Raw genomic sequence first — 72,089 nt, forward strand, 5'->3', positions numbered from 1 at the left:
TGTCACCAGAGGGGCTCTGTAAGAGGGGCTCCGTAGCAGCTGAATTTTTGCAGGTGAATTTTTTGCTGGCGTTTTTAACCTTTTAAGACCTAAGAAGTTTGGTCCAATCATAGGCTTTTAGACACCTCAAAAGAGGCTGAAAAATAGCTCCTATTTTCAAACAAATATTTTTTCTTTCTCCTGACAGATCTGTCAGGAGAAGGAAAAAATATTTGTTTGAAGAGAAACCGATCAAAAAACTTGTGTTTAAACTATAATTCTCGAGTTAAAAAGAAAAAAAGAATCACATAGATAGGATAAAAAAATGTGTTACAAATTTAATGTCTAAAAAAAGTCCACTCTGATCAGGAATGAAGTGGAAGAAGTGTTCGGTTTCCGAGGTGACGCATTTGACACTTCCTGTTTCTTCCAGTACGGCACAGTGAGGGGTGCGCGTTGCATTGTGGGGTAAAAAATACAGCACAGAGAGGACAACGGGGACCACAAAGGACTGAGAACAGCACCTCGGGAACTTGTAGCACCTGTTTGTTGTGATGCGAATCTGTCTGAGCGGTAATTTAACTGTGAGCTGAGGCGGTTGGCAGGCGAACAACTGCCTCGGAGCAGCGGGGAATGTGAGCAGGCGAAGCGGCGCAGCAGCAGGGCGCACCGCTGTCTTCGACAGTTTTTTGTCAGCTGAGCCATCAGCATCCAGAGGCCCCGGCTGTTGACTCCGGCCTCCTCCCGAAGGTAAATTCACTTTTTCAGAGTCATTTTCCAACAGGGAGACCTCCTGCGCGTGTGTGTGAGAGAAAAACGCTCTCTGGCTCCTCAGCTGCGTCTGCTTTGTGAAGACGACCTGAGCTAACTGACCGCGATATTTGGTCAGCTAGCGTTAGCATAGTGGCTGACGCTTGCTAGCTGTAGCATCAAAACAAACGGTTGGGCACGGTCATAACTGAAAACGCTGGCTTCGAAATAAGGTGAATGACATCTAGTGTTTGTAACTAAGAACGAAATAGCGTATTTTATGCAACTATTTGTGGCAGCTTATCTCACGTTAGGACTTAAGAAAACAAAAAAATAGATTGAGTGGCACTAAGCGCTGAAGCTAGCTGTCTTATTTTGGCAGGTGGATTCAGAAAAGCTCTTGAGCTTCCGTCTGACCTGACACTTGGGTTTCAGTCCGTTAGCCTGTGGTTGCTACCCTGTATTACCAGAGCAAGTATTTGCTGAGCATCTTTTCCCCTTCCCTGCCCTGCACACCTAGAGCTGCTGCCAGCTTTCCCCACATGCTCTTGACGATCCTGAAGACAGTAGAAGGTCCGAACTGAGGGCCCGCCCACCTGATTTTTGCTAAATCCCTTTTGAAGATTAAATTTAAACAATTTATGGAGACGTCAAGGCGATTCATGTTTGAAGTAAGGCATCAGAAAAGTCCAAGGGCTGAAATGGTCAAGAATATTCACCTTTAATCCAAGGTCTAGGGTTAAGAGGCCTAAGAGAATACAACCTATCAAATAGAAGGGAAGAAATATGTTGAACATTGGTAGTTTGAGCCCATAAAAGGGAATCGCTTTACAAAAACCTAAAAGACTATAAACTGGCCACAGGTCACTGCTAATGAAAACAGCTAACCTCTTGTTTCTTCTCTCTAAAGTAACAACTTCCACCTGGAAGGCTGTATACGGTGCATTGACTTATGGAAAAAGATTGGGTTACTGACTTTCAGAGGCCAGCTGGTCACCTGTCATGGCTGATCAAGGTAAAAAGAATCTGATTTAGACAATTTCTAGTTGTGCATCTCTAATTTCAGGTTCTCACTGAGGTAGATTGCCGTAGGTGAACCTGCGGAAGGATCATTATTTAATTTTTTTTTTTTATAAACCATTACGCTCATTTTTGATTAGCGGATTGGTCTGTATGACGTGGAACAGTTACCACATGGATGTTGGAGAGCAACACAGAAAGGTCAGTGACGCTCTTGAACGTACCTAAGCGTTATAAGTTATAAACCTCCCGGACAACGTAAGCTAACGCTAGCTGTTATTAGCTGACCTACGCAACGCTCCTCTGTGTAAATGCATCCAGAGAAGAAGCAAATAAATGCAATGCTCGGTGTCTAATGCGGCATATTGCCCAGGCATCATCATTGGCCAGGAAATCTGTATTCCCTAAAACTGTCTTGCCTTTGCAGTCTCCTCCCGCAGTGTCAGTGCCCCGTACCGCACAGCATTACGCATGGGTGTGTTAGACTGTTTACAGCAACTGAAGTCATCGCCTCACACCTTGATGCAATTTATCTGTCAATCTGTGGTACACGTCACCCTGGTGATCATCGGGGAGAGGAATGTGATGGTAGAAAACCCTCGATAACCCGCAGACTGTTATTTAGGATTTAAGTTGGCTTATGGGAATTTTTTAATTTATTTAAAAAGGTCCTTCTGTTTCATTATGTTTCACCAGCGAGGGCATGACTAACACTGGGGTTTTGAATGCTTACGATGAAGTTGATCTATGATTAAAGTCATCGGTCGGAGTTGCCGTGAGGACCGCACGTTTCCCCGTCAAGTTTAATAAATATATAAAAAAAAAAGATTCCAATCTTTGGGTGGGAAAGTGCCGTACGCACGTTTCAGGCCAACTTTTGTGCGCACGCAACTTTATAGATGAGGCCCCTGGCTCAGTGAACGGGATGAAGGAAAGCTCAGCAGGGTTCTTACTCTATGAAGCTGCATTTCCTCACCTCTGGTCTTCAGAGATATTTCAGGCTACTCATGTATGTTGTGTACAGATCTGCTCTGCTAGTCTCAGCTGATTCTTTTTCATGTTCATTGCACGTAACACAGAAACTGGCGCCACACTGACCGTCTTCTGGGGCCGGCCGGTTTTTCTTTGATTTGTCGCTTTTGTGTCCGTGAAATTCAATTTGATTTATTTTTTAATTTGTTCGACAAAGAAATCCAACATAATGCATCCAGTTGTTTGTGAAGCACGACCAGGGCCACAGGGGACAGTAGAGAGGAGCGCTTTCTTTGGACAGAACCCGGCTTGCTCGGGCTGCCTCTGCTGGTTTGGTTTGAGCAGGAAAGACGTCAACATAAAAAAAAACATAGAAGAACATGGCTAGCAATACCTTGCTGAGAAAGAAAAGGCAGATAAAACACAAATAATGAAAAGTAAACGTTTGCCTGGCAGAGTTTAGATACTGCCTGGTTTTCAGATCTAAATCATCCCGAACTGTGAAAGAGCCTATTCTTGACAAAAGCTGTTTTCTGTTAGTTCAGTCCGCTGATTTAGACGAGACTCTCTCTTGCCGTACTCCTGCAGCCCTGTTCTATAATTTATTTAGCCTCTGCCGGACCAACCCAGAGTATTTTCCTCTGCTCCGTGTGTGTGGTGGCTAGCGCTCTCTCCCTGCGAGAGCCCCTTCACTTGAGCTTTTGCCTGATGGAAAATCTCATGCTTCAGAGAGTCCACATGTCTCACAGACAGCTGCTGAGCGTCCTGTAGCACACTGGCCTCCACATGGGTCTGGCTTGCATCGCTGCGCATCTGCTTTGATTGTTCTTACATAACTTGGCATTTTGTTCTCCAAGCTCCCCATTCTTTTTTCAAGCCTTCCTCTCAGAGAACACCTTTGTGTTTCCTTTTGTGCACCCCTATTGCCTTCCATGGTGCACTTTCTCAAAAGTTTAGCTTGTTCTTCTTTTTAGAATTGTAAAAGTTTTTTTTAAAAACGTTTTTGTTTTACACCCAGTTCTCAGTATTTGTCTGTATTTTAGACATGGGGGAAAATGACCCTTGTCTAAAAATAATAATAGAACATTATCTATGCCAGTGTTTCCCCTAAAAGTTTTGTCTGGGGGTGGTGGGGGCACTTTCTCACAGAATACATCTTTATATGAGCAGCCATCTTCTGTCTCTCTTTCTATGTTTCTCTCTGTCGTGGGAATTTATACATGGTTTTATTTTGAAGGCCACCTGCCTTTCCTCCTTCCTACTTCTTGATTGAATGAAAATCTCTTTATAATCTAGATCTGCCAGAGTTTATAATATTTTTGAGCATAACTTTATTCCGTTTTAATTTTATTACATTTGGGATCTGTTTGTCATCCATTCATGAGGTCTATCTAGCAACAAAAATGCGTGTTCCAAGAACAATGCAGCCATCTTATTTCATAGGTGGACTCAGGAAGGTTCATTTGGTGATGTGCGACAATCAAAGCAAATGGTATTTTTGTAGGACATCTGAAAATGACCATAGGGCTGTTTACTTGTTTAGAACGTGCGGCATTGAGCATTAATGTTTAGAATAATCGAGCTTAAACAGACGTGATCATCCTCATATCTGTATCAGGAAAACGTTCTCGGTATATTGGTAATCGCACTACGTTAAATAAACAAATCTGTCCTTTTTCAGCTGTAACACAACAGAAAAAGGACGCATTTATCCTGTTGGATCCCGCGATCCCGACACAAGCGATACAAATTCTGCCGGGGACAATTACTTGGTAATTTAAGCATTTCTCTTTAATGAACACCCCGTGTTCCCCAATCAGAACAGCCTCTGCCGACGTCTTCACGGCCAGGAGACGCTCAGTGCTCCCGACTCCATGGGAGTTTTTAATGTAGCCATCCTAGCAGAAATATTTACCACGGCAGGTACAAATTAGTCGTGACTCTGAGCGCTCTCTCACCTGGCAGGAGTGAGTTTACCTGTGTGTGAACCCAGGTGACTCTGAGCTGAAAGTAAAGGAGTGACGACTAGCTTAGAAAAAACTTTGAAGGCGGCGGCACACCTGCTTGAACTGGGCAACCCGCAGACTCTCTGCGGATATTTTAAACTTCTTAGTCCAGCGCACTTATTGTTTTTTTCTTGTGACAAATTCCTACATTTCCCACAGCAGACATCCACCTGCCAGTCTGTGGTGCAGAGAGGCTGCAGGAGTTTGTGAGTCTCAGCTGCCATGGAGACGTCTTTTCACCGAGCAGTTTATGGTGACATGGCGTAAACGCTCATAAAATTTAGCTCTGCACGTACCTGTCCACAAACTCATGTCCGCCTTATTCTGTGGGACTCATTTCTAAAACATTGTGTAAGATCTTTGCTAACAGCTTGCGTAGGCCCAAAAGCTGGAAATTGAGAACAATTTCTAAAACACGCCAGCGGGTAATTTCCTTTTATAGATCACAGCTGCACCTGAACGTTCCACCTCATGTTCTGCTCTCTGTACGCCCAGATTCAAGTATAAATTGGCAATGCAAAGCACCTCATAACATAATAGATGATTTCTATTCAAATGAGTCAGCTGATCAATGTTATTTCATGTTTTTCTATGGCAAACACAGAGAAAAGGGCAAAAAAAGTGGTGAAGAAATGTCCCAGAAAGGTCGTTATTAAATGTGTAAATCACAGGTAGAAGCACATTCAAATAACCTGTTAAAAGGTGAATCTTAAGCGTTAAACACGCCGCGGTACGTGTTGAAATTCTTCTTGGGTTGGATGAGGCTATGCGTCCGTTCCAGGAGAGATGAAGTTAGTGATGGTGGAAAACTCTGAAAAAATGTTGGATGGGCTTTGATTTAAAATTTAATTTGGCTCTGGGCCTTTTTTAATAATTAGAAAGGTATAGTTATGGCTCACTAGTGCTAGGGATGGGTATCGTTAAGGATTTATCGATAGTAGTACTCTTAATGAAACTCCTTATCGGTCTGGTATTTTATCGGTATCATTGTCGATGCTTATTTTTTAATTAAACAAAAGGGTAGAAAAAAAACTAATCAGGATCACTGACTGGTTCAATTTCTATAAACATTTCGAACAAAAGCAAACAAAATAAAAGTACAAAATAAATATTTGTTATAGAAATAGAGCCATAAAACATTATATAAATAACTTTAGGTATAAACAAAAGATTAAAACACCAGATCTTGAATAAAAAGTATGTTATAAGAGAGAGAAATATCTACATATACGAGACAAAAAATTATTAAAAACGCTCTAAATATGCTCAAAACAACAAAAAAGAACATATAAAATTATTTAAAGTGTTAAATAATATTTTTACCTGAATCCAAACTACATTTATATATTTTTTATATTATCAGTTTTACCAAAAGATAGCAGAGGCACCCATAGTGGATGAGCTGAATAATGACAGAGACTGTGTGAATCAGTTCCAGGGAGGGATCTATTTAGGTGTAGCAGTCTCATTAGAAAAAAAAATCATTACCCCACTGAAGATTGTTTATAATATATTTACATCCCGCTTTATAATAAAGTGGATGCTTTGCTCATGTGTGACTCATTTTCAATGGAAAACAGATGAATCTGTGACTCGGCCACGCTGACGGACTGACCGCCTCAGGGCGTTTGATGTGGGAGGGGCTCACAGCTGCACTCGCAGTTTGCTGAAGAGACGTAAACTTAGAACGATCGGTGCTTTCACTAGTTGGTAAAGTCTGAAACAAGACAGAAACAAATTGCTAGATCTATTGTCGCTCTTGAATAAATTAGCTACGGCGATCTGAAAAGTAATTAGTTGACAGCAGTGTTGATGAACGTAAGCGAGGCGAACATGTGAGTGTTTCTAAGGTGGAGAAGATTGGCAAAACAATGTTGTTTTGGTTGGAGTCTTCCAGGAAAAAAATGAATGCAACCTTAAAAATACGTTAGGAGGACCATGAAGGCTGAAGCTTGTCCGACATGACCCCAGGGCCGTTATGCTACCGGGTTTCAGTACTGTCCCTAACTGGGGCTAGCATGGATAACATAGTGGTTTAAATGCTTATGATAAAGTTGATCTATGAATAAAGTCTGATATGAAGGGGGATTGAATGTCTGAAAGCAACACTGATGCAGTCTGGCTGCCATTCACCACTTCACCCCCTGCGCCGCCAGCTTCCCCTGTCCCCAAAACCAGTGTGGGTGTTTGCACCTTCTCCTCTTCAGTTTTTCTTTATAGATCACAACCTTTGCTTGGAAAGAGACGTACGGCACCTTTTATAAATGAGTCTCCGGTGTTTTTATGGTGCATCTAAGGGATTTCTGCATGTCTGAGCCATTTAGCAGACAAATGGTAATTTGCCTGATTTTGGTTAACAGCAGAGAAGTTTAAACATCCCCAATAATAAAGATTCAGTTCATTTAATTTTAGCACAGACGCTGCAAAAGAAAATCCTGATTAAAATGCTAAATCCTCAAGAAAATGTACTCAAAACATGTGAATTATCTCTCCATGCAGAGAGATAATTTCATTTGACACATAATATAAACAAGATTCACTATCTAACGCTTGTAAAACGAAGTTGTTTTGAAACCTTGGTAAGAACTAAATCATTTGCAGTGCATTATTGATGGATGTCAGATTCTTCGGACCCAAGCCCGGCATTTTTAGCAATCTAAAGTGATCTGTTTTCGCCATTTCGTTTCAGGACAGCTTTTCTGTGCGAAGTAAGGTGGAGTCCAGGATGGGGGTGAAAACCTTCACCCACAGCTCGACCTCCCACAGCCAGGAGATGCTGGACAAGCTAAACGCCCTGCGCAACGAGGGTCACCTATGTGACGTGACCATCCGGGTCCAGGACAAGCTCTTCCTAGCACACAAAGTGGTCTTGGCCTGCTGCAGCGAATTCTTCCGCTCCAAGCTCGTGGGCCGGCCAGAAGAGGAGGAAAAGTTCGTGTTGGACCTCCACCACGTGACCGTCAGTGGCTTCGCTCCTCTTCTGGAGTACGCCTACACCTCTACCCTTTCTATCAGCACAGAGAACATCATCGACGTGCTGGCCGCTGCCAGTTACATGCAGATGTTTGCCGTGGCCAGCACATGTTCAGAGTTCATGAAGTCTAGTATTCTGTGGAGCCCAACCAACAACAGCAGCAGCAACATAGCAGCAGATAAAGCGCACGAAGCAGCCCCCGAGGGCGCCTCATCACACTGCGCTCTGACGCCGCTGGACGGCAGCGTCTCCCCCGTGTCCTCCGACTGCAGCGTGATGGAGAGAAACGTCCCCATCTGCCGGGAATCGCGGCGGAAACGCAAAAGCTTCGTGACAATGGCGTCGCCAGAGAGTCCGCTCAAATGCACTACACAGATGGTCACCACCTCGCCTCAGATCCCCAACCCGTCCCCTTCGTTCTCAGACGGCCCCGCCCAACCCGTGGAGTCTTCCCTGGCCTTTCCCTGGACTTTCCCGTTCGGCATCGACCGCAGGTTTCACTCGGACAAGTCCAAGCTGCCCGAGAGCCCGCGCTGTTTGGAGCAGGGCGCCCCGGGGACCTCGGAAGGTGTGGTCGCGCGGCGGCTCAGCGACTTCCTGACATGCGAGAGCTCCAAGGTGGTGTCTTCACCGGTGGCAACGGAGGAGGAAGATGTGCGGGTGAAGGTGGAGCGTCTCAGCGACGAAGAGGTTCAGGAGGCGTCGTCGCAGCCAGTCAGTGCCTCTCAGAGCTCAATGAGCGACCAGCAGACGGTGCCAGGGAGCGACCCGGTCCAGGAAGAGCTGCTTATCAGTCCACAGTCGTCCTCTATAGGTGGGTTATAGTATGTAGAAAGTATTATAAATGTAGAATATTGTGTCAACGTTCCTCTAATCTGTCTCCAATGCCTTCTGGAAGTTTAGATATAGTCACCATCTGCGTGACTCACTGTTGGCTTTTAAAGATGCATTTTTGGTCTATTCATTTAATAAACGGCTTTATTAAATGTCAAAATAAGAACTGGGTTCAGACGTTCAACTTTATTTTAGACATTGTAGACGAGGGCTGCAGCATATAGAACAAAAAGCACATCGGTAAAATAGAAATCATGATCGATATCAATAAACACTCTGAAACTTTGGTTTAAAACTAACCAGACATGTGTTGACAGGTAGATTTACAATAATCTGAGTTTATTGTAAATTCTTGGTATGTTTTTTATTTCTCATCTGTCTTCTCTTCTGCATATTGTCTTGTTTTATGTTTATTGCCCTGCCTGCCTTAGGACAGTGGATGAAAACTAGCTCTTGTGCTTATTCCAGTATATTTACATTGATGCTTAAAGCTGGCATGTTAATTAATGTGTATTGTCCTAATTTAAAGAAATAATATCCTACATACAGATGCAAATGTATGCACACACCTCCACTAATATTTAGATAAATGCCCCATGGCAAGTTGCAGGCAAATCAGCACATTTTGGGTCATCAACAAGCTTCTGACAATTCTGTCTGGATGTTTTTCCTGTCAGAAAAGTTCCTTTAAATTGGTCGGCTTCCTTCGACAAACCCGACTTTTTAGTATAGTCCAGACTTTCAATTGGGTTCGAGGTCTGGTCCATTCCAGTGTCATGATTTTTCTTTGGATGAACCCGGACATAGCACGCACACACAGAGCTGGTCTTAAGAGAGTTTATTGTAAAAGTGAATGATGATGAACCAGAGTCTGTAACCAGGCAAAGATGAAGGATGCAGGAGCTGACTGGCAGGTACAGAGTGGAGTAATAGTCCATGAACGAGTTAGGCAACAGAGTCCGCAGCTCGGCAAAGAGCTAACCAGAGCTCAGTAGCAGGCCCCTTAACACGGCAGGGAATGAGTTCTTGAAAGCCAGAGTAACAGTGGGATTAACAGCAGGACAGGGTGGATACTTGAAGACTAGAACCATAGCAGGATAACAGCTAATCCAGGTGAATACTTGCAGACTGAGTCAACACGGTCCAGAAACTCAGCCTGAGATGCAGAGGGGAGACAGGTGGATCCAGAAACCAGCAGAGATACAAAGCAAAGCACTAAGGCAGAAAACAAATGGTCAGAAGGTGCAAACCAGGCAGACAGGCGAGGAGTAGGTGTTGAATGATGATGGACCAGCAAAGAAGTGAAGGCAGAGTGAGGCTTAAGTAGGGAGGCTGGCAGGTGAAGTGAGTCTGGCTAATTAGTGACTGACAGGTGTGATTAACTGCAGTGGGAGTGACGGGAAGACTGAGTGGGAGCGGTAGGAGGAGACTGAAAACTAACCATAAATAAAACTAGATCCTAACTAAACCCAGACAACGAGGAAGAACTGAAAAATAGTTAACAAAAGCCAGATCAAAACTAAACCCTGACATCCACAAGCTTAATGTTGAAATAAAGCAGGCAAGAGTGCGTTTGGGATCTAGTTTGTTCTGGAAAGCCCAAATGTGTTAAAGTTTCCTTCATCTGACCTGAAGTGTCAACCTCAGAAAAAAGTAGATTGCTCAAAATGTACAAGAACAGCCCATGAAGCTGAAAGCTGTCATTAACTGGAAGGTGCTGGAACACCAGTGTCTCTGTCCACCTCAACATGGACTGAGAGCGTGGCTACTCAGAGAGAAGTGTAAGCTCCATATTGGTGTTAAGATGGCTGTTTGGAGGAGTCAAGGTGAGTCTTTGAAGCCTACGAAAAAACAACTAGATGGGCAAGACTTGGAAACGGACAAGGTTCCAACACGACCAAGATCAGGATTGGTTTTGGAATGGGTTAAGCAGGCCAAGAATAGTTCTGACCCCAACCTCATTGAAAAAGTATGGGCCATATTTAAAACTGGCTCTGCCATTTAAAACAATTATTCAAAAAAGAGCTCAATACGTTCTGCTAAGTGTTGCTATGCAAAGTTGTGTTAATGGCTACAAAACGTTTCTCTTAGAGTTGGAATGAAATGTTAGAAGAAATCTGTCCCTATTATAATAGATGCTGCATCCGGAGCCAGTTTAACACAAAGTAACTTTTTAAAACGCGTAATCAGACCTGCCTCAGCCTGCTGCCAGAGCGGCCTACCCACCCACAGTTTTATTTGTACTGGTCTCAATTCAAACTTAGATTGTTAAATGGTCTCAGCAGTATTTGAAAGGATTATCTGTCTTGTCATGAATAATGAAAGACGCTGGAAACTATTCATTTGTCCCTAAATGTTTAAGCAGCTAAGTGCATTGTTGATAAGCAGGTTCAGTTCTTAAAAAGGGATTTACCTTGGAAGGGAAAGATCAATCTAACCTAATCCCATCTGAGATCACATGCTGCAAGATTTATTCATCCGATTTAGCCTCCTTGATTCACCTTTCTCCCTTTCTCCTCTCAGGGTCAATGGATGAAGGTGTGTCAGAAAGCTTGCCTTCAATGCAGAGCACCTCTAACGCTGGAGGACACGCAGAGGATGATGAGAGGTATCATAACTTGTTGGAAACCTTTTGTCAGAACTTGCAGTGAACGCGTCACGAGTCATAAAGAGCGTAGACATGATCCTCATTACAGCATGTCTGGACCACACCTGTTTAGGTAGGAAACGCAGACCTATTGAGGCAATGCACTGTAATCTAAATATTGGTGATTTATTTATTTTTTTTCCCCCTTCTTGTCGACGCCTAGCAATGTGAGATTTATTTTATGAGGACTGACTTCTAGTCAAAAGGGTCATCTGCGAACGTCAGACATAAAACAAGTGACGCACGTTTACAGCATCACCTACCACTTAGAGTCAAGTGGGGTTTTTAAACAGTGTAAGACTTGACGTCATTTGGGAAGAATCAGGAGAAAAAACGTGTTACTGTGTGGAATCATCTTAAACTAACGGGGTTAAAAGTTTCCATACAGGCTCACGTATACGCAGAAGTCCAGCTGAAGCTTTTCACTGGTGGTGAAGGTTGTCCAATGTCTTAACTTCATATGGCCAAAGCTTATTCACTTTTGGTTACTGATCGTTTTTGGCTGTAGCTGCTAGTTACTTTTTTACTGCATAAAAGGATATATTACTATATTTTAGTAATTGAGTAACAGGTTTGTCACAAAATTAAAGTTTCAAACTACATGAGTTTCAGTTCTGCAGCAATATACTTTGAAGGTACTTGTTGATACAAATACATGTTACTGCTACGGGACAAATAAAGAATCATTCTATACCTGCTTTTATTTTAGGCACTAGTTGCTTTTATTTGATCTTAAATTAACAGTAACCTGTCAGGAAATAGTATAGAGAGAGGGGGAGACATGCAGCAAAGGTCCATGGGTCAGGACAGCCTGGTGGGAACTGAGGACTCTGAACGGTTGGTGTGCTCTGACTTTTTTAGGTTCCTCTCAAGCATCAGTGTTGTAGCGTTTAGCAGGAAACACACCAGGCAGGTAACGTAAGCGGCGCGGTTTACGGCGTGTTTTTAAAAGCTTAAATTTACACCAGACACTGCAAAGTACGCTCCACAGCTGCATGAAAAGAACTATTGCCACATGGGAAGAGCGTCGAATTGAAGGCGTGCCGTGGCCTTCCTGCCGCTAGTTGACTAAGTGTTGCCAGAGGAAAGGCAGAGAGCTCAGCAAAAATGAGTGCATCCCATCAATCAGCAGCGTCAACAAGGTGACTTCTGCCACCTCGTGGCTGAATCGAGACTCGACTTTTGGGATACTTTCGGAAGTGAACTTTGACACAGGATGTTGTTTTCCCCTTTATTCCCTGTCAAACATGAGCTTATACGTGTCTGAAATTAAAACTTCAATCTAATTTAGGCATTGCGTAGCGTAAGAATGCGCGTTGTAGGCTTGTGTTATGCTTCTAGTGTACATTTATTGGCTGATTAAAATGAAAAACTAAGTGTAGGACGCTACAAAGGTGGTAACAGAAGGAGCTTGTTGAGTGTCTATATTTAATCAGCATAAAGAGCATTTTGCAGCCTTGGCATTAAACAGTGCAAAAAAATCTCACACTGGACTCCGCTTCAAGTTGCCTCGATGATTTTTTTTCTCATTTAACCATTGAGGCTTCACTTTAGAATTAGCGGCAGCGCCCTCTTCTGGATGGCGGCCATACTACAACACTGAAGGAAGGTCCGTAATGGGACGTTATCAGTTAACTGGATGAAATCTAATAGAGCACTAGCCTAATGGACAATTCATTTTAAGTTAGTTATCTGTTAGCATCCCTACTAACAAGGCTTCTGTGGTTGCCTTGTTGGCTAAAGAGGGTTGCAGTTTTTTTCTTTCTTTCTTCTGGCTGTGCTCGTCATGTTAGCAGAGTTTAAAACCCCCAACAGCAGATTACTGTTTTGGCCAGATGAGTTTCTGCAGGGAGGACGAAGAGTGGCTCTCTTCTTGCAATGCTGCCGCCACAAGAAGTGCGGCAATTGGTCCAAATGTCAACAGGTCCCTTTGCATTGATTTTGATGCAAAGGAGTATTTTTTTTTTTTTATAATTAATTTTCTAGTATTAATTATATCAAATGATCAATTATTTTGGCTACCCTTTGCGTAAACTATCGAGTAATTCCTCATTTCATCGAGTTACATAAAGGCATGTTCTGTAGAGATGCCCCCCCCGCTACCACCTCATGCTCATCAGCACTCTGCTTGCTCACACGCATAAGCATATACCAGCCTCCCATTTAGTCACTTCAGTAACCTTTAAGTCTTTAAACATTTAGACCTCTTTTTAGCATCGTCAAATGAACATTATTTTAGAATTTCATATAATTTAGGTAACATTGTAGCATTTATTTTTCTACTAATGAGTTAATCTAAACAGTTTTATTTGTTGCTACAAAGTATTTTCTTCTATAATATTGGATGATATTAGTTTGTAACAATTAGCTTACAATAAAATATTTATTTATGCAGGTCCCCCCATGGAAATTAAATCTCGTCTTATGGGCTTTACGTGTATATAGAAAGTTATAAGAGGTTAGGAATGAATTCATAAACTCTTATATTTATATCATAAATAAAATAAACTTGGAACTCACTCTTTGTCCTGTCTGTGTTTGATGATGATCCTATTTGTGTTCTTTATAAAATATTTCTTTGACAGTAAAACTATTACAGGCCAGCTCCTAGAATACATATTCTAAGATGGTAATGTAAAGGTTAAGATCAAAATGAAGGATGAATATGTCTGAAAACAGTTAAACCATTTTGACCAGTTTGTAAAAAATATTTTTCAGCTAAAAAATTTTTTAGATGTTTGCTGAAGGCTTTAGAAAAGCTCTGGTTAAGGTGCATCTTTTGACCAAATCTTAGTGGGGTTGTCTGTATTTATTTGAGTCTTCAGAAGTGTGCACCTGGTACTTGGTATTAATATTCATTAACGTTCCCGACTGTAAATCAGAGGGTTATTATTAAAAGCCAAAAATCCATCTAACCTTCCTGATCAATATGGTTAGATGAAAACATAGGTTGTTTATAGGCAATAATGTGTGAGTCCATCAGATAATGATAATCTCTGTTATTCTTTCTATCTGTTTTAGGCTGGAAGGTATTCAGTATCCATACCACCTCTATATAAGCCCATCAGCTCGACCCGGCACAAACGGGCCGGACCGGCCCTTTCAATGTCCAACTTGTGGAGTCAGATTCACACGCATTCAAAACCTGAAACAACATATGCTCATACACTCCGGTAGGTGCATGTGGAAAAATGTGTTTGTTGGAGGGTACAACTACATGTCCTATATGAAGATCAGCTGGTACTGTTTCAGCGGTAAAATCTGATCCCTGACGGTATTTGCTGAGATTTGCATATTAAAACTGGTCATGCGTGAATAAATTCTAAAGATACCATTATTTTTCCCTAACATACTCTTGTATTACAAACGGGAAGCCTTCAGACCCAACTAACATCAGCTGAAGCTGTTTGTTAAGCTGTGTTGAGTTTTTACAACTTGATTTTTTTTTTTTTTTGCTTTGTAGCCTATGAAAACGAATGTTTTAAGAGGTAATAGAAAGCTATGGGAAAACGTGGATAACGTTCCCAGGAGAGAACTTCCAAAATGAATCCAAACATACATCAACAACTCATCCAGGAGGTCACAAAAACCCAGAACAACATCTGTAAATCTCTGCATGCCTCACTTACCTCAGCTAAGGGAAGTGTTCATGATTTGATTGAAGGACAGAAGAGAACTAGGCAAAAAAGTGGCCAAAGTGAAAACCACTATTGGTCAGAAAGACCTCAAAGGCCTACTTCACATTTGCCTAAAGAATATCTTGAAGATCCCCAAGACCTTTGGAAAATATTCTGTGGAGTGACGATACACAAGTAGAACTTTTTTTTTGATGTTGTGTGTTCAGTTACATCTGGCCTAAACTAACACAGCAGTTCAGTAAGACAACAATCTCTGTAGTTTTAGAGTGGCCCAGTCAAAGTTGGGACTTAAACCCAAAGGAGATGCTCAGGCATGACCTTGAACAGACTGCTTATGGTTGGAAAAGCTCTGATGTGGTCGAATTATAACATTTCTGCTGAGAGAGTAGACCAACATTCCTTCCCGTCAATGTTATTGCCGGTTATTACAGCCATTTGATGCAGTTATTGTCACAATAAGTCATTCCTTTTCATATAGGACCAGCTTGGTATGAATCGCTTTTTAATCCTTAATAGATTACATCAACTTTTAAAAACTATCTTTTTATTTACTCAGGTTGTATTAATGTGAAAAAAATTCTTTTTGAGTTTGAAAAATAAGCAGAGACAGAGGAAATCTTTAAATGGGCAAATACTTCTTTATAGCATGTGGCGACTGTCGCTCAGTGGGTAGAATAGTCGTCGTGCAATCGGAGAGTTGTGGGTTCAACTCCAGCTTCCCCCGTCACATGTTAATGTTGTCCTATTGTCTACCGATCTGTGTGAAGCCCTTTGAGTGGTCAGTGTGAGCAGAAAAGCGCTATATACATTCAGTCCCTTTAGTACTGTAAATTCTCTTGACGTTTCAGAACACATCTAACATTTCTTTAAAAATACTGCATGTTTTCATTGAGGTGTTTAATTTTTTTCTGATAATGGAAAAAAATACAACCCCCCCCCCCCCAAAAAAAAAAAATCAAAAACTAATTTAAGATTAAGATTAAAAAGACAAAACTGGAAGTTGTAATTGTTGACTAAAAGCTTTTTTTTTTAGGAGAGCATTTTCAGGGCAGATTTGAAAAAAAGTATTTGACTTTTTAGTTTTGCATGGTTACATCACGCTTTGTGCTGTTCCTGCAGGCATTAAACCTTTCCAGTGTGATCGCTGTGGGAAAAAGTTCACACGGGCCTACTCCCTAAAGATGCATCGGCTGAAGCACGAAGGTAAACGCTGTTTCCGGTGCCAGATATGTAGCGCCACATTCACGTCCTTCGGTGAATATAAGCACCACATGAGGGTCTCCCGACACATAATCCGCAAGCCGCGGATTTATGAGTGCAAAACATGCGGCGCCATGTTCACCAACTCTGGCAATTTAATTGTACACCTGAGGAGTCTGAACCATGAGGCATCCGAGCTAGCAAACTACTTCCAGAGCAGGTGAGGAGCCTGGGGGCGCTGGCCTCCCTCATTTACTCAGATCTCACCTGGTTCAGAAAATAACTCCAGTTTACATGATGTCATTGGATCGTTGTCCTCACGTTGGTTGTGTTTCTGAGATGACAGATTATTTGAAGTATTTGCTTTAACTCTGGATCTTTAATGACTGAAAATTAGTTTCTACATCCAGAACATTTTATCTTTTGAAGTCTTAGTAGGGGAAGAATAAAATGTACATGATATACTCCTTATATAAATAGTTGGTATAGCGAAAATAGGCTTAAAGATTTCCTGATATTTATTGCAGTGATGATTTGACAATACAAGATAATACAGTTATTTTTTTATTTTTATTTTTTTTTGCCCTGTCCCATTATAACCACAAAATTCATGTATTTTGTTTGGGATCTTATGTGGTAGATGAACACAATGTGGCACATAACTGACGTGACACCAACTGTAAGATCGCTCCACCGACGCAGAAGTGTTCCCCGACAACAAAGACTTTGTGATGACGGTGATAGTGAAGCTCACAGCGTTACTAGAGGCATTTTTCTTATATACCAACATTACAGCAAAAAACACAGGACAAAAAACTAATCAAACCAGTTGTAAATTGTGTCAGTGAAGTTATTTCAAGGTAACCACAGACAAATAGAAGTTAATGCTCATCTTAAAACATATATTAGTAAATTTAAATGGTTACTGCAGACTGCAGAGAATGTTTTTATGCTGCCACTGAGCTATTAGGTGGGCAAAGTTAAAAGCTTTGTGCACAGACTTAACTTTGGTAACCAGAAATTTCAACATACAGATATCCAAAACACAGCAGAAGTGGTGTTAACATTACCATTTAATTCAAACATTAAGCATATAATGTTTATGAACAAAAACGGAGTTAGCTTCATACAGACGAACATGATGCAATTCCTGGTTGATCACTGTTGTGTTCAGCAGCTCAGGTCGGCAGCATAGTTTTATCCATCTGTTACATTTTTCTTGACTCCTTTTAGGTTCAAAGAAATTAATAAACTGAATTCCATTCACTAAACGTTCAGGATAATGCATATCTGAATTGTACTTTCTCGTCTGTCAACGTTTAACCATTTTACTGTTTGCTAACGAACTGGTAAAAATGGTAAAAGGCTTGCACTTGTATAGCGCTTTATCAGGTCCTGAGGACCCCAAAGTGCTTTAACTACATTCACCCGTTCACACCCTGACGGTGGTGAGCTATGTTTGCAGCCACAGCTGCCCTGGGGCAGACGGAATGAAGCAAGGCTGCCATACATTTTCACTACCAGACCCTCGGACCACCACCACCAGGAGGTAATGTGGGTGGAGTGTCTTGCCCAAGGACACAATGACTGAGACGGTCAGAGCAGGGTTTTGAACGGGCAACCTGCTGGTTACAGGATGAACTCCTTAGCTCCTTGTGATGGTGGTGCAAGGAGCTAGGGAAATCCTTCTGACAGCAATGTATTAATAAAGTCCGGGACTCTTGTCAGAGCTGCAGCTCCAGCAGCTAAGGGGCGTTTCACTTTGGGACAAATTGCGATCGCTAATTGGTCTGTGATTGACGAGCTTCAAAGATTGAGTGACAGGCGGCATCACGTCAGTTGGTGTGTAGACAAGAAAAAACAAAAAACAAATGCATGATTTATGTAGTGTTTTATTTTAGTTTTTTGCCAATGAAAAGTGTGGCATGGATTTATACTGAGCCAATTTACTTCAGGCATCACCTGGTTAGTACACAGAGTCCATCTTTGTGTCATTAATTCTCAGTATAAATTCATCTGTTTTGTCAAGGCCTTGGAGGCTTGTTAGAGAACATTAGAGAGCAAACAGCATCAAAGAGACCAAGGAACCCAGCAGACAGGCCAGTGAGAAAGTTGTGGAGACGTTTAAAGCAGGATCCCCAGGTTTGAACATCTCCCAGAGCTCTGTTTTAAAGCTGCATTGGGTAACATTTGTATAAATGTATTTTTTCTTATGTCCTGACAGTAAGATATGAAACAAATAATCTGTGAAAAATCAAGCTCATCTGGCTGTTCCCAGTGGTCCTACTGCCATCTGCAGAAATACACCGCTCCCGGTCAGAGACGACCAATCAAAGCCTTCCTCCTGACTCCGATTGGTTGTTAGCATTGTCAGTCGCTGCTCACACCCCGTTCCCCCCACAGCGCTACAGTCATTCAAGTTTGAGATTGCTGGCGGGCTGCAGCTGTGGAGAAGTTGGGCAGAAGCAACCTGCTTTACAGGAAAACTGCTCCAGTGGTACAAAACTCCCTACTGCAGCTGTCAGCCCATTATCTGAACATTAAAGGAGGATGAACTGCTGCAGACCCACAAAGACATGGCCGCCCATTTACAGACAGACTAGACGAGGACTACGTTGATCAGAGAAGCTCTAAAGTGCCCCACATTAACAATGGAAGCACTGCAGAGATCCACATCTTAGGTGGAAATATCTACTGACATGACAACTATTAGTCAGGCTCCCCACTAATGTGGCCTTCATGGAAAAGCAGCAAGAAAAAGCTTCTGTTATAGTGGAAAGACTTTTCTTCACCCGGACCAGGGAAGCTGGTCATAGTTGATGGAAAGAAGGATTGAGCTAAACACAGGTCAGTCCTGGAAGACAGCCTGTTTGAAGCTTGAAAACTTGAGAGTGGGACTCAGGTCCAGCTTCCAGCAGGGCAACAACTCCTAACATGCAGCCCTAGTTTAGGTCAAAGCATATTCTTATGTCAAGATGACCTTGTCACGCACAGATTTAAAATCCTGTAAAGAATATTTGGCAAGAGTTGAAAATAGTTTTCAGACATTTTCCATTCCATCTCACTGGGACCTCCCTCTCAAAATTGGATTCCAGTTAATATCTGTCTATGACATAAAATTCCCCAAAAACTGTTGTCAGACAGACTGTTGTTACTCTGAGCTGGAAAAAGCTGTCGGTTCCTAATCCGTGTTACCATACAGGTTCCATAACTACTGTACGGTAATAATTCTGGGTAAATCCAGACGGTAAAACCGTCAGTTCCTAAGCCTTATTACAGTCCAGCAGTGTTGGATCCTTTTCATCTTTTTGTAATGTTTTAGATGGAAATTAGTTGTAGGTGAGTTGTTTGGAAAGGTTGACTTTACAATGAGAAGTTGAATTTACACACAAAACCCTGGCAGGACCCTGTCCTGCTGTGACAAAAAAACAAACATAAATGTCAATTAGAAAGTGGGTCACATAAACAACAGTTCTTAATATTGGCTTCTGTAAAGACCAGTGATTCATTACAAGAATAAAAGCACAGAAAAGTGAAGTAAAAGTGAAGCTCAGGTTTTATGAAATGGATTTACACTTTGCTTTCCATTGGCTTGTCTGTACATCATCTCACCATTCCAGTCCTCCGCGAGAAAACAAGCCGGTTGCTGCGCCCAGGGGAGCTCATCAATTGTGGTACCCAGAACAGTTTGTTCCCAAACTTATCTGCAATAATCACCGTGTTAAACCTGCTAATTAAGGAGCTACTGCTGGGCTCAGTGTATCACACACCTCCTGCCCAAGAAACAATTTAAATCAGGAAATTAGGCTTTCAAACTAAAGTACTGTGGCTGGCAAAAGTAGTCATACCCCTTCAACATTCCCACATATTGGCACATTACAACCATAAACATAAATATATAGTGTAAAGGGATTCAGTCCCCCTGAGTCAATACTTTGTGGAACCACTGTTTGCTGCAATTCCAGCTGCAAGTCTTTTAGTACATGTCTCTACCAGCTTTACAGATTTAGTGACTGAAAATTTTGCCCATTCTTCTTTGCGAAACAGCTCCAGCTCAGTCATATTACGTGGAGAGTGTTTGTGAACAGCAGTTTTCAGATCTTCCTACAGGTTCTCGATTGGGTTTAGGTCTGGACTTTGACTAGGCCATTCTAACACGTGAATATGTTTTGTTTTAAACCATCTTATTGTAGTCCTGGCTTTATGTTATGGAAAGGGTGAACCTCTGCCCCAGTCTCAAGTCTTTTGAAGACTCTAAGAGGTTTTCCTCCATGATTGCCATGTATTTGGCTCACCTCTGACCACCTTCCCTGTCCCTGCTGAAGAGAACCATCCCCAGAGCATGATGCTGCCATCACCATATTTGACGGTGGGATGGTGTGTTCAGAGTGATGTGCAGTGTTCTCTGCCACATAAAGCATTTTGCATTTCGGCCAAAAAGTTCAATTCTGTTCTCGTCTGACCAAAGCACCTTCTTCCACATGTCTGCTGGGTCTCCAACATGGCTGCTGGCAAACTGCAAACAGGACTCCTTATGGTTTTCTTTTAGCTTTCTTCTTGCCACTCTACCATAAAAACCCCATTTGTGCAGTGAACGACTAATAGTTGTCCTGTGGACAGATTCCTCCACCTGAGCTGTGGATCTCTGCAGTTCCTCCAAAGTCACCATGGTCAGTGCTCTCCTTGTTCAGCCTGTAAGTTTAGGTGGACAGCCTTGTCTTGGTAGGTTTACAGCTGTGCCGTACTCTTTCCATTTCTGGATGATGAATTGAACAGCGCTCTTTGAGGTGTTCAAAGCTTGGGAAATCCTTTTATAGCCTAAACCTGCTTTAAACTTCTCCACAACTTTATCCCTGACTGGTCTGGTCTGGTCATTGAACTTCATGATGCTGTTTGCTCTCCAATTTTCTCTTAATCAACCTCTGAGGCCGTCACAGAGCGGCTGTATTTGTACTGAGATTAAATTACACACTGGTGGACTCTGTTCAGACATTAGCAATCATCAGGCAACTTTTGGAGACATTTGGTCTCACTCAGAGAAAAGGGTAGGGGGTTAATACTTTTCCACACCACACTTTTCAGTTTATTATTTATTATAATGTTTTAAATCGTTTTATAATTTTCTTTCTCTACTTCACAATTGTGTACCACTTTGTGTTGGTCTTTCACATAAGATTCCGATAAAATATATTTGTTTGTGTTTGTAATGTTACAAAATGTTCAAAAGTCCAAGGGGTGTGAATACTATTGAAAGCCGCTGTATTACCTGATCTAACCTGCTGGTTTTATTGTCTTATGGAGTTAGCCAGGCTGGTTGTTTAGCATTTACTAACTTTGATCTAGCTGGAGGACTTTATTTTATATATCAGATTTAGATCTGTTTATAAACATGAGTTGGTTCTAAATCCTGGACTTATGTCTCAAGAGAGTAAACGAGTAAATTTTCCCCCAAAACTTCAAGCTCTTCATTTTTATGTCTTCACTGAGAGGACTTGGTGAAAATAATAATCTAGTTTAGACTTCGTTGAATTCTATGTATGACTTTACAGAAAGAGTAAAGCACAAATTTCATTATTTGATCCATTTTGTCAGTTTCCATAGGGATAGTTTATCCATAACAAAATTCAGGTGATTTTCTTTTAACCCACAGTTAAACTTGCAAACCTCATCAAAAGTGTAAATATGTTTTTATGGAGTCAGACCTTTTCTCTCCTCTCCCCACACACTTTTCCACTTCTTAATCAACTCAAGCCCTCACAGGTCGACGGGGCTCATACGGGCCATTGACTGCTCAAATGTTTTATAGTAGAAAGCTCTGCGCCTGAGATCATGTGTGGAAAATTCTCTGGCTGCTCAGTCAGACTCTTAACTCCCATTCTCTGTCTTCACATAAAAAACCGACATGTTTATTGCACAGTAGATGCTGATTTTCAGTGCAGTCTGTCAGATTCAGATGCATTCTGAGCTAGAATGGACAGCTATATACTCAAAGTTAACCATTAAATCTGGATACCTGGTTTTAATGTCCAACATCTGATCAGGTATTCATCTAAAGCCTCAGGATTGCATCCTAAGAAGTGTGCTGCATGTGTGTGTCTACATTTCCAAGGGGACTCCCGTTCAGTTGCTCACATTTGAAACCAGGTGATTGAACTTGTTCGATCTAGACTAGAGATCCAAGTCTGAGTGGAGCTATGGTGTGATGCTTATTGCTGGATTTTACAAGTGGTTGTAAATTTATGGGAATCTAATAGGTTTCAAATAAGTGTTTCAAACCTTAGATGGATGCATTTTGAGAAAAATGTCCCAATACCATAGGACCAACAGACATTATGAGCAAACTGGGATACTGTTAGTAAAATGTCTCATGGGCAGGGGAAAGATTTCTCGTGTGTGTCTTTACACATCAGCATTTACCATGCTTGTAGAGAACGTTAGAGAAGTCCTGGTTTGTTAACTTGTGCCACAGTTTTACAGCAGCCGTTAACTGGTCTCCTCTGATAGAGATTCAAAACAGAACAATGACACAGTTTGTTTGTTAAAGGAACAGCTGTTGTACTCAAACCAAGCTAGCGCTGGTTTAGGCATTATTCTCTGATTCCTGTGTTTTGAAGTCTTCAGCTTCTTGTCACAATGAAAGCAAAAACCAGTCAACAGATGCTGCAAACATCCCAGTATTCTTTTTTTCCCAGATTTAGTGCTCTGGTGGCTTCAGTAATCAGGCAGAGAAAAAAGGGGAGGAAGACGAGCAGCAGAGCTACCCGGGTCTGTAATCAAACCCCGGATGGCCGTGGCTAAAAGCCTCTGTATACAGGGTGCCTGACCTACCAGTTTCCCTCTCACTGTCTCTTGATTTATGGATTTGTAAGCAAGAAAAATTGTCTGAAATAAAAGTAAAATAAGCAAAACGGTCCTCTCAGCTTTCTGACAATCTCCATAATTTCATGTATTGGTAATGTTGGCAAAAATGACTGATGATGATGATTCAGATGTACGTCAGGGTCTGAATCAACTCACCCCCGCTCTACGTGCACTTCCCGCATCTCACCGCGACACCTACTGCCAGGATTCCCCCATTTTCTGGGGAATTGCCTGTACATATAACTATAAATGCATCTGGATTTGATTACTGTGCTGATAGCTGGTTTCTAATTCATTTGAGGTTCATTATGACGATATAGCCTCAGGAGGGAAGAGCAGTATTGAATTGTTTACAACTACTATTTAATCTGAATACTGTTCATTCAGGAAACCTTTAATATACCATATTTTTCAGACCATTAAGTCACTCCGAAATATGTCATATCAGTCACAAAATGTGTGACTGATATGACTGATATCTAAAAACCTATGTAGCAATGGATTATATGCATTTATTTAGAAATTTATTTCACACAATCCAAGACTAAAAACTGACATTTATTCTGGTAAACCAACTTATTAAATTACACAGCTGCATCCACAACCGGCTGAATAATATGGAGCATACCTTGGGGGATGAATGGGGTGAATTAGCAACTCCAACCAGCAAGGTGTTACCCAGCGCATTTCAGTGTAATGGTCCTTTACGCTTAAAGTTGTCAAAATGACTAAAGTAGACCGCTAGCGTAACGGTGCTACGTGCTAAGCTAACAGTTTGACACGGATGTTTCAGAGCTACATAAAGCTCAGGCGCATCAGCAAAGTTGTAAACCGCCTGGACAACAGAGCTGTAAGCTAGTGCTAGCTGTTATTAGAATGTCGTTATTGTTAAAAAGGTGCGACTTATAAACCAAAAAATAAGGTAATTGTAAATGAATATAGCACCTCAAACAGCTTTAAGGTTAATATTATGTAGGTGTTATAATAGATTCACATCACAGTTATTGTCCACAGTTATGTTTTCTGGAGTAGATGTTCAGGCTCATATAATGTACCTGAAAATACTGATCACTAATACTATGTTCTCTTGGAAAACATTCTTGGTACTTGCAAATGTTCTGTTTACTGGTTAGAGACTAGATTTCATGTAAAGTAATCTTTTTCTCCTCTGTTTTTAATGTAAGAACTTTGTGTGTGGAGGTTAGAAGTGAAAGGCCCAGAGGTCACATGTTCTCTTGATCCTTGCAGTGATTTCCTCGTGCCCGACTACCTGAGCCAGGTGCAGGAGGAGGAGGAGGCACTGGGAGTTCCGTATGAGCTGGAGGAGTCCCAACATCACCCGGTCTACCCGGGGAGCACCTCCAATGCCACCACCACCACCACGGCTGCCTCGTCCTCTTCCTCAGTCCAGATGCCAGTCATCTCCCAGGTCTCCTCTTCCACACAGAACTGTGAAAGTTCCTCTGGCTTCCTTTCCCCCGAGCCCCTGGACCCCCTGGAAGCCCCGGCCTCTAATAAGACTGATGCTGACGAGACGGCAGCCATGACCGAGGAGAACAAGAGGAACGACGGCGTCAGAGGCAGTTCCCCGGCGGTGTTTGAAGAGGAGCAGCAGCACGCTCGGGCTAAGGAGGTGGCTTCCATTACCATAGAGTGATTCAAGTCTTCTGCCTGCCCCTCATGTCCTATTTTGCACTCAGGTCATATGGGAATATAAGTTAAAAGGATTTTAAGACTGAAAGGAGCCACTTGGAGATCTGCACACGCAACCCTTATCATGTGGAACCATGGCAATGCAACAGAGTTTTCTGAAGACGATGTTGACTTCATGGCATCGTTCTACATGCAAAACCGCAGCACTTATTTAAGTTCCACACTAGATTTACTTGGCTGGAGAGTCTGGCTTTGGCAGCATTTTAACTACCTGAAAACTGTGAGTTAGCAGTATTTTAAATAGTACTTTTAGTAGCAAGCTTGTTTGTTTCCCATATGACTTGAATGCAGCACCAGCTGTAGTCATTTAAGTGTCAGCCAATTGGAGGTCTGTTCATTCCAAGCCTTGCTCTACTTTTAGAAAGTGCCTGAGAGTTCACACTTTAGCAAAGTCACGTAGAAGAAGAGAAGTGACAAATCAAGTCTTTGCAAACTGAGCTAAAAAATAGTCCTTGTATAAAATGTGTAATAGTGACGCTAGTTTGTATGGGCAGAGACTGTGTTACTCATTTGGTGCCGTTGCTATTGGCAAATTCTTACATGTTAATATTAATCTATACTGCAATAGCTTGTACTGTACTTCTATATGAATGCTGTGTATGTTGAGTGTTGTTCTATGACGTGTGTGTGTGTGTGTAGGTGCATTTCTATGACCAGTATGAACACAGTGCATTTCCTTTTTAAATGTTTAAAACTTGAACTATATTGACAAAGTATTCCCTAAAGATAGCTGTGCAGTGTAAACATTTCCTGACCTGTTCCTCAGTTGTTTTTTTTGTCGATGAACACTGTTGTGAAATCCAACCCTGGTTGTTGTAAAAAGCTCCATTCTCAGAATCTAGATGGATTTGGATCTGTGCTTTTTCTTTTCTTTTTTCCCCCCTGAAATCCGCTATCTTCAACAGAAAAAGAGCTGGACAGTTCAAGACTGTTTCATAAATAGGCATGGGCCGGTATAAAATGCATGAAAACCAAATATCTGTGATGGCATCAAATTGGTAACCTGACTCCGCATATCCATCTGGAAACCTTCCGTTGAAGTAACTTTGGGAAGGGGCAAAAATACTGGTTAGCTGATTGGCCTATGTTGGTGATAGACGGGCCAAATAAACCAATCAGATCAACGAAGCATATGACGTACTAACAGCGACGACGAAGACACAACCACAAGCTCTTGCCGTAACCAGTCGGGAGAAGAGCAAAAACATCTTTTCCTCTGAGAAAAGCCTCCAGAGCAGAGTTTTGCTCTTCTTTCAGTGAAGAAATATTCTGTAATTCCGATAAAACTTGCTCGATAGCCACGCTAACGCTAGTTTCATCGGCTGAAGCCGCCATGTTCTTTAGACTGAACTGTCGCGCTTCTCGTTGCGTCACACCTCAACCCGCCTCAAAGCCAACGCTGATTGGACGTTCGTTTGGTGAACGGCTACAAATTTTCTTTAACGGAGAGTAGCCAGACTGATCTGTGAGTGAAACCTTGAAAGCTCGCGAGATCAGGATGGTCTCACGAGGCTATCAAATTGGTTTTATTTAGCTAGAAAGGCACTAATATCTCTCTGATTGCTAAATTAATAGAACCTAGCAGTTATAAGTTATCTGTAACATTTGTTCAATGTCACAGTTAAAATGTAATAGCTAGGGATGTAGACTTTTATAGAATAAACCCCACTAGATGCAGTGGTTATTGTGGAGAATCTTCTTTAGGCCTTTCTGAGGGGCTCTGCTCCTTACAGAGCAACACAAGTCTGACGAGCCGATATCGGCGTGTTTATTTGCTGGGCTGGTAGTTGTTTGACTTCCAGCCTGCAGACTTCCTGCCGCACATTTTCTAGTCATAGTTTTAAAAACCAAATTACTAAGAGGAGGAGAACGCATTAGCCTTCTTTCAGCCAGCTGACCATCAGTACAGCTGCAGGTGGGGGAGGGGCTGATCTTCTACAGATGTTCACTGCTGCACCATCACTGGAATCTCATTAAAAGTTATTTAAGGAACCGTAGAGGTAAGATGGAAATGACTTGTTAAAACTTGGGTCTCCTTACTGATACCAGTCACTGGCCCATGCCTATTTACTCCTGCAGTGATACATGTGGCAGTGTATTATTTTACCCCAGCTGAAGCTCGGCCTGCTTGACAAATGACTTTGTTTTATTGTCAGTGTGTGTTGTACATTTGATATTTTCCGTGGTTTTCAACTGCTTGATCATCAATAGGTACATTGCTAATGTTTTTAGCATAGTGCATGCCCTTTGGAGCAATGGTTTCACTTTGGTAAAACATGACTTTTTCTTCTGTTGTACCATGTTACAGGTGCTGGTCACGCCGCCCTTTTATACTCGTGCGTTTATAGTTGCTTTGTGCCCAAAACGAGTCACTTTCTATGGGACGATTGGCACCCATAATGCACCAGTTAGCTCCTGCTCTGGGGATGTTTCTTACCCACTTTGACAATTTATTTTAAGTTATTTTCCATATTCTACTTATAGTCTAACTATAAGTCAATGTAGTTTTGATCAATGATCAGTGGTCAAAATGTGATTAAACTGCCCCAAACAGGGATCAGAAGGACAGCCAGTGGAATTGGGGGTGTAATATAAAGTCTTCAGAAATATAAAACTTATGTAAAACTATAAATTATAAAATAGACATGTAACTGACCTGAAACAAGGATAAACTGTAAGAATTGAAAGTATAAGGGATAAAAAGGCAACACATGGGAACAAACTAAGGCTATGAAATGGCAAAGAGCCAGATTGAGCCGTTTTAGACACCTTAATCCTAATGCCTGTGTGGTTAGGCAATCAAATATTGTCTAAAAAGTTCAAGTAGACAACTTTCAACATCAGTCAATCATTTATAATATGAAAATGGAACAGAATAATGATGCTCTTCTTGTAATCTAATTCTAATTTTCAGGCTTTAACTATGATATGTAGCATTAAAGGAGGTTTCTAACTTTTGTCATTTTAGTTGGATGTTAAGCAGGAGTTGCAGTGTTTGGTTGCACCACCCTGGGTAGTGTATAACTGCTGAAGTGACTGGATATTTACTGTAGGCAGGAAGTAGTCAAGCCTGCGGACGGTGATTATCACAAGTCTCAAGTAAAATCACTTTAGAAATAGAGATGCAGCCAGCAAACGCTTGTCTGAATTTTGGTTTGTAGTTTTTGTAGAACGTAAGCCCCCTGATGCTGATTTTACTGCATTCCTATTTCTTTTTAAGAATTATATGTAAGAACAGTGTTTAAAATACTGTTTTTGTACAATTTCTGCTGTAAGCAGCCATTTTCTATTTCTATTTAGTTCATAGCTGTGTGAGAGCAGCCTTCAAAACAAAAGCAAAGTGATTAGTAATTATTTTTAGCATAGTATATTAGCAGCTAGTTTGGTCTAAAATAGTACCGTTGAATTTAGACGCTACATTGACTCAGATTTCTAAAAGGTTGCCAACATTTCCAAAGTCACTGTCTTCCTGGACTGAAGGTCCAGCTGGATGTTCCAAAAGAACAAATCAAAGCAACTTGTTTGCTGAGTTCTGCCTTTCTGTTATCTGCTGGAAGTCCTGCTCTCATTCGCCCTTAAAGAACCACAGACCTGATTCAACATGTTGCCTCCGCTTCACATTTGCTTTTTTCCCCCCGTCAGTAACAGAAATTGTAGTTGCTGCAACCTGTTAGCACGTGGGTACGGTGTGTTCACCCATCAGTAAAAGATTGGATTTTTGAGCTTCGTACCTTGTGCATCTCTATTTATGAAGCGACTGGCACGTGCTAATGTATGGATGCGAGTACTGTGAGTATATATGTGTTATACAGGAACTGATGGACCCAGTTAGACAGCAGGCTGTCCTTCACATTCCTGGTTTTCTGTTGCCTAACCGTGGCGTTTGGGTCAAACATCCCATTTCTTTTGTCTGTGGTGGGTTAACATAGTTGCTGTCCTGCACATATGCATAGTGGTGCCTGTGTCTTCAGAAGATAATGACACCCATGGTGGTAATCCATGGGTTGAATGCTACTGACAGTGGTTCCGTTTCTCCTTATATTTTACCCCCCGCCCCATTGAATTATACCATGCAGTCATGGAAGGTTTCAGCAGGATGTAGGCGCTCATATAGAGGGTTGATTGTAGGTGTTGACTTCAGTAAGGCCTTTATGTGAATGCTTCCTGAAAGCTGTCATAGGCTGGTGGTACCATGTGCCATCCTCACAGTCACTTTTCTCAAAATGTGCCATTTGCCCTTTTTTTTTCTTTAATCTGGGTACAAATCAAAACGTTTAAAAACCGGACCAAATGTTCTCTGTCTCATTGGGGATTTGCCATGGCAATCAGTTATTGCACAAGATAGAAGAAAAAGATAATCATTGGAAGTAGTTCATGCTGTTTAGCATAAGGGTCCTCATGTTGTGGCCCTTAAAACACTGTATGATGTGCAGTTAAGAGGCTAGCCTTAGTAAATGGACCTATTTTCTCTAGTTGCACAATGTAAAGAAAGAAAAAAGAACTGTTTTATATCTTCCACTTGTATGTCATGCTTTTCATCTGTCGTGCTTTTTGTCTCTAACAACTTTTTTTTTTGTTTAGTTTTTTTTGTACAATGAAATGCTGCTGTTTGTTGAAACGCAAAAGTGCCCAAAATATTTTTGTGAACCGATGGTGTGCAATAAATGGACCAGTGTTGTTTGAAACTTTAATCTTGTCTTTGGAACGGCGAGTTAGATGAAATAAATGTATGGAAACCTGCATATTGTACAAAGGAATGTATGAGCGTTTGAACCCAATGTGACTGAAGGTTGCGCCGCTCAGGCAGGAACCCCCGTTTAGATCTGTGAAACAAGGAGCATGCTTTGTTACCGAGCAACTGCTTCTGTTCAGCTCCTCAGTGTTTGTTTCAAAAGTTTGCATGTTCATATCGTTCTGTGAAGTGACGGAGAGCATGTCTCGAGTTGGTGCCGAGTCCCGTCTAGGCCTTATGACTCTTCATCCAGCGTGGCTCCGATGTGGACAGCATGGCCTCTTTTATTCTGTACATGATCCCTTTTTTATGTGCAATGTTTGAACATTTCTTGATTACATATAGGACATGCCTTCTCTGTGTACACTAGGTGTTGTATACATGCTCCAGTCCACATGCTTTATTTGACCGTAGGAAAATCCAGTCAAAGCTCCACATGATGACCTATATTTTTGGTGATTTTTGTATTCTAGTTGCTGTTTGAAGGCATCTTTGGATATTCTTGTTAAATGTGAATAGGCCACTTTAGTCTTTGAGTATGAGAGGGCTTTGGTTCTCTTCTTTTTGTGACTGTCTGCAGTGATTGTAAATATATATATATATATTAATATATAAATGTACAGTCTATACACTCATACTATGTTGGATATTCTTTATACAGTAGACTACTTGGTTTGAATCTGCTTTCTCACAGATGTTGTATTTTGCATCTTTGATACAGTATTTCAACAGTAGTTTGGAGATTCTGTACACAAATGTTTCAGATAATTCTAGACTGTATTAAGTGTTTTAACTGAGTCATATTCCATAGTTGGCAGTGAGAAAACCCAGCAACGACTCTATATTGAAGAGTTTATGGTTGTTTCAAAATCTTTGCTATTGTTCTGGCTTTGCAGTCCTGTTGTTCTTGCAAAAAAAGAGCTGTTTTTGTATAAGTATAACATGTAAATAAAATGACCCGAGTCAGAATCAAAAAATGAGTTTCCCCGAAAGTTTCTTTAGTCCGGCAGAAAACATCTTTTGCTGCAGTTGCTGCTGAGTCTTCAGGGTACGTTTGCTTTGCATAGCTACAATTCATCCCCCTGGCAGATTTAGCTGTTAATTTATTTTCATTGAACCAAGATTGTTTGTAATAGGACATTAGACAGGCGTCTATCTCTCAAAAGACAAAATTGTTGAAAGGAAATATCAGTTTAATGTATATAGAAATAATGTTTTTATATTATATATATTTTTTAAATAGAATATCATCACTTCGATGGACTGGCGACCTGTCCAGGGTGTACCCCGCCTCTCACCCATTGACAGCTGGAGATAGGAACCAATAGGGACAGGCATGTTAGAAAATGGATAGATGGATAGAATATCATCATTTAAACCCTTTTCCAAAAATCATTTGAAAAATCTTGATTTGCATTTCAGAAAACAAACCTTCCATATTATTTATCCTTTATATGTTCAGAATCAGAATAATCTTCAAATGGCCATGGCTGCACAATTAAATAATTTGACTTTGCTCACAGCACTGTGTGTACAGACATTATGTACATAAGTATATTAACAGTATGATTTGTAATTAAGACATATAATAAAAGAAAAATGGAGGTTGTGAAAGTGCAATATACTTATTTCACGGTGGTGTAGCAGACTACTGAGGCAGTAAGGTGTTCCCTATGTTCATCTTGACAGCCTTGGGGAAGTAACTGGCGCTGGTTTTTACAGACAGCGCTCCGTAGCGATGACCTGAAGGTAAAAGTCTTTTATGTTTTCACCTTTCCACTGGGGCTGCACAGTTTGTAGCCCTGTTGCCTTGCAGCAAGAAGGTCCAAAGTTACTGTTAGGTTAACTCTAAATGGTTAGGTTTCTCTAAATGGTCCTTAGGTGTGAGGGTGTGTGCATGGTGGTCTGTCCTGTGTCCTTATGTTACCCTCAGATGGACTGGTGACCTGGCCAGGGTGTAACCTGTCTCTTGCCTTAACTGCTGGAGACAGGCAGAGGACATGCAAGATCGGGACGCAGGGGCAACAGGTCCAGGAAACGCAGACATCCCTGTCCCCAGAGACATCCCTGTCCCCAGAGACATCCCTGTCCCTAGAGACATCCCTGTCCCCAGCGACATCCTCCAGCTCATTCTGGATCCTGATCAGTTGCCCAAACCGCCTCAGCTGGCTCCTTTCGATTCCGGGTGGCTGTGCAGGTCAGACCGGTGAACAGGTGAAAGAAGGAGCTGACTGCCGCATGCATCATCAAGATGGAGGGAACCAAAACCAGTATCAGCAATGCATTTTTGAATAAAATGTTCTGATTAGATGAGTTAAAAGGGTGAAGTTCTGTAAGCAGCTATAAAGGAGATGAATGGTGAAGGAAGGGGCTGAAGACTGAGACTCGGGGACGAGTGTCGAGTGCACAGTTAAGATCAGAAAGTCCCTGAGAAATAAGAGTAAGTAGGATATTATCATGCTATCCGATGAGGTTTATTTGTCAGATTAAAGGTCCCTGTTAAAAATAACTTTTAAGCAGGTATTAAACATTTTATTAAGCCCACATTTCTGTTAATTTTTTTTATTGCTCCGATGCAATATTGTAATCTTAAAGGTGACCTCCTATGCTTCCTTTAAACCTTTAGGACAGGTCTATGGGCCAACACAAAGTTTACACTCTGACCTTATACACATGAAAATGGCTGCCGGCAGATGAACACTGGTACAGCTGTACGTCTTTGACCCTGAGTCAGATCCAGGAGCAGAAGTGGAGCCTCCTGCACAACCAGCACGGATCAGCTAAGTCAAAGCAGGATGAATGGATTCACACACAGACCATATCACAGGACAGAGACCTGTTGGTGGTGACAAGGTCGCGTTCTGCTCTTAATTTCTTTTTTTTTTTTTAAAGGGGCCACCACTCAGCCCTCCTGCAACACCATGTGCCACCAGCTACCATAACAGTCGTTGTTATGCCCCCAGCAGTTTACTTAGAAATGTAATATTTCTTCTGCATTTCATACAATAGGTTTGCAGCACAAATCCCGCCATGGACTCTTTAGCAACAACAAAAAACAAAAGGGAATTTGCACACAAGTGGCTGGTGATTAATGTTGAAGCGTCTCAGCTCTGCTTTTTTTTTTACATCAGTCAGAGAGGATCGATTTAGATTGGAGGAACACCATCAGAGCCGGGCTGCTACTGCATCTAGATGAACTTATGAAGGTGGTCTCAAGGGGTTTTGTTTTTCATTATTTATAAAAACAGAGATAATTCAATCTTTTAGGGCAGATTTAAAAAATAGCAATTTTACAAAACTTTATACGAACAAATAGCTAAAGAAATACAATAAGGAAGAAATGTGCTGATTTTTAAACATGTTGAATTACCTTTTAATCTCTTTGAAGGGTATCAGACTTTCTTGAAATCCTTTTTAAAGGGAAGGTCTTAAAGGGAAGTTTCAGGAAGAAGAGGTGCTGGTGGGCTTTCTTTACCTGACTTGAGGTGTTGGTGGTCCATGACAGGTCCTCAGAGATGTGGATTCATCTCTGAGGACCTGATGTGACTCGCATGGCCATCTCCTTTATGTGGATGGAGTCTGTGCCTCTTTTTCTCCTTCCTTCCTCTCTGTCCTTTATTAAAATATGCCACAATCTCCAATCAACAGATGTTCTCCAGTTTGTTGTTCCCAAAGTTTGAAATGAACTATTTGTATACAAGTGTTTTATATAACCAAAGTTTTTTTTAAGGCAATTATATATATATATATATATATATATATATATATATATATATATATATATATATATATATATATATATATATATATTCTTTTTTTTACTAATGTAGCTGTGCTGCGAACTCCTTGACCAGGTCTCTCTTGCAAAAGAGACATTTTATCTTAACGGGATTAGCCTGGTTAAATAATTGCTGAATAAAAAAAAAAATTTTTTATCCCAGTGTATAGTTATAACCCGTGCATATGATTAGTCTATGCGTAGTGGCTCTTGATGTGCTGACATCAGTCTTAGTCCACTCCTTGTGAAGAAACCCTCAAATTCTTGAATGGATGTTGCTGGTGAACCTTCTCTCACTCAGGTGCAGCATGTCACCCCCTCAGATGGGGAGCACTTATTTTAGAGCACACACATTCTTTAAATGTTTAAGTTGTGTGTGACTTGAGTGGGGTAATCACAAACATTATGGCAAAATACGCAGGGTCAGTACATGACGCGTGTCATGCACTGAGAGTGCACGATAGTTCTCCGGATGAGAATCTCAGCTCATCCGGAGAAATATTGTGCAGATTTTAAAGCTGAGAGTCAGGGAATATGGAGATGGCAGGCTTTTGGGTGAGTTGATATTATTTATGATATTAATTTCCTGTGGCGTCTCTGCTTTTGGGGCCTTTGGGGCCTGACCCCACCAGATGTCGCTGTGGAGCACTATGTTCGCAATAATCAGAGAGACATGATCATTCTTTATAGAACAATATTGTAAAAAAAAAAAAAAAAGAAAAAAAAGAAGAAGAAAGATTTCCTTACCAATAAAATTTTGTTACAAACATTTGTGTCTATATATCTAAGTCTGCCAGAATACTGACGACCTCAGTAGCTAAATCCTCTTGAGGCACCTTGACATTGGGGCCGGCCCACCAACGTTAGTTTAAATAATGAACATCTGAAATATCAGTGCACATACCCAACATCCTCTCAGTAGACAGCCATGGGGCACAAATCCTCTGGCCCCAAGCTCAGATCGTCCAATCAAAATACTGGAAATGCACACGTTATATTTACATTCTGCCAGGTAGTGTATGACCATCTAGGCACTGCAAATTTATTTGTATAGAACATTTCATTACTAGCCAATGCAAAGTGCTTTATATGATTGAAACATTGGAAAATAAAAAGATAATAAAAGCAAGTAAAGAAGAACAGTTGGAATAAAATGCGGGAAACAAACAAAATGAAAACCAAAAGCAAACATTAATCTACTGTTGGTTGTCCTTGCTAGCTCATTGAAGGATTGATGTGAATCTTTTCTGTTCAATAAATGAACAACATGAGTGAGCCTTTGTTTGTCATTTTAATTTATTTTTTAAATTAAATTACATTTAGCTTATATAAAGTGAATTTTTTAGTATGTTGGTTTATGCTAATTTATCTGTTTGATTTAAAATTGATCAAAGTCAGGTTATATGCATCACAAAAAAAAGTTGCTGCTAATAGAGTTTTTGTGCCCCACTTAACTTATCATGCCAGGGATGCCACTGTTAATGTCACATATGTACTTTTCTAATTCATAAGTGATGGAGCGTAACCTCTTCATCGTTTCCTTCTTACACCTGTGCTCAACCCACTTGGGCAGATCAGCGCTACAATGTGGCGCACATCAGAACTAGGATCACTGCGGAGTGCGCCTTTGGAGTGCTGAAAAGCCGGTTTTGTTGCCTGGATCGCACTGGAGGTGCGCTCATATATAGGCCAGAAAAGGTTGCGCAGATCACAGTAATCTGCTTCATGTTGCACAACATCGCACACCGCCACGGCTTGGGGCATGCTGCGTTGACTGTGGAGCACACTGAAGTCTGGCCACATGTGACACAGCCCGATGCAGTGGGCATGCACACATGGGTCAATCTGACTCAAAGTGTCTTGTCGTGAGTCATTTGAGGTATACATGTTATTGACATCATTTATACAATTCAACAGAAACTGTGAACACCATGATCCAAATTAAATATTGTGGCAAATTTGGAAACAACTGGAACAGAATTTTAACATCTACATCAGAACAAAAAAAAATACATGATTGTAAAACATGATCACTGTGCCTGGGACGCTATTTCCTGTTCTTTGAAATAATATTCTCAGTTGGAACTTAGTGTTTTTGCAGGTTGTGCTGGTGTTCACCCGTGCGCTCTCCTCCTTCAGTTGTAGGAACGCTAGCCCAACTGAATGATCTCCTGCCTGCTGCCAGTGAGCTGACAGCCATTATCAGGCCGAACAGCACTGACCAGCTGCCCCGTGTGAGCTGTGATGGCCGAGTGTCATGGCGGCGGGCACACACAACACTGGACACAGCTCTGACCTCCAGCCCAATGTCCCATACTGCATCTGTCTGATGCATTTGGTGCTGCTGCAGCTTTTGATCAATGTCATTACATTCAGGATGCCTTTGAGGCTCTGAGGTTTACTGGTGTAAGATGATAGGAGGAGCGCGGTGGGGATTGTCTGACATCTGCAAACGATTCTGCAGTTACCAATGAAGAGATGAGTGTTAGTGTGTAATGGTCACAATAGACATGAAGAACATATTTAAAATAAAATCATCTGAAGTATAAAATCTTGTAGCACTTTATTTGACAGAACACAGCAAATTTAAGTTGGATTAAATAAATGTGTTATGGGCTCACCTTGGTTTACTGTATTTGGGTCAAGAGAGTGATATCCCTGGATCCCAACAATCCGCTCATCGCAGAATGACTCCTGTATCTGCTGCTCAATTGGAGGGAGAGGGATCTCTTCCACTGCCCCCCCCCCCCTCCACACACACACACACACACTTGTTTTATGAGCAGTGGATTTATTGTAGGAAAGTTTTTCTTCCATTCTCCTGCGGATATCCTGCCATCTTCTTTTTAGCTCCTCGGGGGATCTTTTTGTTTTCCTTACAGCATTCACTTTTTCACAGATGGCCTCCCAAATCGCGTTTCTTCTGGAGAAGCTGAGATGCCTGTGCTAGAGTGCACCTAGGTGTGTGTTTGCTTGCTCAACCAGGATCTCCAACTACATTCCTTCAAATTAAAATTTTCCTTTTACAGCCGCTCTGCTATCCAACACTCTCCAACTAGTAACGTGCGTTTTTGTCCTTTAAACAGGGCAATCCCAACTGCGTTTGCACCTGTTATCAGTTGCCACCACAATCTTTGAAGATCAGATGCAACACGCCCACCTATTGCTCGCACAGTTGTTGTTTTTTCTGTTAACACAATGTAGCGGTTCTTATTTGGAATCTTTGAAGATCAGACCCTAAGAGTCAGAGACTTCTGGTGTTCTGCACATTTATCTAAAGCTTTGTCTAAGGAAAGCCCGGCTCAACTACGGCACTTTGAGGAAGAGACTTTCCAGTGAAGTGCTTCTCTCTGTAGATGGCGAGGATATGCCGTTGGTTCCAAGGTGGAAAATTCTAATTTACCTTTGACCCCAGCAGAGAGTTTTACTACCTATGCCAACTATGTTTCTCTACTTATGAAAATGTTAAATCCACCTAAAAATGTTTAAGGTGTGCTGACTGAAGATTTCATGCCATCTCTGCTGACCTCAGGAAGCATTATGTCAGAAGTCCTGTCCCTTTACCTGTGCTCGGGTGTGAGGCTGGGAAGCTCCTCCGATGAATGACCATGCAAAAAATAATAATAAAAAATAATATCAAAAGAAAATCGAAATTGAGCATCAAGACCGGCAAGGCAAGGAAAAGCAAGTTTTTTTGTAAACACATTTCAGTAACAACACAATTTAAAGTGCTGTACATGAACAGTACAGAGCATAAGAAAAGAAAACATACAGAGGAAAGTACATTGCAGTGGAATATTAGGAGTAGGTCAAGATAAACTTAATCCAATGATGTCTCAGTGAATTGCAACACTTTAAATTGAACATTTACATTTAAAGGTAACTTGAAACAAATAGGGTTTTAACCAGTGATCAATTTGACTAAAGATAAATGCATGGATTCATTTTTCCAGATCCTGCTGAGTGTCATAGGCACTGAGCTGTGTGCAGATCTAGGCTGTGTAGCTCTCTGTGTAGGGTGGGATTTGGGAGGTGTGGCTCTACAGGTGTTCTGCATCTACTCCTCATCAGCTTTGTAAGGAGCTGGAGCCAGGGGGAAGGCATCAGGTGGTTAAGGTTTCCTGCATGCGTAGTTTGAAGACGTTTCGCTTCCTATCCAGGAAGCTTTCTCAATTCAAAAAGTCTGGAGTGATGTGGAGTACCAAGCTTTATACTACTGTCCAACAAAAGCCTTGTAATGGCTTAGATAACATGCAAATCCAGTAGAAACAGTCAGGAAACATCTTCAACAGGACAGTGACCTAAATAACATAATTAATTTCACTCCGGACCAGATCTGTACCCTACTGGATCTTTGTCTTATTTCACAACTTATTTCAAGTTCAGTGATGATTTTTACAGACAGAAGCATGGTTGTGCCATGGGATCTCCAGTGTCACCTATTGTAGCCAATCTTTACATGGAAGAAATGGAAAAGAGAGCTTTGGGCACCTTCAGAGGAACATCACCAAGCCACTGGTTTAGATATGTGGATGACACCTTTGTCAAATTCCAGTTAAAAGAGGTGGAAGCTTTCACAAGACACATCAACTCGGTGGACAACAACATCAAGTTTACCAGAGAGGATGCCAACGACAACAAGCTACCTTTTCTCGACTGTTTGGTGAACATGGAAGGAGATGGAAACCTCAACATTGAAGTATATAGGAAACCCACACACACAGACCAGTATCTTCTTTTTGACTCACACCACCCACTGGAGCTCAAACTTTCTGTCATCAGAACCTTACAGCACCGGGCCGAGCATGTCCCGACTAAAACAGAAGGGAAGCACAAGGAACAGAAACACATCAGAGATGCCCTCCAAACCTGTGGGTACCCTAACTGGGCTTTTGTCAAATCAGCAAGAAAATCCAAAAGACCCGCTGCAGAACATAATGGTGAGAAGAATAAACGCAAAAACATCGTCATCCCATATGTTGCTGGAGGATTTTCTCCAAACACAAAATCCCAGTACATTTCAAACCAAACAGGACCCTCAGACAGAGGCTGGTGCATCCCAAGGACAAAACCCCCAAACCTAAGATGAGCGGAGTGGTGTATGCAGTTCAGTGCAGTGAGGAATGTTCTGATCTTTATATTGGAGAAACCAGACAACCTCTCCACAGACGCATGGCTCAACACAGGAGAGCTACCTCCTCAGGACCAGACTCTGCTATCCACCTACACCTTAAGGACAAAGGACACTCTTTTGAGGACCAAAATGTTCACATTTTGGACAAAGAAGACAGATGGTTTGAAAGGGGCGTGAAGGAAGCCATCTACGTTAAGAGAGCAAAAAACAACCTTAAACAGAGGAGGAGGCCCTAGGTTCCAACTCTCAAAAACCTATAATACAGCTATAGGATTGATTTCAGCCAATCATCAACTCAATTCTCAAAACATCGTTCCGGCAAGCCAGGCCAATAACGACCCTAACAACTCCTCGTTACAGAGGAGTGGACCAATTTCGCTTCAATCTGCTGGCTTAATGGCTTTAACAACCGCCCATTACTAAGGGGTGGTCCTGTTTCTGTTGAATGTTCATGTTATCTAAGCCATTACAAGGCATTTGTTGGGCAGTAGTATAAAGCTTGATACTCCACATTACTCCAGACTTTTTGAATTGAGAAAGCTTCCTAGAGAGGAAGTGAAACGTCTTAAAATTACGGAAAACAAGTCCAGTTGCTTTGTTTTTTACTTTTTTTTTGGAATGACCATGACCTGGATGACTGAGAATCTTCACCAGCATGTTTCTTGCATGGTAAACCTGACCTTAGTCCTGAGTAAACCTCTTTGTTGCCACCCTATTCTTACCTGCTCTGTTACATCCTTCCTTAGATGTTCACTTGCTATCCTGGAACCCTCCTAGTCCTGAGTCCTACTCCGTCAACAGCTGAGGAACCCCTTAGTGTAGACTCAGCAGTAACCTGTCTCCTCATCTCCAAGCACCTGTCTTTGGGTATCTGGACCTCTTCTGTTCCACCGGCTTTGCTGCACCTGCCTGTCCACCCTCCAACACCTTCTGCAACCTCATCCATGTACAGCATGGAAGGATTCAGTTCATAGCCACTTCTGCTGAAGCTCAGTAAAAGACCTACTCCCTCCTGGAATCCACCCCGGGCGTTTCTGACGACACTCCACCTGGCCAGTTCCTTTGAATTCAATGAAACTCTTTAATTGTTACCCTGTCACCGTAGTTGTTGCCTGTTTCAGAGCGCCCAGTAACTGAGACATTGGTCCTTTAATCCTGGAAATGTTCTTCAGGTGGTAGAGGGCCGACTTTGTCATTGTCTTTAGATGCCTTTGGAGGTTCAGGCCTGAGTCCATCACTACTGCCAGATTGCGGACCTGATCAGTGGCGATGTGCAATTACACATGTTTGAAGTTATTAAACATTTATTAAATTTATTTAAAGTTTATTAAACCCCACGTGTGTTCTTTGTGGTGTCTGACGAAGTTACCTACTGACATAAAAAAGTTGCTGTCCTTTAAATAGTATTTAAACCAGTCCAGTGCGGCACCACAGAGGCTGACTCAGTTTTCCAGGCACAGTAATAGAATGGATTAACTGTCAAATGGTGTTGGCCCCTCTTGGGCATCTTTGCACGGGGAGTCCCTTCAGGCATCTGGGGTTTTAGTTCCCCTGGCATCTGCCTCAGTGCTCTCGGGGTGGGTCTTTTGCTCCTCACAACACAACTATTGAGCATTTTTCTCATGGATCAACCTTACAAACATTGTAAAGAATCAGAGGCAGGGGACCCAGAATTCAATCAGACCAGCAGACGTTCAAAACAAGCTCTTTAATAACTGATTCAAGGACTGGAACAAAAAACAAAAAGAGCAACCGGGCAGGTAAGGCAGGGACAGGGTGGCTCAGATCTCTGGAGAAATATGGAAAAACTCCACAAGTTAAAACAGAAACAGAATACTTGTTGGAGAACAACAAGAGAGGACCTGACACTGATGTCTGGTCTCAACAGTTTATATGGAGGTGGAATCAGGTGAAACCGGTGAGAGGTGATTGCAGCAGGGGTGGAGTTAGGCAGGTGTGCAGAGTAAGTAATTAGACCAGACATCAGTGCAGAGGCTCAAAACAAGAACAGATCAGAAACCAAACCTAAAACAATAACTGAAAAAGAAACCTCAAAGCCCACACTGTGACACTAAACTAAAAAGCTGACAGGACAAGTGGACAGGAACAGAAACTACACCAGACTTGATAAGAACCAAAACAACCCTGAAGAACAAACCTAAGGCAGGAGAGTGAAATAACTAATAACATAAACCAGAATATTACAAACACAACTGCATTCTCACAAACACCTACATGTGCTTGGATTCAGGTACTTACAGATTCACTTCTATACAGAAAACCCCTATAATTATCTGCAGCTGTCACTTTATACATTTCGCATTAAATTATACCGTATATTCTTCAGTGATGGTATCACCTGTGATACTTTATCAGTTGGTTTTGCTGTTCTTTTTATATCTCTCTTACTAAAAACCTGATTCAGACTTCTGTGGAACTCTGGCTAAGAAGACAAGCATGTTCCAACATGGCGATAACCCAAAACAGACAGCCAGGATACAAAAAAAAGTGGCCCAGCTAGTCCCAGGACTTAATTTGTGTGGGACATCTCTTTAAAGTGAATTAATATGACTGGAGGAGAATGGTAGAAAATAAAGGGATGTGATTACATTCGGAACAACCCTGATATCTACTCTCATTTTTGAGTACACATTAGGAAAATAAAACAATGGAAGGCTGCATGTTAATGATTAGGGAAAACAGTTGGAGCCAGAGTGCACAGACAGGTGGTTGAATAATACAGAGTGCAGGAAGGAAGCCATGATTCTGTACTCTGTACTCCAACAACAACCCCGCTCAGATAGCCTACATTACCTTCATTACAGCCCCTCTGTGTAATGCATGGCTCTTACTTCATTCCTTGTAAACTTTTACTACAGAGACTGAAATGTGTTTTCAGATGCATTAAGTGCTTGTTTAAATTTTTGGTTTATCTCTTGGAAGCGAACAGCCTGAGGCAGGTTTCAGACAAACTGGATGCAGCCATTTGTGAGGACAGTGATAATACTGCGGCAAGCCTCGCTGCCAGGAAAAATAAAATACACTGCATGACTAATACACTTGTCATACATTCCCAATCAACGGTGGGGTTGGATTTAATGGAACATTCCACATCTCCCACCCTTGCCAGATTCATTAGTTGCGTGTGTCCATAGAAAATATCCAGCTCAGTACTTCAAGCAGGGGAATCTGGGAAATGTTACTCTATTTGCACACCTGACAACCTGCACCCATACCTAAATTGAAGGCACTTGTTTTCCATGACTTGGGGACAAGAGATGACAGCTGCTTGAAAAACTTTGATGGAAATTATTTTTGTCTTTTCCAGAGCTCTACTTGTTTACATCTGTGAATAGCTGCACCAGACCAAATAATCTCTACAGTACCGAAAGAAATAAAGACATCTATTCATCCTCCTGTAATACTACGTCAGATTCTGTTTAACTTCAGTGTTTCTCAGAACTTCACTGTGTTTGATTCTTTTGTCTGCAGTTCAGTGTTGGAACTGCCTTATTGGATCATCCAGCTTTGATTCTATTGTAAATTCCTGCAACTAAAGTTTATCTTTTATTTATCAAGTAATGTGTTTTCTTCCATTCTGAACATTTTTACAGCAACAGTTTTTGTCTAACAGAAGGAGTCAGAGTTTGATTGCGGTGTGCAGTGAGGTGACTGTGGATCAGTGAATAAAGTAGTTGTCTTGCAATTGGAAGGTTGTGGGTTTGATTCCAGCTTAGCTCTAACCCTATCCCATCTTGATGTGGCCTGAGGGAATGCACTAAACCCCGCTTTCCCTACTGATCTGCTCATCAGGGTGTGAATGTGTTCTCATTAGTGGGTGTGATAGGGTGAATGTGGCTATAATGTAAAGTGTGCTGAGTGGTCAGTATGACTAGAAAAGCGTTGTATTAATGTAGCCCATTAGCAGAGTGGATCAGGAAAAATCCTACAAACCTTGAAAGAGGGGAATCAGGCATTGAAGGTTGCTTTTATAAACTATCTGGCCTATGTGCCGTGGTTTTGAAACCCCTTAAGCCCAGAGGGGTTTAGGAGCAATTTCCACCTGAAATTGCAAACCTGACATAAACAAAGTACATACAGTGCAAAATTTTGGTATCTGTGTAAAAGTAAGACATATAGGAATGTTTTTCCAGTGAAACCACTATTGCAACTGTTACTATGCCTGGTCTGTTTGTTGATTGAACAAAATAAAAAAAAAAAAATTAGTTGAGCCTCGTCCAGATTCTTTTCTAAATAAACATCACAAAATCCTTTTGAAAACCTGGGAGAAGCCTCAGATTTTAGAGATCCAGATGTTGACTATACCTGCAGCAAATCTGGACTGAATCAGTTGAAGCACATTTGTTCCACAATGGTTTTAATAGAGAGTGTGCCAGGTGGAGCTGTGATTTTGGCACAATTTAGCCAAATCAAGATCAAGAATCAAGAGTCTTTGTTGTCATTATGTAACCATAGTGAACATTTTGTTGAGAGAACGGCTCAGAATTCACATAACACATTAACACTAAGCAAAGGCATAATGTTCAAGTAGTTGAATTCACTGACAACATTTTCTTATGAGCAAAAAGTGTGAAAAAAGTCCTTACTATCTGATAAAATTTAAATTGCAGCCAATTAACAGAACAATGTAAAATAGTGTGTAATAGCATGAATTCTACCTGTTGTGCAATTTGATCTGTCTGATTATGAATATTATAAATAATTAAAATTGGAAATCATAATTTGCTATATATAATTCAAAATCAAAGGATAGCTACAATGAAAATGATTTAAAATGGTTATGATCAAGGGTTATGAGCCTTTAATGATTAGCACTAACAATTGGCTTATTAATTAACAGTTATTAACTTTATTTAGCCTGGAAGAGGGGTGTCTAGCCAGTTGTAGACTGGGTTAGATTGTCCAGCAAACGTTCATAACGTTAATTACAATTACAATTGGACTTTTACTATTCGTCATTGACCACAAGCCAATGAAAATGTCTCAGTTTATTCAGTTATTAACTCAATAGGAGACAATTCAATAACTCGTAGAGCTCATTCAATTGCTGATTCAAAATAATCACAAAAATGTCACGATTCGGGTTTTTTTTTGGTTTATGTTTGTTCTTTGCTTTATTTTGATCAGTTCACATCTCTGTTTCCAGTTCAGTTCTGTTTTCTCCCAGCAATCTGCCACCTCATCCTGCTACAATCTGCAAGATCATTACAAACCTCCAGTGAGTTCTATCTAGCGTTTTTTTCTGTCTGCCTGCCCGTTATCCGACCCGTTGTCCGTCTTCTGTTTTCCTGAGCTTGCCTTGCCCCTGTCGGATTTTGGATTGCCTGCTCGTTCATGGCCTGTTTGATGCTCATGGATTCTGCTCTGGACTTTCCCGCATATCTGATCACCTGGCTGGACCCTGGACTGGTATTTGGTTAAAGGACTCTGGTTCTCCCTTCGGACTGCCTGCCTGCTCCTGTGACCCTGTTTCTGTCCCATTTTCAGCTTATAATAAACTGTCTTCAATCATCCCTTGCTTGTCTGGCTGAATACTGGGTCCTCTGTCTCCGGTTCCTGACACAAAACAACTGATTGAACTAGTTGGAATTTATTAACGCAAAGCCTCAGAGAGGTTTTCAACGTGGAGCCTCAGAGGCAGTCATCTGGCGTTTAACCCTGCAATCAGTTTACTTTTTAACAAGTTCTGTTACTGTGGGCAACATCCGTTCTTTTACCACTGATTTACACATTTATTAAACTCCTCTCTGAATATTTTTCACCGTTTCTTTGCTTTTTCTGTATGGGTGTCATTTCACCATGAAAAAACGTGATCAGCTGACTCATTTTTATTACACATTAACATTCATGAGATGCTTTGCGGTGCCCGTTTATATTTGACAGGCAATGTTGGCGTGTAGAGAGCCAAACATGAGGCAGAACCTGGTACGAAAACGTTCAGGTACAGCTGGGATACATGAAGGAAAATTGTGTACTGGTGTGTGTATGCATGTTTTATAAATCTTTTATAAAATGTGTTGTAAATGAGAACACTGGCCTAATATATTAATGTCTCTGGTTGGAAAAATTATACATTTGTGGAAATTGTTGAGCACAGCTTTTAATTCAGCATGATTAAAGTCTCCAGCTAAAATCACAGCTGCCTCTGGATTAGTACTAATTTGGCTGCTGATTAAATAATAGAGCTGTTCCAGAGCTAATTTAGCATTAGTTTATGTCTGTATGTGGGCTGCAATAATAATCAAAGAGCTGTAATGAATGATACAGAGAACCCGATAATTCAGCCAGGCAACAGGCGCAGTTTCAAATAATTTATTAAAAATAAATACTCTGGTGTGAGACTGGAAACAGCCAGAAGCACACTCAGGAATCACTGAAAGGAAGAGCGGGTTGTGTTGTGAATTGGCACTATATAAATACAATCTTATTGAATAGTTGGGGAAATAGATATCTTTAACTTTTGTTAAAACTGAAAATGTTGTTACCTCATGGTCAGTTAGTGGGTTACAACAGAAAATTACACTTTTTGTTCTCTGTGGTATCGTACCCTATGATTGACCATACTGTGTGGTTAATCAGAGGATTATCACATCTGTTTATACTTGATTAATGGAAACATTAACACTCACTATATTATTTGCTCAGATTGTTGCACATCTCTAGAGGTTCTGTCTGCTTAGAGCGAAAAGATAGATTCAGCTATCTAGTCTAACCAACCAGCAGGCAGAAGTTATCCCCTTAAGACCCACCCTGTCCTTATTTCCATAATGAGGCATAAATACATACAGAAATCTAAAAAGGACAGGCAGAAATAAATAGCATTGAATAAATACATAAGGTAAAAACACAAGAGGAATAAAACAGTCAAAAAAAATCACAATATACATATATAAATAAATATATTTAAAAGAATAAGTAATTAATAAATAAGGTTGAACATTATAATGGATGATGAAAAAGATAATCATTCCAAAGGTGAAGCGATATACTGTATATACATTTTTGTCTAAATATGTAATTTAAATACATTTAATTATTTGCTGCATTTGTTGTACAATTCATTGTTAGCTTATTTATTTATCCACTGAGCATTTATTTAGGATAGGAAGACCAAGGAGAGTATTTATGGATGCTGTTAAAGAAGACATTAAGGTATTTGTTGAGAGAGAATAAGAAGCAAAAGATAAGATTTCATGGATACAAGTAAATTTTGTGGCGACCCCTAAAAAAAAGAAAAAAAAAGAAGAATATATACATACATATCTACACCCATTGGCCACTTTATTAGGTACACCTTGCTAGTACTAGGTTGGACCCCCTTTTGCCTTCAGAACTGCCTTAATCCTTCGTGGCATAGATTGAACAAGGTAGTGGAAACATTCCTCAGAGAGTTTGGTCCATTCTGACATGGTAGCATCACGCAGATACTGCAGATACGTCGACTCCACATCCATGATGCGAATCTCTCGTTCCTCCACACCTATTGGATTGAGATCTAGTGACTGTGGAGGCCATTTCAGTACAGTGAGCTCATGTTCTAGAAAGCAGTCTGAAACGATTTGTGCTTTAAGACATGATGCGTTATCCTGCTGGAAACAGCCATCAGAAGATAGATACACTGTGGTCATAAAGGGATGGACATGGTCAGCAACAATACTCAGTAGGCTGTGGCATTGATGCGATGCTGAATTGGTACTAAGGGGCTCTAAAGTGTGCCAAGAAAATATCCCCCACACCATTACACCACCACCACCAGGCTGAACCGTTGATATAAGGCAGGATGGATCCATGCTTTCATGTTGTTGACGCCAAATTCTGACCCCACCACCCGACTGTCGCAGCGGAAATCGAGACGCATCAGACCAGGCAACGTTTTTCCAATTTTCTATTGTCCAATTTTGGTGAGCCTGTGCGAACTGTAGCCTCAGTTTCCTGTTCTTAGCTTACAGGAGTGGCACTTCTGCTGCTGTAGCCCATCCACCTCAAGGTTCGACATGCCCACAGAACTACCCCTTAATGGGTTTTCTTTCTTTCTATCTATCTATCTATCTATCTATCTATCTATCTATCTATCTATCTATCTATCTATCTATCTATCTATCTATCTATCTATCTATCTATCTATCTATCTATCTATCTATCTATCTATCTATCTATCTATCTATCTATCTATCTATCTATCTATCTATCTATCTATCTATGATTTAAACTCTGAGAATGTTTGTACCCTTTTGACCAACTCAGTGCATCAGCCAGCCAGTCTGTCTCGTCTGCAGCTGGTACAGCGTTCTGCAGCCAGACTTCTGACTGGCACCTCAAAAAGAGATATTTCTCCAGCCCCACATCTCTGGCTTCCAGTTAAATATAGATTTCATTTAAAAATTACAGTTTTGTTTTCAAAGCTTTGCAAAGATTAGCACCTGGAAATAATTCAAAATCTCTGTGCTCTTATACACGGATGCCAGTTTTCTTAGATTTGCTAAGCGACTGCTTTTGGTTGGTAACAGATACTGTAGAAATGTCATTTGATTTTACACAAGCAAATTCTGTAATCCATTTATTGCTGCCATTGATTGAAACAAACATTCTACATCCCAGGTATTAAACCTATAGGTATTTTCCATCTGTGTGATTGCAGTTTGAATTTAAACTACTTTCTGTCATAAAGATCATAAATGTGGAGTTTTGCATAGACTGTAACTGTCACTTACTAATATTATCAGTACTTATCTTTTACATTTTCTCCATTAAAAGAAAAGGGAAAGGGGTTAATACATGACTCTACTAATTGATTTGGAAAATATTTTCAGCATTTAAATGTCAGGTGAAGAGGTAAAGAGGTAACACCAGACATCCAGCTGAAGCAGTAGTGTATATATATAGCTGCTGTTCCACCACCTCGGTTTAGCAGCGCACCACTCGGCTCTGCACAATTTTTTTCAGGGCCAGCGACCCTACTCAACAGCAGGGTCAACCCAGTAGGCTTGAGCAGAGTTTTGATGTGATCACTGCTTTTCAGTGATTGGCTGAGAGACAAGGAGAACTGGAACAACTTTCTCAGAGAAGGTTCAGAAAAACTGATAAGGGATGACAATAATATTAAGAACCACCATGAATGGAGTGGGTCAAACTGAAATATTTTACTATATACAAACCCTGAACCACGCCTGAAGGAAAAAAGAAAAGAAAAGAAAAGAAAAAGTAGACTTCAGCTTTCTATACGCAGACGTGCGGTATCAGATCCGTGGATTTACCAAGGCTTTCTCTCACTTTAACTCACTGAAAGCAGTAAGGTTTTGTCTCTGAACAGTGTTAGGTTCAAACATGTGTTCCCAGCTGCTGATCCATCCACTACGTGTGGTAGAAGGCATGAGGGGGGGGTATAGCATCGGGCTGTTCTCCCTGCTGGGAGCAGTCTGCAGCTGGGACTCCCTGCTCTTTTGACCAAAGATCTCTCAGCGCAGTATGTAAAATCCAACCTATAAAAAGTCTTTTGCACTATTAACATATTCTTGTTGCCCACGCCATGGCTGAGTCAAGGATCCCACCGCTCTAAATTTTAACTCTGTGAGGCAAACTTTGGATCAAGTCCCACAGTTCTTGCCTCCCTTCCCTAGAGGTCTAGACACTATTTAGAGGTTCTGAGAGAGGCCAGAGAGTGTGGGGGATTTTTGTACCAACAGATTTTGGTGTTTTCTTAACATTGTCAAGGTGAAAGATCAAAATATTAAACAATAAACAGTAAGTAAGCAATGGTTTAGCACTCTTTTAGGTGAGACCATTCAAGGCTGCCTTTTGTCATTAGACTAAGGTAGATTTTTGTTACTGTTGGAAGGCTTGGCATGCCATTAATTGTCCATTAGGTTTTGCCAAATGTGGACAAATAAACACTTATTGCTTCCACCATACTCTGCCTCAGTTTTCATTTCCACTGTAAGTCCACATCCTCCACTCCTGTACGTGTCCGCTCCGTTCCACACCGCCTCCGTGAGTGAGTGAAAAGCAAAGTCTACTACATCCGCGGTTACTCTGTCTAGCTCTGCACCGAAAGTGTGGAGAGCGATTATCATACCTACAATCAGAATGCAAATCTATTTGGAGAGGATTACCACGTTTCAAATCAAATGTTGAAATGAAAACATGACAACTGGTTCCTTACTGGTGTAGAAAGAGGAATAAAACAGTCAACTTTCATGTAAATATAAAAAAAAAAATAATTAAAATGTATTTAATATGTGGTTAACGATCTCTGTTACAGTATTTAACTTTGACATAATGGATGTTGTTGACAATCTTTTTCCTGTTTGCTGCGATTAGAATTGTGGAACTTGACGTGGCTGGAGCACGGCAGACTGGAATGCAACAGAAAATTGGAGTTGTTCCGTAATTTGACAATGGCTGAGAGCGGGTCCGGCGATGGTGACGTTCGGCGTAGTCACAAAGGATGTCCAGCCGTTCTCATTAATTAACATGACAACATAGTTGCTCCCTCAGTCTGAGGTGACCGGAGAGGAGCGAGCACAGAGGATCTGGGGGTAAAGGTGGCCTTGTTCAAACTGCCCAAAACTGAGCCGTGTGGTACCCCTCAGGTTATACCAAGCCATGTTGACCTGTAGTCCCATATCTGCCTTATTTTAACAATACCCCGGCACCACGTCTATGGTTTTTATATTTTTTATTTAAATACTTTACATTTAAATTAAATTAAATTTACTTTGTGGCCGTGGAACACTGGACCAGCTCTATACCCTCAGCAGGATTATTGAGGGGGCATGGGAGTTTGCCCAACCAGTCTACATGTGCTTTGTGGATCTGGAGAAGGCATTCGACCATGTCCCCCAATGGATCATGTGGGGGGAACTCCGGGAGTATGGAGTACCGGGCCCTCTAAGAAGGGCTGTCAGGTCTCTGTATGACCGGTGTCAGAGTCTGGTCCACATTGCCGGCTGTAAGTCGGACTCGTTTCCGGTGAGAGTTGGACTCCGCCAAGGTTGCCCTTTGTCACCGATTCTGTTCATTACTTTTATGGACAGAATTTCTAGGCGCAGCCAAGGTGTTGAGGGGATCCGTTTTGGTGGCCTTAGGATTGCGTCTCTGCTATTCGCGGATGACGTGGTCCTATTGGCTTCATCAGGGCGTGATCCACAGCTCTCACTGGAGCGGTTCGCAGCCAAGTGCGAAGCGGCCGGGATGAAAATCAGTGCCTCCAAATCCGAGACCATGGTCTTGAACCGGAAAAGGGTAGAGTGCCTTCTCCGGGTTGGAGAGGATGTGCTGCCCCTAGTGGAGGAGTTCAAGTATCTTGGGGTCTTGTTCACGAATGAGGGGAAGATGGAGCGGGAGATCGACAGGCAGATTGGTGCAGCGTCTGCTGTGAAGCGGGCGCTGTACCGATCCGTTGTGGTGAAGAGAGAGCTGAGCCAAAAGGCGAAGCTCTCGATTTACCGGTCGATCTACGTTCCTACCCTCATCTATGGTCATGAGCTTTGGGTCGTGACAGAAAGAACGAGATCCTGGATACAAGCGGCTGAAATGAGTTTTCTCCGTAGTGTGTCTGGGCTCTCCCTTAGAGATAGGGTGAGGAGCTCAGTCATCCAGGGAGGACTCAGAGTAGAGCCGCTGCTCCTCCACGTCGAGAGGAGCCAGTTGAGGTGGCTCGGGCATCTAGTAAGGATGCCTCGTGGACGCCTCCCTGGTGAGGTGTTCCGGGCACGTCCCACCGGGAGGAGGCCCAGAGGGAGACCCAGGGCACGCTGGAGGGACTATGTCTCCCGGCTGGCCTGGGAACGCCTTGGGATTCCTCCTGAGGAGGAATCCCAAGGTCCCTCTCCCCAGCCCAAGTGGCTGGGGAGAGGGACGTCTGGGACCTCCCTACTGAAGCTGCTACCCCCGCTACCCGACCCCGGATAAGCGGAAGAAGACGGACGGACGGACGGACGGACGGACGGAAATACTTTACATTTTTTGGTGTACTGTTTCAATCGTTTTTGTTTCATTTGATGAAACGTTAACACCAATTGTATCACTTCTTTGACAATATTGCAAAGATTCAGACACCAATGAAGAAACACTGAAGACAGATTGCTGTTCATTGTTAGTAACTAGTGTTGACGTTTCGATTACCCTGTCTGTCAGGCTTCTTTGTAACATCAGAGCAATGTTCTTGTATCAAAGAGCCAGACTTGCTTTATGAGGCTGTCAAATGGCATCCTTATGCACTTATGTATGCTGGATTTATTGGGAAGGGCTTTGGGCTTGATGGCTGCTTTCTTGGTGTGAAACTCTGCTTCTACATCATCTATTTTGCTTTGTGCAACTACAGTTTAAAATCAAATCAGATTTTCTGAGCTGTGGCATCGACTTCAGAGAAAAAAAACACACGTTTTTTTATGTGGGTGCCTAACAGGATCTTTTCTAGCTGTCTGGCTCAGAACTATGCAGTGTAGTCTCTCAGAGTGTTACCATATGGTGTCTCAACCCTATGCTCTGTCTCCCTGACAGCTTCTTCATTTCATGGTCCACATAGTCGGAGTGTACATGGTCAAAGGCATCAGCATTACAGTGAATCTTATAGCTGTGTTACATCATATGTGTCAGTTACTATTCACGCAGCCTGCATAAATTCAGCTCTGAAATGACGAACTGGAACTGAAGTTCTGCTTTGATGACTGCGTGTTCATTTGCAAAAGTGTCACCAAGCATTTACCAGATCTTCTCTTCATGAGAATGGGCAAAAGAATTCTGCAGGCAAGCGAAAACTTTGGCATTAGCTCTGCCAGAGTTCAGATCTGTTTTTAGCGTCTACTCAGTTTAAAGTCTCAGCAATGGAAAATCACTACGCTGGGAGTATTTCTGTTTTCTTTTAAAGTTTACAGTAAAAATAGACATGGTGATCTCTCGTTGTTTTATAAGAAGCTAAATTTTGTTTAGAAAAACATTATTTTCTCATTTCTTGTCAGGTATGAGAAATGTAAATATTTTTATCAAATCAAAATGATGAAATATTTCTCTTTATATCTTTTATTATGTTGACATTTTGTGACATGTGATTGTCAGAGACACATAGTACTGGTGTGCAGGAGTTTATATGGAGGGTTAAAGGGGACAATATTAAATAAATAAATATGTCATGAAATAATATATTGTAATTATACCATGAAATAAATAAATATACCATGAAATAATGAAATGTAAAATGATATAAGGAAGTGTTAAGTAAAATAAATAAATGAGCCATTAAATGCTCCATTGAATAATTAAGTGCACAATTAAATTATGAAATATAAAATTAGATATTCAAATGTGCCATTAAATAATTACATATGCCTTTTAAATTATGACATAAAATAATTAAATGTATTTTTTGTTAAATACTATCATTTGAATATATATTTCACTATTTCTCTCTGTATTAATTCCATGGCGTTGTGCAGCAGACTCATCATGAAATCATTTAAACGGTCACCTTCACCCGTCAAACTCAGTGTGGGGGGAGGGGGGAAGATTAGCTAGGCCCTGATGCCTGATTGGCTGCTTCACACTGAGCAAGACAAGACAACTTCTTCCTGGTTGAATATTGACTCTGAGGTCAATATGTTTGCTGGAAAGTGCAGAGATGACTTTAATAACCTGTTGCAATTTATTTGCCATACAATGGTTGAGCAACTCCAGCCTCTATATCCCTAGTTCGGTCTGAAATATCTCTAATAAGTTCACAAGTGAGGTCGCTGTGACCCAGCGTGGGGGAAGCTGACCCGCTCACTGGCCAACACTGGTGAACATACTCTCACAAACTTTTTAGAGATATTAGAAAATTCTGGTTGATGAAATTGCAGCTAGGCCACGCTGCAGGCACATCTTCCCATCATAGCATTTTCCTCTCTAGATTTTCTTTTTTACAAAAGAATTATGTCAAAGCAGACACATAGTGTGGCTCCATTTTGCTTAGTGCATCCAAAAGGCCCACAACCCTCCAGGTCTTGGGCTCAGCTAAACGTTAACACAATCAATTTGTCCTTCCTGTTGCTCAGTAGCTCTGACATTATGTAAAAACTATGTATAGGTAACGGTACGTGTACAAAGCTGGAAGAGCAACTGGATATTGGTGCTTGCCTAGAAAACAACAAAAGAAAACAAAAATGACTTAAATAGCTACGCTCAAGCTGCAGATGTGAAGATGAAGCTGGCAAGCTGTATAAGTGTGGCTTAGAACAGGAAGAACGTAGACAACGGCAAAATACAGAGATTTGTTTTCATTATGATACATTGAGTTTATCAATTTCAAACCTGCATTGCGGTGCAGACAAAATAAAATCTAAAACAGATATTAAACTTATCTGCAACTCTCCATACTCACAGCTGGTGCTCACCCCCAGTCTGCTTTGTATTACCTCCTATTTCAGAGCAGAGCTGACTTTTATGAAGAGCTTTTTATGGGCTACTACTCTGTTTTCTGACATCATGTTCCATTAATGTTAATGCGGTCTGCCCGTGGTCCAAGATCCTCGTTAGAATGTTAATGACCTACGCAGGAAAATCTCCATCTGTTAATGGGTAATTTTCCTCTCCACTGTTGCTACATGCATGCTCAGTATGAGGGAGTCCTGCAAAGTCAACAAGAAAATGCAGGCGACTGACCACTGTGGCTGCACACTCTTTCAGGAGGAGTGAATGCTGCAGGTCAATGACTCCATGCAGTCTGCTGAGTTTCCTTTGATCAGATCCCAGCTCTGACTTTATAATATAGGCAAATGCCAGGGGCGCCATGAATTCAAATAGAGAGCAAGACAGTGATTTTGTCTTCTTTGAGTATGTTAGCCATTTTCAGTTTGTACCATGTTAGTTGTGAAAAACCTTCGCTTGTAGGGGCTCATTAGTTGGCTGCTGAGCGTGGAAATTGGAAAACAAGACAAACTCCTTCGAGTGAGGACTGGCAAAGTAATCAAAGGGATCAGTCTCATGAACATCAGCCTCTTCTTCAACCTGATGAACGTTTATGAACTCTCTGGATCCTGTTTCTTGTCCAGTCTCCCCTCTCTCAGCACCTGATTCGCCTGTCAAATTTACAAGCAATGAGAAACACTACGTATATTACCAACTTAATATGCATGTTGCATATAGACAAATGCATCTATATGCATGCAGCATACACTGAACTATAGAATTGCATTGGTGAACACACAGCCTTCAGTTGAGAACACAGGTTTACCTACCAGTCTCAGAAGTGCTTGTTCCCGCCCTAACTTCTATTTCCACTGTAGGCCTGATTCAATAGGACTTTGATGCTGCTGCTCAGATGCTACAGCAATCATGCAATAATTAATCGATTAGCTGGTTAGCAGGCATCTATACAATGAATCGCAACATGAATAATTACTGATGCATGTACATTTAAACTGTATGCAGGTAACTTGTGCACACAATTTCACCTACCACTTTCAGAAGTACTTGAACCCTCCTTAATGTCTGTTTCATCTGCGGTGGTGGCACTAGCAGGTCTGATTTCATTTGGAGTTTAATACTGCTAACTTGCTACAAAAATCATGCAATTGATAGGTTAGTTGGTTGATTAATTACTTTGTTTAATAAAACATTTTGATTCCTAAAACATGTACTAGAAGTTCCAACCCTGCAAATAAATTATTAGTAGGTTGTTAGTAGTTTTTTTGTTTTTTCATATTATACAGTTATTTCTTAAAATACAGCGGTGAATTACATAAATATCACTTTGCAAATTCAGAGCGTAGTCTGATATTAGCGTATTAGCCTCAACAACCTCTACCACCAGCATTTGTCTTTTACCATTTGTCACTTCTGTCTGTTGCCTGGAAAGGATATGCCTTTGCAGCATATCCTTCCAAGACTTTTCTCTTCTTTATTCTGGCCTTTTCAGCCCCTCCTGGTCCTTTTCTGTCCATTCTTAACTCTGGCTTCTAATCGAGCGACTCCTTCCATTTCCTGTCTTCCAGGAGTGCGAGCATTAGCTAGGCTGAATTGGACTCAACCAACTCACGTGAGCAGAGGGTTAATCAGTGGTATAACCTGCAATATAAAGTAAATCTAAGGGATCATCTCGGCATTTAAAGTGAATACAGAACAAAAGTCTAACTTAATTGTTGTCTTACCTTTAGAAAACAAATAATGTGTGAGTAAATGATCCCCCCATACTGGCCCACAGATGAACAGGCCCATCGGGAGATGGCCCGGTCCTCCTGATTACCCAGCTCGCCATTGGTGTTTATATTTCTCTTTCTCAGGTAAAGCAGTATGGAGCATTTCATTCACAAGTCTTCAAGTCAATGTACACCCAAAATGGCAGTTGAGCTCTCCAGCAGATGATCATTAAGGATATGAGACCCCTTGCCATTGTGGAAGGCCAAGGCTTTTGTGAAATGATAACTACTTTTCACCCAGCGTATACACTTCCCTCAAGAAGCTTTTTTACAGATTCAATGGTGAAGAAATATGAGGAAACTAGTCAGTGTAGGAAAAAAACAGAAAAATGTTGCATCAAAAATCACACTCACCACAGATGCCTAGACCGGTATAGCAACTGAAGCCTACTTGGGAGTTACCTGTCACTTTATTAATAAAGACTGGGGGCTCACCTCATACAATTTAGCTATAATGCCACTTGAGGAGAGTCACACAGCAGAAAATATTGCTGGGTGGATTGAAAAAGCAACAGAAGTTTGGTTTCTCTCTCACTGATGTCCTCGTTGTGTTACATGATATTGCTGCAAATGATATTGCTCCAAATCCCGTAAGAGAAGTATGGAGAGAAGTATGGAGTTGCTTCACACAGATGTGCTGGCCATACCTTGCAGTTGATAGTCAACAACCGTTCACTGAAAAAGGATCCTCATATAAAGAAGACCCTTGGGGCTGCAAGGTGACTTGTAGAGCACTTTAGGAAGAGTGAGGTGGCCAGCAGCAAGTTTAAAGAAAGACTAAAGCAAAGGGGGACAGCGGAACATAAACTGATTCAAGATGTACCTGTATGATGGAAAAGCATGTATTACATGGTGAGCCGCCTTCTGGAGCAGAGGTGGCCAGTGACTGCAACCCCTTTAGATCCAGAAGTGACATCACCAAGAGAGTACTACCTGGATCTAAAAGTTGACCAGTGGACCCTTCTAGAGGAACTGGAGAAAGTTCTCAGGCCCATCGCTCTCAAGTCCAGTGAGGAGGTAGTCCAGGAGGAACCACATTCCTCCATCGCTTCCCAGTCCAGCGACGTGGTCCAGAGAGACCCACCTCCAAAGTTCATTCTCCGTGGCTGGCCTTCGAGGGTCATCTTCCGGCGACAGGGTCATCCTCCTCTGTCCGCCGGGGTCGCCCACTGCGACACCCGCTTCTGAATCAGCTGCCCCGCCGCAGGGGTCGCCCTCCGCAACGCCCGTCTCAGACTCTGCTGCTCTGCCATTGGGTTCTTCAGCCTCTTCGTGATCATCAGTCGTCGGCCGAGCCTATTCCTGGTCGTCAGTCGTTGGCTGAGCCTCTTCCTGGTCGTCAGTCGTCGGCCGAGCCTCCTCCTTGTCTCAAGCCGCCGTCGCTCTCAAGCCGATATTCTCAAGCCGATGCTCTCAAGCCGACGCTCAACCTCTCCTTCGCTCTCAAGCTGGCGCTCGAGCTCTCCAGCCGTCGCTCTCAAGCCGTCGGTCTCAAGCCGTCGCTCTCAATCCGTCGCTCGAGCTCTCCACGCGTCGCTCACAAGCCGTCGTCTCCAGCATTCTCGAGTCTCCAGGGTTCCCCAGTCGTCGTCTGAGACCTCCAGCAACTCTGGCCTACCACTCCAAACCTCCGTTCGTTCGCCCTAGGTGGGATGTTTTTTGTTGGACTCTAGCCCCCTATCCTGAGCATCCCTCCGCCCACCCTGGGTGGGTTGTTTTGATTTTTGGACTTGTTTTTTTTTTGTGGTCGTCTAGAAACCGACCTTGACGAGGGGGAGGGGGTATGATGTCATGGTTCAGTTTTTACCTGTCTCACCCTGGACAGTTCCGGCACTTTCCAGCTCCCATGCAGTCCAGTTCCACTCCATGCCTAATCACCTACGCCTGTCATGCTCTAATCAAGCCTGGACTCAGTTCACCTGCCATCCTCCCTACTTAAGCTCCCTTCAGTCTGCTCTCCCCTGCCGGATCGTCTTCACTCATACCTCGTCCTGCCTGTGTTCACCATGTCTGCCAGTCAGCACTTCCCATGTCTGCCTGACAGAGGTTCGCTCGTCTGCCTGCCCGCCTGCCGGGAGCTCTCTCTGCTGTGCTGCCGGCTCTTAAATGGTAAATGGACCGAACTTATATAGTGCTTTTCCAGTCATGCTGACCACCCAAAGCACTGTACACTATAGCCGCATTCACCCAGTCGCTCTCACTAATGCGCACGCATTCATACACCGAGACACAGCTCGGTAGGCAACTTGGGGTTAAGTGCCTTAAGCTGGAATCAAACCCACAACCCTCAGATTGCCAGACGACTACTTCCTCAACTCAAGCGCTCCAAGAACTCTCTCTGCTGTGCTGCCAGCTCTCCCTCCAGTGCTCTCCCACCAGTACTGGAGGCTTCCTGGCTCTGCAGCGCGGCACCCACGGTCCTCCAGCTCTCTCTGGCCCACCTGCTCTAGCCATCACCATCCACCTGCTCCAGTCTGGTACAGACTGTTGGTTTTCATCCTCCACTACTCATCAACTTTGAATAAACCTCCAGAAACTAAGCTTAGTGTGTGGTTGTGTTCATCAGAACATTACATGACAAGACTAAATCTAGGCTTCAATCACAATATCAATATATTGCCAAGCCGTACTTGTTGTAGTTCATGAAAAGTGTTACATTTTAAAATTTAAATGCAAATTGAGTTGTTACAATTTATCTTTGTTTACTCTTGATCTTTGTGTTTAGGGTGATACAAGGCAAGCTTTATGTGGCTTATATCAGAAATATTTTTTCCTGTTAATCTCTTTTTAGATGAGCTTCTGAAAAATAAGACCTGCATCTTCAAAACACTTGCAGACACCTCTACCTTCTTTCCTCTCTACATCAGCTGCTTCTGATGCTATAACAACTAGAAATGTCTCCCCTACCTCAGCATGACAGTGAGGTAAAAGCTGCACCATAAGATCCTGCTGACTGGCAATTTGTTTTAAAGGAGCATAGCGTAAGTTCTAAGATTTTTGCAGATGTCTGCCCCCACAAGTTGCAATGACACTGTTGTGCATGTGCATGGGCGAAGAGGAAAAGCAGCTACCGTGGCGACTGCACAGATCTTTTATTTAGAGGCGTGATGTCTTCTGATGTAAGAAAGCTATAAATATTGAAGTTAGCCCGAGTTCTCTCGCGAATGCATTTATTACAGCAGGGACTCAATAAAGTAACCAGGTGAACGAGAGCACACAGTGCGTCACATCCACATGCAGGCCCACAGGATTTGGCCCGAATCACTCTGTCATGAACTGACTAATTGCACGTATAGAGGCAACTGCAGTAAATAGAGGATTAATAATTTTTACACAACAGGCAATTATAAGGGGATGTATGAGAAAGAGAATAAATATTTAATTTCAAAACTTGCACTATGCATATTTAACAGATAAAGAACTGTTTGTTCTCAGAGAACCAGATCAAATCCAAAACAATTTCTACACTTTATAGGGCCCAATGTTTAATGTAGGACATTAAACAGAGTAGTAATTGCATTACATTATGCATATTATACACAGTGTTATTGAGCAAGTCTCTTTTTTTCTCTTGTATTTATATTCTGTTGTGTTTTATATATATAGTTTTTCCAAGGGCACCAAAATGGCTGCGTTTTATACATTTTTAACCAATCTGTACAATTTTACTGAATTGAGTTTGTAAAGTACCATGAGCTGACATGTGCTGTGACCTGGCAGTATATAGTTGAAACCAGAAGTTTACATACACTATATAAAAAGACACAACCTTTTTTCCTCACTTTCAGACATTAAATCTGAATAACCTTTTCCTATGTTATGTTAAGCATTACCGAAAATATTTTTTATTTGCTAAATGCCAGATTAATAACAAAATAATTAATTACTTTTTTTATATTGAGAAGTGTACATACACTAAGATCACTATGCCTTTAAACAATTTTGAAATGCCTAGATGATGATGTCATGTCTTTGGAAGCTTCTGATATGTTTATTGACAACATTTCAGTCGATTTAAGACACACCTGTGGATGTTTTAAAGGCACACTTAAAACACTCTACGTCTTTGTGTAACATAATGGGAAAGTCAAAATAAATCAGCAAAGATATCAGTGACGGAATTGTGGACTTGCACAAGTCTGCTTCATCCTTGGGGGAAATTTCTAAATGCCTGAAGGTGTCATGTTCATCTTTTCGAACAATTATAGGGCAAGTATACCATGGGACTGTCCAGCCATCATACTGCTCAGGAGGGAGTCAGGTTTTGTGTCCCAGAGATGAATGTGCCTTGGTCCGAAAAGAGCAGACCAACCCAAAAACAAAAGCAAAAGAACATTACAGGACTGTCTCAGAAAATTAGAATATTGTGATAATTATTTTCTGTAATGCAATTAAAATGTAATGCCTAAAAAGTGGATCAGACAGCTGCAGCTGATCCAGAACGCTGCTGCCCGCGTCCTCACTAAGACTAAGAAAGTAGAGCACATCACCCCAGTTCTAAAGTCCTTACACTGGCTCCCTGTATCTCAGTGAACAGACTTTAAAATACTTCTGTTAGTCTATAAATCCCTAAATGGCTTAGCACCTAAATACATCACAGACTTGTTATCAGCGTATAAACCCTCCAGACCACTAAGGTCTTCTGGCTCCAGCCTACTCTGCATACCTAGAACCAGAACTAAACACGGAGAAGCAGCATTTAGTTCCTATGCTCCACTTCTCTGGAACAAACTTCCAGAAAACTGTAAAGGTGCGGAAAGCCTGAGTTCCTTTAAATCGAGATTAAAAACATATTTGTTTACAATGGCCTTTGAATGTTCAAGTTAAAATGTTTTACTGTTTTCAAATGTTCTTTTTTGTTTCTACACTATCCCTACTTGCTTTTATTCTGTTTTATTTTCCTATATTTTAATCATGTAAAGGGTTTCCTGAGCCTTGAAAAACACTCAGCTTGGTTCAGTAAACTAAATCATAAGTATGGTAGTGGTTAAGAGACGACATAAGATTCTCACAGTAACTGGTGTACTGACCATGGCATTACTGTCCTTGATTGGCCTGCCAGTTCCCCTGACCTGAACCCCATAGAGAATGTGTGGGGTATTGTGAAGAAGAAGCTGAAAGACACCAGAGCCAACAATGCAAATGAGCTAAAGGCCGCTACTGAAGCATCCTGGGCATCCATAACACCTCAGCAATGCCACAGGCTGATTGCCTCCATGCCACGCCGCATTGATGCAGTAATCTGTGCAAAAGCATTCCCAACCAAGTACTGAGTGCGTTAATGGACATTTTCAAATGTTTGATTTTGTTTTGCTATTATAATTTTTTTTTTACTTGGTCTGAGGAAATATTCTAATATTTTGAGATAGGATTTTTGAGTTTTCTTCAGCTGTAAGCCATAATCAGCGATATTAAAACAATAAAAGGCTTGCAATATTTCAGTTGATTTGTAATGAATCCAGAATGTATGACATTTCATGTTTTTTAATTGCATTACAGAAAATAAAGAACTTTATCACAATATTCTAATTTTCTGAGACAGTCCTGTATGTGGAAGTTCTAAAACAACATCTCAAGACAGCAAAAAAGTTGAAGCTTGGTTCTTAAAAATAAAGAATGACCCGAGGCATACAGTCAAACTGGTTACAAAGTGACTTAAAGATAACATATTCAATGTTTTGGAGTGGCCATCACAAAGCCCTGATCTCAATCCTATTGAAAATGAATGGGCAGAGCTGAAAAGATGTGTGCGAGCAAGCCATCCTACAAACTTGTTTCAATTACACCAGTTCTGTCAGGAGGAATGGGCTAAAGTTCCTGCTAACTTTTGTCAGAAACTTGTCGAAGGATATCTAAAACTTTTGACCAAGTCAAACAGTTTTAAGGTTATCCCGAGCTTTCTCTATAGTTATGCTGCTATAGGCTTAGGCTGCTGGAGGACACTGAGATCTATTTTTCTCACTCTGCTGAGTTCTCCTATTGTTCTCAAATTTGTATTGTTAGTTGTTATTTCAACTTTTAACTTTATGTTCTTTCTGTCTTTTTTTCTTCATAGTAGGTACACCTGGTCTGACATTCTGTTAGCTGTGACAGTATGAGAGATTTCTGCAAAGCCATCAACAATGCAGACGACTGTCCACTGTGGCTCTAGGCTCTTTTTGACCAATCTGTCTGTGTAATTTGGCTGTGTAAAGGGCCTTAAGATGACGTGTTGTGTTTTGGCTCTATATAAAAAAAAACTTATTGAATTGGTCTCACACACTTTCACACAATGATTTTACACATCCCAAGTTGTACGGTAAACATTGTGCCAAATAAAAATAAAACAAAAATGAAAGAATTAAATAATTCTGTTCTTAGTTAATTTAGTTATATTCCGTGTCATATTCTTTTTATGTTTCCCTTTAGTTTCTGTTCATTTCACTCCTCACCTCAGGGGTGAGGAGGGAGGCAGGAGTCTTAGAAAATAGGAATCTGTATTCAATGTTCCTCGCAGCAGTGAGTGGGAATGCGATTATCAAATTGGTTTCAAAATATACAAATAAGATTTACTGACTGTGATGACATTAATTTTTAGGATGAAAAAGGTAACGGAGGGGATTTCTAAGACATACGTCTGTAGCTTATCCTTCCAAATGGGTGCTTTTGCACACAAAATAAAAAAAACATGTCTTCACAAACTACAGCCGCTCAGGACTTAGCCCCTTTCTGCCCATAAAATTACATGGCCGTGTTCACCTGGATTCTTCAGAGAAGGCTGTGCCCTCTCATGACAGCAGGTCATACACTGTCTGACATCGCTTTGGATAGGTTACGAAATCATACTAAATAAATCCAAACAATCCCTTTTATTCAAAGCTCCCACAACACAGAGTGGTTTCAATCAAGCAACAGTAATGGTAAGGAAAAGTTGATAAAAAGAATCCTACCGGATTTTAATGAAATACATATAAATATAATGCCATCATTCCAATCAAGTTTGTTTCCTTGTGGTCTGTTTCAATCCTTCTAACACTCTTTTGCTCATTTTAGCTTCTAATGTCTTTTTTGTTTGCCAACAAGTTTGCTTTCACATTAAAGCTGGTAGAGCATGTGAGACATAGGCTCCGCCTGCTTTTCATACCTTTTTTTTTAGGTATATTCTTGTTGTCATTAGTTGTAAGATGTGCTTTTTTATGTAAAAAATTTTCCACAAATGTCAATATTCCACATAAGAAAATGTGTTCATTCTTTTTTGTTCAAGTTTTATCTTAAAACTTATAGATATAAAATTGTGGTTCTTTAAAAATCTCAACAGATTTCCTTTAGTAGATCTCCCAAATTATAACAGGTGTTCTTTACAAAAAGTCATAGATGGTTTGTGGCGGTAAATTAGTTTGATTCAGTTGGACTGAGGGTAAACATGGCTCTCTGGATTGTAAAGCTTTCATGGCTCTATCTTAGGCGATATCTTGGACTCAAGGGTAAAGAACATACCTTCACTTTGAGAGTTCTGGGATATGTCCCTTCAAGTTCTGTAAACTGACAAAACATTCATTCTGAAGGATTTCTTCTCTTCTAATGGACTGGACTTCTTCTGTGTGACAGAGACCTGGGTCATTGTGAGTCTGGCATCTTTTCAGACCTTTTGCCACCTGACTGTGTTTATTTAAACTCTCTGCGGATATCAGGCCGAGGAGGAAAAGGACATTTCTCAAATGATGTCAAATTACTACATTTAGAACAGGAAACAGGGCTGTCTCTGGGCAAATGTGAAAACATTTGAGAAACGTACTATAGTGACATGTCTTGGCATCAGGTTGCAGCATTGAAATGGTTCATATCATATCTGACTTGATAGAACTTTGTCTAAATGATTTCAAATCCTCCTCTGTCACAAGTGTTTGTGTGGAGTCCCGCAGGGCTTGGTTCTCAGACATCTGCTATTTTCTTTGCTTTATTTTTAGAAAGCATAAAACTGCTTTACATTGTTATGCAGATGATACTCAGGTTTGTATGCCCCTAAAACAAGAGGATGACTACTGCATGCAAAGTTTGAATGAATGTCTTGAATGATTGAAAACGATGTGAAAAGGAAGGCATTATAATGCATGATATATTCCCTTTAAGATCCACCTCTTCTCTTTGGCTTTTGAACATGTATAAGTTGTTAATCAATTTTTACTTTCTTTTTTTCAATGCTTTATTTCATGTTGCTACTTTTACCTGGAATATTTATTGCTACATTTAATTTTTATTTTACATATTTAAAATTGTAATGCTTTTATTTCTTTATTTTAATTATTCTTTTTGTTTAGCACTTTGATCAATGCCTTCTGTTTTAAAGAGCTTTATAAATAAATTTGGCTTGGCCTACCTTCCAGCAATGTCTTTCTTCTTACCACCCTGCCATGATGGGCCAGATTTGTGGAGTACCCAACTGTTTCTTGTCTGGTTTTTCAAATTCTGTTAACTGAACTGTGGATCCCAGCTCCTTTAGAACCTCTTGTAACACAGGGCTCTTGATTGTGTCTTTATTTATTCTCCTCAATGGGTGGCCTGTCAGTTTTGCTCTGCAACTATGTTTGAGTTTGCAGCTGTGACATAGAAATAGCCTATCTGCCCTGTGCCTCAGTCTCCATGATGTTATGTTTTCTAATGTTCTCCAATAAAGGTCAGAGGCTTCTCCAGAAATGCTGCATTTATACTAAGATTAAGTTACTCACTGATAGATTCTATTTAGTAATTGTATAACTTTTGAAGGCAACTGGTTGCAATGGGTTTTATTTAGGGGTGTCACAGTGATGGGAGCTGAATGTAAATACACACAACACTTTTTAGATTCGTATTTATAATTTCTTTTGGAAACCCTGTATACTTTTCTTCCCCTTAATAATAGTGTGTCATATTTACCTCGCTGAGCTCTATCTCTTTTCTATTGCCGTTTTCATTCAAAGCCGGGAAGACCGGTGATTTAAGAAAAGCCAAGCAAATTTAAGGCTGTTTCACGCAGAAGGATTTTTAGCCCGATTTTCGCCCCGATCTCCCTCTTCTGAGAGGCACTCATTATCGGCGAGACTCTTAATATAATCTTAAGAGAATATCCTGCCGTGTGTGGTGTGTTATGAGCCCGCTTGGTGGAATGCCGGGACTGCTCCGACCTCAAATTGGGGATATTCAACATGTTGGATTGTCAAATGAGCACATAGCCTGTTGAATGTGGCGTGTAGCCAATCAGAAAGTGCGGTCAGGGATTCCCCGAGAGAACACACACACACACACACACACACACACACTGTACGACCAAACATGTTTTATCTAGGAATTTTATTGTTATGTGCGGTGTCTCTCAGGCTTTGAAAATCAGCCAGCTATTTTAAAATCCTGCCATGAGAACCAGCCTTAAAATACACTCTTTAGGTTCTTCTTTGTTGTTATGTGATGGGACTGTTTAGTGAAAGGACCAGTTGAGAAGTCTGTGAAGAACATCAGCTGCCATGGATGAGACTTCACATCTCTATGAAGAACTGGGATTCTCTGACATGGAGTGTTGCCTTTGTAATTAAATTGTCATTCCATCATGTTGTCAGGAGAACAATGGAATAGAAGAAATGTGGATGACATCATAGACCATGAGTGATCAGTAGTTACAAAATGCTTCATGACATGTTTCTAAAAGAGGATCAGAAATTGCTTAACTCACTGGAGGGGTCCTGGTTTCATTTGTCTGGGATGAGCAGAGTTTTTAGTGATGGTGGGGGTAGGATACAAAAGCTAATGACTCACAGATGAGCTATTCAGTTATTTCCAAGCATGAATTATTATTGCAACAGAACTGGGATGAAGCAGTTGGCTGCTATGCACCCAGATCATCGTTGTGCTGCACTGTTTTTGACTGTTGCTAAGGACACTATCTGTGTCTGACAGGGAATCTGAAATCCGACATCCATCTCACCTTCCTTAGTAATCTTCCTAGATATCTTATTGTTTCTGCAGAGAATTTATCCAACACAAGCGTATATAACATAGCTGAGGGCTGTTTTCACACTAACATTTTATCTTGCTCTGTGGTGGGTTTATCTACCCCTGCTAAGAACAATTCAACCTGTTCAGTTAAGTGCAGAAAAGAGACTCTGAAGATTACATGTCTGTGATGTTAGGCACGTGCAGCACAAATTGAAGGCATGCATTCACTTTTTCCCTCATTAGCTAATGTCTGCTATGGCTGCCTTCAGCACTAAAAGAAGGTTGAAATTCATATCAGACAAAAAAGGTCCAATGTTTGGAGAGCACAAGGGATTTCCTAAATGACATGCTTCGATTTCCAACCTACCAACCAACAGAAAAGGGTCTACTGCAGGTTTTTCCATTCTTTCATTACAAAGTCTTTCCATTGCATTTGTGGGAAGTCATGGAAAACCAAACCTGACAGCAGTGACAGTAAAAAGCCTGCGACACCTGTGACATTTTCCAGTAGTCCTGGTGTCAGCCAGCACATGTGGCCAGCCTGTTGGAGCCAGGACCTGCATTAGAGTTTCGGGGAACAAGGACAGAAATTTTTCATCTTGAGATCAGAAGAAGAATCTCTGAGAGTTGCAATGCAAACTCCATACATGGCTGAGTCTTTTCTCAGACACTGACTGAAGGTTTCCCCAATCATTAAATTTGAACAACTCTAAAAATTGAAACAGGGAATTAGTGCTTTAATACTCTGTGAAAGATTCCAGGCATTCAATATAAATTACAGAAAAACATAGATAAGTTAATTTGTGATTGCAAACTGTTTTGTTGGATTCCAGACCAAGAAATAGACTGAATGAAACAAAAAGATAATAAAGCCCTACAGTAAACAACAATAAAACAACAATGAAGCAGTTTAAGAGTCATTAAAGATCTCTGTGGTATGGACAGTTATAAACATGTTATAGGTGAGAGGGTGAACAGCAGAGAAACTTAGGAACAGCAATGAGAGTAAACGGGCAACTTCTCAAAATAAATAACATGGTAGAGACATCAGCATTATGAGTAAATTGTACATAATAAACAATAGAAAGGAATACCACATATCTTCACCATGTATAGTGCACTTACAAGCTGGAGCTACTGTATGTATGCATGCTGTATGTGCATGTGGTAATCACATGTTTCATAAAATTATATAGCTGATATTTAGAGGTAAACAATACTAAATAACATGAACAATTAAAGCTGCGAGGGCCGCCAATGGTGCTAGCAGCTTTAATTGCTCACTGCTGCTCGGCCTATGTCGGCACCGCGGAAGCGTTGCTTGACGACCTGCATGCAAACCGCCGGATTGGCGCTCAATTCCACCTATCACCATCATTGCAATAGTCATAACTAGTGATGGGTAGATGAGGTGTCATGAAGCGTTTCGACACATTGCCAAACTGTATTAATACTGTGTCAGTACTGTGTCACTGAATACGGGTTCTGCTGGAATTTAAAAATCCCTACAAGCAACCTAGTTGACAGATTCAACTGACATAGATTTGATGACCTAGTATCAGAATAATATAATTTAGCTGTTGCTTCTAGAAAATGGATAAGTGAGAAGCCTTTTGTCAGTGACTGTGTATGATTTGCTTTGTGAGAAAATCCAGATCACTCTTGTGTAACCCTCAACCATTGTCTTGTTTAAAGACTACATACTAATATGTCATTTTATTAATAAACATATTAAAATAATTTTCCCATTTTCTATTTACTGTGATACATATGTAGGCGGAATATCTTCATTTATCTGCCATTCAAAGTACTGTAATGAAAAAGGGTGAAACAGCGCCAATAATGGGCGAAAGTGGTATTTATTTTTTCATAGAGAATGAATAGGGTAATTTCTGTGAAATTCAAACAATTATAAAAATCCAACCGTTGGCCCTAAAATCCTGAAAATATTTACAGGTAATCTGGAATGCGTGTTCTAACTGATAAATCTTTTCCATGTAGTTTGATGCAGAAATTGTGGAGAATTTTATTTAGAGCTTATAGTGACATAGGCAAAAACTTTATTGTGACCTAATTTAGTCAAACAGGTATGGATTTTCACCAAACCGACAACGTATTTTAGGCTCTGTTAACTGAAGATGTTTGCCCATTTACAAAAAGATTGAGACATGCATGTTGCAGATATAGTGATTTGTTCCTTTAACAAACTTTAAAAAAATTACAGTGACAGACATTAAAAAAAAGCTTTGATTAGAATGTACCATATGCTTTAATCTATCCAAGAAATAAATCATGAGATTCTGAGCTCATAAAGATAAACGGATGATTTTTGGTGAATTTTTTTAATTTACCAAATAATTGGTGTTTGAACAGACAAAATGGTGGTTTTGATCCAAAATGATGGTCTTCCTGTGGTGTTTGGACCATGGGTCCAAGAGAGTGTTTTGTAGGTCCTCATCAGTTACATATGTATATCTAATTTCATAAACCTTGGACAAAGCATGGCTTGAGGCTGATGTTTTGAAGTATTCTAGAGGGCGCTGTACAGCAGTTTCGCCACACCCATTTTCAACTCCTTTAATATCTGAAAATGTTCATTGAGCGACAACTTTCTGCCAAGTTTCGTGAGTTTTCATGTATGTTTAGGCCCCCAAAAAGGCTGCTCAAGTGGCGGAAAGACAGATACAATAGGCCTTCGCAGCGCTTCGCTGCTCGAGCCTAATAACCCCTAAACAATGGTAAAATACTTTTTATGGTTTCATGGAGAAACTGTAAGCTGTCAATACAATATCTACTGTTAACTGTATTCTGTTCCCCCAGATGTATCTGCGTATGTGGAAATTATTGATCAAGTCAGTCTTTGTTCAAACTTCACTGTTGCTCCAAACAGGCGAGATGAAAATTTTTGCAGAAGTGGTCTTCTTGGTCCATCTTGACTTCTGCTCAGATCCTCTAGCTTTCCACTGCTAATAAAGTTAGCATTCTCAGCAGCAGTAAAAGGATGGCCACACTGTTGATCCCCTTCATCCAGATCAATATTTCTTTGTTCATTGGGGTCTGCTTCCAAAATATCATCCTTCTGTGATTCCATCAATGGAAGATGGATAAAGTCAAAAGAAGCAGAAAACATGAGACTTATTGTGAGAACATTCCACTCCATCAGGAATTTAGAAGTAACCAGTTTTAGTACTGATAATAATTGTAATACAACAGCAGGTTTTGCATAGTTAAAATGTTAAATATTAATAATTCTTTAGAAAACAGTAGTCTTCATCTAAAATAATGGTGAAAACTACTGGTCTACATCAGAATGAAGATATCAGGCTACCTAAAACAGTCTCCAGCAGGTATTTGTTGGTTTGGTGCTTCCAGCCCCCTCATCAGCAGCATCCTGCACCTGATCCTCTGTCCAACTGTCTGGTCTTTGCTCATTTTATCCGACATATTGTTGACTTCTCATTCTATGGCTAAATCGACAGCAATAGGTGTCTGTGCAGAATCAGGATCCCCGTTAGATGTCCAAAGGCTGGCTTGTGGAGTTTTTTGTGTGTGTAGTGAAGGACTATTCAGAGCTGCTTTTGTCATCCAGTTCGGGTCCTCTTCAGCCCTTTTAGATCTAGGACAACATTATGGACAAGATCATTTCCCTCCGCTTTTCCTCTCATCCAAATCACCTAATGCCATTTGAATGTACGGCAAGCATTGTGCACTAAAAAGGGTTTCTCTTGAGGCAATATTTTTTGTCAACACATGTAAAGTTTAATTCCATCCATCCATTTTCTTACCCGCTTAGTCCCTCATGGGGTACTAGTGCCTATCTCCAGCGTTCACCAGGCTACACCCTGGACAGGTCGCCAGTCTGTCACAGGGCAACACACAGAGACAAACAGGACAAACAACCATTCATGCACACACTCACACCTAAGGACAACTTGGAGAAACCCATTAACCTAACAGTCATGTTTTTGGTCTGTGGGAGGAAGCCGGAGTACCCGGAGAGAACCAATGCATGCACAGGGAGAACATGCAAACTCCATGCAGAAAGACCCAGGGTTGGACTTGAACCCAGAACCTTCTTGCTGCAAGGCAACAGCGCTACCCACTGCCACAGTTTAATTCCTGTTTATTTAATTTTTTAAACACCATATATAATAGTTGATTGTATATTGAAATTGGGTGTGTTTTCTGAGGAACATATCACAACAATCACATGTTAAATAATACTAACTTAGATGGGGAAAAAAAATTTCTTGGGGGTGCTAAGGGGGTGCTATGACTTTTCCAGGGGGAGCTACAGCATCCTCTAGCTCGCCCAGCAAGAAACACACTCTGATTTAGCTCTTAGAGCAGCCAGTTGAGTTTTTAAATCTATATCCGGCTCATTCAGGACATAATAACGGGCACCATTAAAACATCACTCTGTTGTAGCTGCCATCTTGACTGTTATGGTTACAGAAAAGCACTGCTGCCTTATGGATAAAAAGGGATACATTGTAAACTCCCACCTCTAGGACTGTTATTGGTCTGGTAAGTTTGTGATTTTACAGTATTAAGCCATATTTTATGACAAAGCACAGGGAGTTGTTCAGAACAATCAATTATCCAATAAAACAATCTACATACCTGAAAATGGAAAATTTGTTTTATTACAATTGTTTCCACTCTACCATACTATGACACTACTATGACACTACTCTACTATGCTTAATTTGGAACCTGCTTGACAAGAAAAACACAAACTGTTTTTTTTATGACTACAATACATTTTCCATATTCTTCGGAATATAAGGCACACTTATAATCCTTAAATTTTCTCAAAGATTGATGGTGTGCCTTGTAATTGGCTGCGCCGCCTATATGATTATCGTTGTGCTTACTAACTTATTTTATGTAGTACAATGTGCTCAAAAATCTGTTAAAATGTGTAACTACGACTTTGGTTAGCAGCAACACCGCTCCGCTCAATGGATATTCGCAGCATTACGGTACACTGTGTCACCACCTGATCAGACCCATGCACAGTCTACAAGACTGCCTGACTAATATCTAATCTAGAAGTGCATTCATGCCTGTGCGGAGTATGCACTAGCAATAATAAACCACACGTCCTTTGTTTGGGTTAGCTTTTCATTTTAATCATTAAAATGTACACTGGAAGCACAATACAAGTGTACAATGTTTGTATTTACGCTACGCAATGCCTAAATTAGATTTAAGTTCTAATTTCAGATGCATATACGCTCCTGTCTGGCAGGGAATAAAGGGGAAAACAACATCCTGTGTCAAAGTTCACTTCCAGAAGTATTCCAAAATTAGAGTCGTCAAAATTAAAGCGCCATGGATGAAGTAGTTGTGACAAGCTAACAAGCTAAAAAACTGAAATATGCAATTTCTTACTAGATATGGTGGACTTTTAGGTGATCAAAACATAGGATGGTAATTTAATACCTTACCCATATATTACTGGTAATTTGTCTTTCTTTAATTACTTACCCATCACGAAAGTTCTTCTCTCTACAGAATCACACAGCTGTGGAGCGTACTTTGCAGTGTCTGGTGTAAATTTACGCTTTTAAAAACACGCCCGTAAGCCGCACCACTTACGTTATGCGGCCAGTGTATTTCCTCCTTAAGGTGACCAGATTTGATTCCTCTAAAGAACACTAGGGGCATCTCTGATTTTTTTAAGCACAGAATCTCTGGCAGGGGGTTTATTTTGTCTGAACTGAAACGCCGTCGTCGCGGGGAATGTGCAGTTTGCAACGTTCTACTACGTCGGGACAACGGCAAGACCGGTTAAATACAACTTGTTGCTCTATACTTTTTTACTCCATGATGATACATTTAATTTGGAAACATTTCCGGGGACACGTCATCCAAAACTGGGTCTGTCCCTATAAATCAGGGACATCTATGTCACCCTACCGGAGGGGCAGAGTGATATTACACACTTGGGAAGAATATGTAATTTGACATATAATCCGGTGCGTTTTATATGTTGTCTACCAAGCTGTTTCTCGGTGTATGAATGTGTGCGCGTTAGTGAGAGGTATTGGGTGAATGTGGCTATAATGTACAGCGCTTTGGGTGGTAAGCATGACTGGGAAAGCGCTATATAAGTTCAGTCCATTTACCATTTACCATATGTGGACAAAGACAGTCACGTAAATTGACGGTGTGCCTTATAATCCAGTGCACCTTATAGTCCGAAAAATACGGTAAGTAGTAAGAGGTTACCTATCAAATAGAAATTAATCTAGTTATCCTTTTAAACTGATTGACCTGATATTGTGACATATTAGTTAGCTTGACATAACTACCAACATGTGTTTACTGGTTGCAGAGATAACGGACAAATTTTGTTTTTTTTTTCAGAAGTATTTACAGGCACATTTATGGGTCCTGTAATCAGCACAGTTAAGGTTTGTACCAGTATGATGTGGTATGGAGCGAGCTGAAGAGATGCAACATATGCAATGCTATAAGGTCCAGCAGGAATAATCAGGTACAAACAAAGCCATGGTAGACCAAACATATTCAATATAAACACAGATGAAGGATTTTCAGTGGGAAAAGCCTTTTCCCTCCGAAACAGCTGTGTCATAAACAAGGTTGCTGTAACGATTTTGCATAATGAGTCATTTTGAATAAGATCCACGAGGCACACAATTCACATTCCACACCAATCCTCCACTAAAGCATGTTTGTATCTGGGATTCTTGTTCAGCAGATGTAACTCATAAATATTTTTTGTTCGTCATGTGGCCACCAGTTCAAGCCAGTCTCGATTGGCTTTTGAAAAATAAACTTGCACAGAAAATACACTACTGAGCCATTTAGTTTCTATCCAAAATATTATAAAAAGAAAACACTCTGCAGGTCTTGTAGGTTTTCTCCCAATCAATCAGCCTGTCTTCAGAGAGCTCTGCTTGCTGTCTCGGCTGATAAATAGACGGAACGGGGAGCCCGAACTGGAGAACTCCTCTCTGGAATGCATGCGCATTCTTCTCCAAAAGTGCTGACGTCAGGAGGAGCCAGGGATTCAGAACGGCCAGCTTTTAGGAGAAGTGACAGGCAGGTAGGATGTTTTAATCAGATGAACACTTTTACTCAACATACTTCAAATTCAGGAAAACTATATGTCAGTGACACACTGGACAAAAGGAATTCATCACTAAATATAGGATTTTTTTTCACATCTGTATGAAATATAGTGGCTAGTCTGACACCACTTCCTATTATAAAAGAAAGACCTACACTTGTTTTAGGCACTTTTTTGTTTGCTTTTCTCAAAGCTAATATCTTCCACTACCTGTGGCTCTTCAGTAGCCATGGTTATATTGATATATTCATTGGTGCTGGGGAGAAAATATTATACTTTATTTTTTCTTTAAAGGAATGTACTGAGGTCCAGAGGCAATCTATAGGGTATGGTCATGTTCAAATGACTTTTCAATGCATTTCCTGACTATAAGGAACTGAAAACTCTCCAGGTTTATTCCTTATGGTTTACTGTCAACAGTCTAAATTAAAGCAGAGCATATCTCTATACAACTGAAAGCAAGGTGTCATGAATTACAGACAAACCAGATGAAATAAAATGGGTCCTATCACAGAGGTACACACACTCTTACCTAAAGTTTTTAGAGTAGACAATGAACCAAACATACATGCATTTGGATACAAATGGCTCAGAAAAGGGCAAAGGATTCA

The 72,089-nt window shown here is 41.0% G+C and overlaps 1 protein-coding gene across 2 annotated transcripts; it reads left to right on the forward strand.

The window, feature by feature from the left end:
• Window positions 1–404: 404 nt before the first annotated feature.
• Window positions 405–25,668, forward strand: zbtb44 (zinc finger and BTB domain containing 44). 2 transcript variants are annotated; one of them, XM_012854891.3, is made up of 6 exons: window positions 405–729; window positions 7,417–8,515; window positions 11,059–11,143; window positions 14,204–14,355; window positions 15,940–16,240; window positions 24,130–25,668. In XM_012854891.3, exons 2-6 carry the CDS (start codon window positions 7,453–7,455, stop codon window positions 24,536–24,538), a joined length of 2,010 nt encoding a protein of 669 aa, XP_012710345.1. In that variant the 5' UTR covers window positions 405–729; window positions 7,417–7,452; the 3' UTR covers window positions 24,539–25,668. The 2 variants fall into 2 exon arrangements, with proteins under 2 accessions (XP_012710345.1, XP_036005753.1); XM_036149860.1 differs by having other exon boundaries at window positions 406–729; window positions 15,940–16,023; window positions 24,130–24,282.
• Window positions 25,669–72,089: the final 46,421 nt, after the last annotated feature.

Source organism: Fundulus heteroclitus, chromosome 18, assembly GCF_011125445.2.
Source record: "Fundulus heteroclitus isolate FHET01 chromosome 18, MU-UCD_Fhet_4.1, whole genome shotgun sequence".
NCBI lineage: Eukaryota > Metazoa > Chordata > Actinopteri > Cyprinodontiformes > Fundulidae > Fundulus > Fundulus heteroclitus.

Bases quoted from the DNA above. Each gene is read 5' to 3' on its own strand.
- zbtb44 (XM_012854891.3), top strand. From the start codon at position 7,453: ATGGGGGTGAAAACCTTCACCCACAGCTCGACCTCCCACAGCCAGGAG. The intron at 11,144-14,203 runs GTATCATAACTT...TATCTGTTTTAG, and splicing joins CACGCAGAGGATGATGAGAG to GCTGGAAGGTATTCAGTATC. The intron at 14,356-15,939 runs GTAGGTGCATGT...CTGTTCCTGCAG, and splicing joins ACATATGCTCATACACTCCG to GCATTAAACCTTTCCAGTGT.